Source organism: Aegilops tauschii, chromosome 4 (genome assembly GCF_002575655.3).
Source record: "Aegilops tauschii subsp. strangulata cultivar AL8/78 chromosome 4, Aet v6.0, whole genome shotgun sequence".
Taxonomy (NCBI): Eukaryota; Viridiplantae; Streptophyta; class Magnoliopsida; order Poales; family Poaceae; genus Aegilops; species Aegilops tauschii.
The window spans coordinates 207,653,891-207,725,979 of NC_053038.3; the positions used below are offsets into that span (position 1 = coordinate 207,653,891).

Below are 72,089 nucleotides of genomic sequence, written 5' to 3' on the forward strand. Positions count from 1 at the left end.
CGTCGTATGTCCACTTGGGGCTTGGGGAGTAGTCGTAGTGTACATGGGGATGATCATAGGATGCTCCACATCATCTCCCCTCCCTTGGTAAAGATCCGACCTCGGATCATGAACCTCATCACCATGGAAACGGTAGTCGTGGACGAACTTGTAGTTGGACGGAGTGGAAGTCATGGCGCAATCCAAGTACTCCAAGGTGTCTCCAGAGTGGTACACATGCAAAAAGAGCAAACACAAACGACACTTGGAAATACAATGGTTAGCGCACACAAGGTGTCCATCATGTAAGAATGAGTCCGTGCGGCAAGATTGTTCGTGGCAAAACGCATGAAGCTTATCAAGATGATATAGAATGATATGCAAAGAGTTCATGGGAGCAAAAGCATTCATTGTGCACACAAATGTATTGTGAATATGATCAATGCAACCACGGTGCAAAATGATGTCATAGTGAGATGGTTTATCGATAGCATGAATATGTCAATGGATGCTCAATATGAATAAGTTATCATGCAATTGATGGTAGGCAATATGATCATGATGTATGAATATACCATCAAGAAAGATCACAACAAATTTGCTAAGGAAGTGCACAAGCTCATATATCATGGATGACATGGAAATAGATGCAAGAAGACAATCATCATGCAAGTCAATCCATGCATAAGGTGCAAATTTGTTATGGGTGGTGTTGTACCATAGCTTAATGGCGTGGTAGAAGTGTTGGTCGGTGGTGCATCCACTAAGTCCGGGCACTCCTCAACTTGAAGGTCCATAGGGACGATCTCCAATGTCGGTCCTCCATCCAATAGATGTATCATGTAGACAAGAAGAAGGAGACAACAATGAAAGAATGACCCATCAAATATGCATATTTGAGGATGGCTCAAATGGAAGGAGTTCACCTTTATGAGGATGTCAAAAATGTTGGTGTTGCGCATCATGTACACCTTCACATGACCAAGGTGTTTCAAGACAAACACTCGGAAAAACAAATGAGGTTAGCGAAAATGCAAAACCAAACATTCGTGTGGTGAAATACCCAACAAGTGTATGCACCATGCTCATCATAAGAAAGGACGAGGGAGTATTTCATAGTATGGAGGCATATGATGCGAGAACAACCAAAAACAAGAAGCTCAATCAAACAAGCATGTGTCACAAGTAAGGTGTCAAAGTCTCCAAGATCAATAAGCATAGTATGGTTGCACTCACTACAAGTAGATATGAGAGAGGCAACTAATGGACACAAGAGGCAATGATCAAGATATATCATGTGAGAGGCATGAACATATATGTCATCAACCCAAGAAAGCGAGTATAATGGAACATGGGTGATGCAACAAAGCAATCAATCATAGTGATCAAGTCATGCATGCTAGTAGTGCGAAGATGCAACGTACTAGAAGGAATCATGGCAAGCATGTCATGTGTGCAAATAATGGTCATGAATAATGCACATGACATATCACAAGCATGAAAGCAAGATATGAGTAAAATAGCATCAATGTATTGGCGAGAGGCCGTATGTAAATCGCAATGGGACATCATGACTCTCCCAACACAACAATCATCAATAGCACGAGATACAAGGAAAGCATGGTAATAGCAACAAGGATCTCCACCAAGCATGCAAATACACATAGAAGTAGCATAATGGTGTATCATGGGTAAATGCAAGCAAGGGTCACAATTGCATGGCAAAGGCATAGAAGCAAGCATAACATGCAAAGTGAACACGATAGAATGGGCATAAGGTGACAAGTGGTAAATAGCCCATAGCTGTGTGAGAGAAAAGTAAAAGAGATGCGCGTAGTCCTTGCGCGAAGGGAACGGTGGTAAGGATAGTCCACGGGGTCCCAAATCATCGTTGCTCTCAGGAGCTCGTTTCGTCAACTCTTGGGATTGAGAGGTTGACGAGTATACGTGAGTACCTACACAAAACAAAGACAAAGGAAAAATTGCGTGTGCGTGGTATATGTACACATCATCCATCATGATGCATACGTGCATGTGGTGGTTAGCACAAAATAGCCAATGCTCAAATAAATGAGATGCGTGATATAAAAACATGTCATTCATCATGAGAGGTTTGGTATTACGTATAGCATAATGGAGACTCAAATTGTGTAATGCATCATGAGAAATATGTAGAGCATTGTTATTCATGGAATGCATATGGTGCAAGCAATTATGGGAGGCATGTAAAGGATAGGATGTCTCAAAATCTCCTAATATGTATGAGGAAACTATGGGGGTCTCCTCATGAGCATTTGTAGAAACATCACATGGAGAATATTGACAACATCCAAAACAATGCATATTTGGAACAATGTGATCATGGCATGGCATAGGAGATGAATTGCGCAAATCATGTAAAGGAAGCATAGCAATATCATCGCATGAAAAACAAAAGCCAAGGACCATCATCTCGTCATCTATGCCATAAGTGCAAATGGGATTTATTTTAATGGGGCATGCATAGTTACTATGTTGAGGTTGAAATGAAGCAATATGGGAGATCTCACTCATATCATATGACAAGTTAAATGGATTGTCAAACATGAAGTGACCAATAGAATTTTCACATGATATCCTATGGAGCATAGCATCACAACTAGGCAACTCAACATGCTCATCATCGTATTTATCATAAATTGGTAAGTCATGACATGAAGAAGTCGCACTAGCATGAAGCATGGGAATAGGTGGATCAACATCATGCAAGCAATCATTGGTAAGATAGTCCACTAGTGGGACAAGAGAAGCACCATCACCTATATTACCTTTGGAGCGTCGCTCATGTGTTGTAGGTGAGGTGTCGAAGACCAAGTCGTGATCATCTTCATCTTGATGGAACCACGTGGGGTGCATCATTGTCCACCGTGGCCATCATCGTCTCCATCGGAGGGATGGACTCGTCGAGGGTAGGCATGTCGTCATGTAGGACACCTAGCACCAAAGAAAACACACTCAGAGTAGAGGTTAAGTTCTTAGAAATCATAGTGGCCTCACATGCCGTGTCAACTACCGCACTCACTAAGTGTTGTGGCTCACTCACTCCCTCTTGGATGCTCTCACTCGTATGGTTGGTGGAGTCACTCAAATGGCTCTCAACCTCACATAGGATGTGTGGCATGCTCTCATGTGTGGGGCTAGTGGTGGTCACACTCATCCTCTCATAGGAAATGCACTCAATGTCACATATGGTGGAGTCACTCATATCACTCATGTTGGGGTGGCTCTCCTCACATGGGAATTGGGGCATCTCTTCATATGTGGGTGTCGGAGGGATGTTGGTGCAAATGTCTCCATGCTCAACTCCTATCGCCGCCTTGGTTGAAGGGATAGTCCCATGCTCAAACTCCTCATCCATAACGCCTCCAAACATGGATGTCGTAGGATGTGGCAAAACATCATTCTCCTCCAAGATAAAAGAGAGTATCTCATGCGCGGTCTCGTAGCTTGACTCGGAGTAGGAGACATATTGGGGCGCCGTCTTCATGTTGTTGAAGAGGTTCGTGCTCGTCGCCATTGTCGAAGGGGATGGCCCTTGCTCGACCGTCTTGTCGCCGTCTTATTGTTGGAAGCCCATATGATGTGGCACCTCGTAGCTCGTCACCATGACCGAAGGGAATTTCCCATGCTCAACCTTCTTCCTTGAGGGGCTTCCGAAGATGGAAGTGTCGCCCTCGCTCGTAGTTGGTCGCCTTGGACTTGAAGATGTCGATATAGGCGAACTCGTGGGAAGTAGGCGACGATGGCGTACGTCCAAAGGCGAAGATGCCTTGATAGCACTTGGTGAAGATGCCGAAGTGGTGGTGGTAGTAGCCGTAGCGTCCTCTTGGTGGTGCTTCTCTCGCGGTCTTCTCTTGTGCTCATGAAGTTTGGATTTGGCGTGAAGTACGGCTTGTGGAGCATCTTCATGATGATGGTGTCGTTGTCGCACTTCAGCTCGTAGTAGATGTTGTTCGTCGTCGTCGTGCACGTGATGCTTGGAGATGACTTGCCCTTCATGACGATGTGGATCACGAACGTGATGTTTGTCGCCATGGAGATGTGGACGTGGACGACTTGCGCTTGCATTGCTTGGGCGCTCCGAAGATGATGGACTTGCTCGCCGTCGCCTTGAGGATGATGAAGGGGAAGAACGGTTGATCTACAAGGTTCGAATCTCCTCCATCCTTGCATCTTGCTCCTCCTTTTGTGCAGAAAGCTTGTTGTCGATGTAGTCCCTTTTCCTTGCTTCGGAGTGATGAATGTCGATGGAAAGGTTCTTGATGCGCTCTCGCAAGGTAGAATGTGCGCCTTGCATTTTTTGTTGTAGGCCGAAAATGGACGCTTTGGTGATGTAGTTGTTCGCACCATCATTGTTGTCGAAGACCGGAGATGAAATGCCTTGCCTATCCATCACAAGACTCGAGAAAATATGAGTGGGAGAAACAGAAGAATTGTACCAAATGTACCTTAACCGATGTTGAAAATGGATCGATGATCACTCAATGATGTAACAAGGAAATAGCACAATTGGTACCGATCTTGTCAATTTCTCACCTACACAAATAAGGCTTATGGTGGAGCTCGGTGAGGATAGTGGCACAAAAAGTTGATGCAAAATGTTAGCAAGAGTTAATAATGTTGAAAAAGATTCACAAATTCGCAAGTGAAACAAGTAGACCAATAGCAACGAATGGCACACGGAAACGCACACACAGATAGATAAATGGGATCGTGCAACCAAGGAATGAGCTCAAAATGTGGAATCCATAGAAAATGCTCTTGTTGCTCAACTCTAGAGAGACGCTACCATGATTGCTCAATAGGCGGATACGACACTTGTGCACAACCTATAGGAGACAAATGCAACGACTTCTATCACAAGTATGATATGTATATGTGGTTCCTGGTGTTTTTCTCAAGATGATCCAAGATGATCAGATATGACACAATATGATATATTGTAATGCACTATGAAAAGATGATATGGCTCTTGCTTACAAGCTTCTTTGCTCTCTTTTCCTTTGCTTAAAAGCTTATTCTTCTTTTTTATGGCCACTTATGCGAAATGCACAAACCAAGATAGCAATTGTGTATATGCGGGAACAATCTTGTGACACACGAGATGATATGATACCGATATGATATGGTATGTATGCAATGGAAGGTGTAGATCACTAATGTGCACAAGTAACGTTGCCGGCAAAACTCAAATGGCTAGTCTTTATAGGCAAGTGACACAAAATGGGCTAGGGGTTATCAATGCAATTGCAAGGGGAATATACAATGGTGTCGTTGAGGTTACCGTCAATGGTTTATCAATGGTGAAGTGGTCAATGTCGATGAGGACCTCGAGGCAATGATGAGTGGCGGTGTTCTTGATGTCGAACCGTCCCTAATTAGCCGAAACACCTTAGGAAACGAAAAAACCGCGAACTCAAAATCTCAAATGTCAAATGTCAAATGGTGGTGGGAAGGCGGTGGTGGTTGCGGAAGCTCAATGGGATTGCGGAAATGCAATGATGGGTTTAGGAGTACGCGATACGGAAGTGGAGGGTAAGGTGGTGGACTATACACGGTGTCGGAGTTGCAAGCACGGTCCCTAAGTAGCCGAAGCACCTTAGGAGACACAACTCACAACACAAACAAAATTGGGTTAAGTTGGGGTGGCGGGAGTGTATGGTGGGTAAGCCTATGCGGAAGTTATGCTGGTGGTTGATGAAGAAGCAATCGTCCCTAAGTAGCCGAAACACCTTAGGAGACTCGAATCACTACTCAAACAACCTCTAATGCTAAGGGGAACAAAATGGGTTAGGTTGCGGAAGTCGGTGGTGGTTATGCGGATGATATGGTGAGAGCCCTAGGCAAAGATGTCAAAGTGCCAAAACTTTGATGGAGTCAAATGGTGATGGAACCTATCTATAGGGATAGAGGATGTCAATAGCTACTCAACGAGCTAAAGAACGCGAAAATCGGACTCCGGATGTGAAAGTTATGGTCAAAACGATCAAACGGGGAAGGCTGAAATCCCAGGGGTCGAACATCCGGGGTCGGGGGTCGGATGTCCGGGATCTGTCTAGTCAGAGAGCGCTGATTTTGCGTTCAAGGGGCCAGATGTCCGGCCGGGGACCCGGATGTCCGGCCCAATGGCCCGGATGTCCGGCCTGAGGCCCGGCCCGACAATTCCAGATCTCGTTTGGGGCGGAAATTTTCGAATTGGGGGCGGAAATTGATGATCCAAGTGCAAAATTGATGGGATTTCATGGATGGAAGGTGGGGAAACTTGGGGATATGCTAGATCCACTTGAAACCAAGCAAATCCATGGGTAAAATCCAACAAAACATCATCAAACCAACAAATCACAACAAAAAATAAAATTTGGGGGCTATTTTTGGTGGAGATTTTCGAATTTAGGATGAAATCAAACAAAACAAGGCTAGAACAGAGGGGGTAGGGTCTCCAAATTCGTGATCAACCTTGCTCTGATACCAAGATGATGTAGGGTGGAACCCTATATGGCCGATCTTTCACGAAAGGAGCGGATCCCAACTAAGAACACGAAGAACACGAGGGAAAACACAAGAGAAATCACTCAAACCAACAAGATTAAGTCACACATGTGCTAGATCCTTGAAACATGAGAGGAGATACAAGATCCATGATCAACAAAGGACGATACAAAAGGTAACCGGTTCTTCTCCAAGAGGAGGTCTTGATGGGGCTACCCAAGAGGGGGTGTTGAATCCAAGGGGGATCTTCTCCGTAGAGGGGCCGCAGTATCTCTCAAGGAGTAGATCTGTCTGGATGAGCAAAGCTCTATCTCACATATGAGCTAAACCAATGCTAACCCTAGAAAGAGGGAGGAGGAGGAGTAAATATAGTCTAGGTGGGTGAAGGGGTACATGGGCCTCGGCCCTTCACTGTGCACAGACAGGCGGAGCCGGATGTCCGGGAGTCGGGCCGGATGTCCGGGCCTTCGTGATGAGCCGGATGTCCGGGCTTGCGGGCCGGATGTCCGGGCTGGCGGGGCTGGTCTCGGTGCTCTCTGGATAGCCTGCGCCGGATTTCCGGGCAGGTGCCGGATGTCCGGCCCGTCGTGGGGTGCCGGATGTCCGGGGGTCGGCCGGATGTCCGGCCACTGTAGAGTCGCCTGGCGTCCGTCTCTCTCTGGTCTTCTTCTGGCTGGTGGCGCCGGATGTCCGGGCTCCTGCCGGATGTTCGACCGCTGTAGCTCCGAGGCGACTCCACTTGAGGCACTTCTGGATCCGCTTCCGTGTGGACTTGTCCTATGCTTCGAGCATCTCCATGGTTGTCTCCTCGGTTCATGAGAACATGTAGTGTCTTCGCATAAGGTAGCAACCATGTCTCGCATGAATGGAAAGGGGAAGCATTTATGAGCAGCTTCACCTTGTGTCCAATGGCGTATGCTTGAGGTCTCGTCATATGTCCACTTGGGGCTTGGGGAGTAGTCGTAGTGTACATGGGGATGATCGTAGGATGCTCCGCATCAGGCTTGACATGGCAATATGGGAGGCTTGATAAACAAGCGGTAGGTAGGGCGACATAGCGATAGAACGAACAACTAGCTAGTAAAGATAGAAGTGATATCAGGGGTAATGATCATCTTGCCTGCAATGTTTTCAGAGGTATCGAATCCTTGCTCCTCGTGAACGTACTCGACATGGTCCTCAAACACGAACTCGTCTCCCGGAACTACCCAAAGAAAAGACAAGCATACAATGAACAACCACTCATGACAAGAACATGTTCTATATGCAAGATTAACAAGGATGCATAATAAGAACGGCATGCACGGAGTTACGGATATATCGGAACGAAGGGGAATGACCATGTGAAGGAAACGGTGGAGACAACATGGACATGGGAAGAATCTTGGTAACCCAAGGATGCCACTGGAAAGATTGAAAGATTTCGGTTGAAATCGATATGAAGATCACCGGAAACGGATGCACGGTTTGCAAAAGACGAGCAAAACAAGATGCAATGCAATATGTTGAAAACAGCAACATAACAACTTAGATGCAAAGTTTAAATATGTTACAGCACCCAAACATGAAAATAATAAACATGGCAGTGAATTACAGGTGAAGCTCTACAAATCATGAACACTGAGCTACTGCTAGAACTTCCTAGAACATGTTTAAAACAGCATGGAAAAAATGCAAATGACAACAGCTTAACAGACAGCAGAAATTCACTGATCATGACAGAAACAGCATCAGGTTGCAATGTTTAGAGCCAGTAAACTACATGTTACAGTAACCTATCATGGCAAACTTGAGCATGTCATGCTATTACTAAATGCAATTAACAAAACTCCCTTACTGAACTTGTTCCAAAGATCTACAGAAATGATGATAGCACCAATGCAAACATGGAATGTGATATGACTGATTTCAGACGGTAGAATTTAATGGCATGGCAGAAACAGATTCACGATAGCAACTTTGCAAGCTTGTTTAACTTAATATAAAGCATGTCACGGCATATAATAAAACCTAGCATGAAGTAGGCATTATGGAGAGCATGTTCATCTGCAAAACTACCCCATAGCATAATGGCATAAATATACACATAAATGACAAAATAGCAACATGATGTAAAATGACATATGTGCAAACTTGCTCAAATGCATAAACCAATGCCACCACTGGATTGGTGGGATTTTTCTACCCCAAAAACATATATAATATGTCTAGGTTGCAGTAGAAAAATCCACACAACTTTGCAAAACAAAACTGCCTATAATGGAATTAACAGAAATGGCAATTTCCAAAACTGAAAATGACCAAAAATGGACTAGCCCGAAATGGAAAGATTCCTTTCCCTGAAATGGAATATTAGCTGGGTTAAATAAAAGAAAAAGGGATCAGGGGGTTTGTGGGAGTGACAAGTGGGGCCCTGCGGTTTGAGAGTATGACATGTGGGGCCTCTGTGTCAGCGGCTCAAGTGAAACAGAAAAAAGGGGAGTTTAATTTCGCCCACAGGGATCGAACCCGGATCGCCTGGGTGGAGGCGCGGTGCGGGAACCAGTCAGGTTGTGCGTGTGTTCATGATAGGAGGGGAGCTCGCTCCTTTTGAACCAACCAGAAGCGGGGCTGGCTATTACTGTCGCGGTACAGGCGACGACGTCGTCACCGGCGACAGCAACAGCGACGGCGGAGCTCGGCAAGTGGCAGCGGTCATGCAGGACCCAGAGGAACAGCAGCTACACTAACAGTTTCAGACTACGCCGGAGCATCGAGATCACGGAATAGGCATGGAAGAAGCAACGCCTACGGTGAACTATAGGGCGCGAGAAGTAGCAGGGACAGAGACGGGGGTTACTTAGCTCACCTAGGACACAGCAAGGTCGACGGAGACTAGCCGGATACGATGGAAGGGAGCTCTGAATCTTCGCAAAAAAAACATGAACATGACGGAGAGGAAGCAGAGGAGGGGCGTCGAGGAACTTGGCGTCTCCGGGCTCTGCTGTGCGCGGGAACAACACGGGGAGGTTCACTCTTGCGCGTGGACGACGACGGGGCCGGCGTTGAAGCTCCTACGTCGGAGGAGAGCTCCGGCCCGCGTCGTGCATGGTGATCGGAAGCGAAGTAGCAGAGCGCTTGGGGTGTCCTTACCTGCACGGCGGCGGCGAAGAAGAGGGAGAGCAGGAAGGGGAAACCCTAGGGAGCTGTGGGGGCTTAAAAGGAGGGGAAGAGACGGCGCGGCCTCAACGTCTGTGAAGCTCACGGCGCGGGCGCGGGTGCTCTCTCTTAGAAACAGAGACGACGACAGCACGAGGCAGGTAGGCGTGAGGGGGGTGGGTCACTGGCAGGCAGGCCCGGCGAGAGAGAGGGAAAGAGCCGGCGCTGGCGGGCTGGATGGGCTGTGGCAGGAGCTGCTGCTGCGCAAGGAGTTCAGCCGCTTTCGCGGCTGGGCTGCACGCTGCTACTGCTGCTTCTTTTGACGTCTCCTCAAACAGAAAACAAAAAGAAAAACACAGGGGAATTGGAGAAGAATTTGAGAATAATGAAAATATACTCAAGCTCCTGGAATTGTGCTCTATTTAATAAAATTGTTTTGGACATTTTTAAAGGAAGTAAAATAATTCAAGTTTGAATTAAATTTAAACTTTAGCCATTTTAAAACCTAACCACAACAGCTTCAAATTTGATGAAGTTTGGCAGAGAGATTTTGGGCATGGTGCAAGATTTGTGAGGAAGTCTTGAACATTAATGGAGTAGGGAAAATGGCACTTGCCAAATAAAAGAGAAGGGAAGGAGGGGAGAGGTGATGCAAGGTTAGAGAGAGATGGCCTTGGAGTGATGCACATTTCACCACAACAATGTTAATACCACAATGCACATGATGGGCATGATGAATTGCAACATGACAAGAAGCACAAATGCAACACTATGATGAGGTCGTGATGCAACAATTAATGGCAAAAAGAAACATGACAAAAAATGACAAGACAAAGCAATATGAAACAAGGCACAACCCAAAATGAAACCAACAAGGAGGAAAACCACTTGGGATTGATCATGACAAGGTTGGATACATTGCCAAATATGGAAGTTTTACATCTGGGGTGTTACACGGCCCTCCCTAGGCGCTGCTCCCAGCCGGCCCCGGGTGCCCGGCCTACAGCCCCTGGTGCCCGGCCCCCCACTGCCCAGGCGTTGCTCCGGCCTGCCCCGGGTGCCTGGCCCTCCACCTGGGAACCAGCAACCGGCTTGGGTGCCCGGCCTCCCTCGCCTGGATGCCAGCAGCCCACCCCAGGTGCCCGGGCTATCAACCCCCGGGTGCCCAGGCTGTCAACCCTCAGGTGCGCGGCCCCCTACAGCCGCCAGCCAAGCGGAGGCCCTGACCGGCTCGGGTGCCCGGCCGTCCTTCGCCCGGTTGCCCGGCCACCCCCCTGCGCCAGCCTCTGTCCGGTCAGGGTGCCCGGACCCCTTTACCCCAGGTGCCCGGACCCCTCCGAGAGTGCATGCGTGCACTATGGACTTTTGACCCTTGTACCCCTCTTTCCCTCATATTTCGTCCCTAAGTTACATAAACTCTTCCCCTAGCTCATTTGAGAGGTTAGCAAAGTATTTGATAGACACTAGAGAGCTTTGCTCCTTGTATCCCCTCCTCTTGGAGATCAAGCCCCCACCTTGGGAAGAATCCTTGTGGATTATCAAGGCCTCCTCTTGGAGAAGATCAACATCCAGACCTCATCTCCTAGGAGTGGGAAGAACTTTACCCTAGTGCTACTTTCCTTGAATTGTTCTTGTATACTTGTGGATCTCATGTATGCTACTCTAGTGGATGCGTTATTTGGGTTTGTTTGAGTGATTTGCTCCTTGTGTTCTTGTGTCTTCTTCCTCTTTACCCCCTCCAAGTGTGAAAAGATCCCCTCTAGGGTTTCACCCTACAACACAAGGACTAAGGGATTCGCATATATAACCTTTGTCGAGCAGCTCCTGTACTTGACGCATAATCTCCTTCGTCTTCTCTGGATTGGTACGGTATCGTGCACGGTTGGGTAGTGATGCACCGGGAATTAAGTCAATCTGATGCACAATCCCTCGAATAGGTGGTAATCCCGGTGGCACGTCTTGTGGAAAGACGTCAGCAAACTCCTGCAAAATGTTAGTGACAGCAGGAGGCAAAGAGGAAGGCACGTCCTAGAATGAAAATAATGCCTCTTAGCACACAAAAGCATAGCAAACAGATTTGTTGCAATCTAGATCATCAATATCAGATTTGGTGGCAAGTAAATATCCACTTTTCAATTTAATTTCTGAAGCAACACTAGATGGTTTATTATTAGGTTTCATTTGTTGCTCAAATTCTTTTGCCACTATCTGATTTTCACTCTTATTTTGCTCCTGTTTTGCTTTACTAGCTCGATTAATATCAACTTTCAAAATGGAATCAGGAGTCATAGGAAGCAAACTAATATGTTTATCCTTATGAACAAGAGTATAGTGATTGTTTCTACAATGGTGTAGAGAATTTTTTATCGAATTGCCATGGTATACCAAGTAATAAGGAACATGCTTGCATGGGTACCACATCACAATCAACAAAATCAGCATATGTAGCGATACTAAAATGCACACGAACAGTACGTGTTACCTTAACCTTGCCGCTGTTGTTGAACCATTGGATGTAGTAAGGATGCGGATGTGGTCTTGTGGTGAGAGAGAGCTTCTCCACCATCTCCATGCTAGCCAAGTTGTTGCAGCTCCCTCCATCTATGATGACGCGGACAGAACGTTCCTTCACAACTCCCTTTGTATGGAACAAATTATTCCTCTGATTTTGCTTAGTTTGTGTGACCTGCACACTCAAAACACATTGAGCAACTAAACTTTCATACATGTCAGCATCTTCAGCACCCATGTATTGCGTCTCATGATTAGAATCATCTCCACAGTGTTCTTCACTTGTAATAAGAGCCAAAGTCTCCTCAGCATAGTCACTAGCGAACTCATACACACCATCCTCAGTAGCAATCATCACGTGCTGAGATTTGCATTTTCTCGCATAATGACCTCTCCCCTTACAATGACGACAAATAATATCACTTGTGTGCCCTGTTGATGCCATGGAAGAAGAAGAGCTCTGTGCAGGCCCAGCAGGTGTGCTCTTGATAGATAGTGGTGGTGGTGCCTGCTTTCTTGTATCACGGCTGGAGGTGGCAGCTGATGGAGGTGTCGGTGTAGTAGAACGTGTGGAAGTAGAGGATACACGCGGTGTCCATGATGAAGTTCGACCTGCTGTGAAGTTAGTCCGTGCCAATGCATGTCGATCCTGCACTTCACGTTCAGCTTTGCTAGTAAGTTGGAATAAATGAGTGATATTATTATATTCCTTATACTCTAAAATTGTATGAATCTCTTTACTTAATCCACCCACAAAACTTGCAAGCATAGCTTCATTATCCTCATCAATACCACATATAATCATGCCAGTTTGTAATTCCTAATAATACTCTATAGAATTTTTTCCTTGTCTCAAACGCTACAGTTTTTGAAGTAATTCACGTTAATAATATGGTGGAACCCAACGAGTACGCATAGCAGTTTCAAAGCAGCCCAAGTAGTAGGGATATTATCATGATATAATCTACAATGTTCAGACGACCAAACAGAAGCAAAACTAGTGAATTAACAAGCAGCAGCAACACGTCTCTCCTCAGGATATTGTAAGCATGTGAAACATTGTTCAGTTTCTAACTCCCAAGTAAGATGTACATCAAGAATGTATCTACCCTAAAACGGTGGAATATTCAATTTCAGTTTAGGAATATGGTCATAATCTCGTACCTGAGGTGGTGCTATAGCCCTACCATTGCGACATATGCATGAGGTCGACCTGGTGGTGGTGGTGCAGGTGGTTGCATGTAGTTCATATTTTGATCAACCTCATCCTTGTAATAGTCCTCCACATCTGTAATAGCAGCAAGAGCTACAGAAGCATCAATAGCAGTAGCAGCGGCACCAGAATTTTGTCCTGGCTCAAGAGGAACACGGCCCGCTCTGCAGAGGGCTGTTTCACGATGTGGAGGTCGTTGTTGTTGTTGTAATGGTGTAGCAGATGCAGGTGGTGGTTGTGGAAGACGCGCGAGTACTTCATCGAACTTGGCGTCCAACTTGGTGTCAATTGTCTTCTCAACATCATCAATCCTCTCCAGTGCCATTCCAAAGCTGGCCATGACGTCTTCCACCTGTTGACTCAACATTTGCTGAAATTTATCATGAAGCTCCTTCGTCATGTTCTCCCAGCCAATCTCGTCGGCTTGTGGTCCTACCATGGTTAGCAGCAGTAGAAACACACAAGAATATGATCCGATAGACTACTAGAAAGTGGAAGTGTGTCACAAATCCGTCAAGCAAATCTCAAATTCTTACCAGTTCTTACCTAGCAGCAGGTGGTGATCGGCAACCGTTGTAGTCAAAACTCTCAAAGCTTGGATAGAGCGATTACCAGGGAGAGTCAAACGCACGACGTAGATGTATGTGGAGCTGGGAAGGCTTATGATATGGTAGCAAAAATGTCAGAAATAGTCAATCTAGAGATGCAAAGTTGAATAAACTTCAACGACGGTACTGTGCTGGTCCTAGGCTAGACCATGCTAGAGACGGGAGCCTAGAACACTAACAAAATCACGGCGCTACACGTAAACAAGGGAGTAGCACGCTCTGAATTTTTTCTTTTTTCACTTTTTATTGCAATTTTTCCTCTTTGTTTTGTGCCGCAACAATTTTTTTCGAAAAAGTCTACAAATGGTCTATAAACTGCCTAGCAAGAATTTTCCAGACTTAGTTTTTTTACTGGAACTATTTTCTTGTGCGGTGGCACATAAGTTGCGGAATCCGACTTTGTCACGACTCAAAGTATGGCGTGATTTGGAAATCAAAAACAAAGAAATAAATACTTGACTCGGACTAGGACTGGTGGCGGAGATGAATCTGGTGGAAACTCGGACTGGTGGCGGATATATGTAGGGCGGTGGAACATGGACTGGTGGTGAATCTGTGATGGAGGTGGACTTGGATTATCGTGATGGCGATGGATATGTGGTATATGTCAGTGGTGATGACGATGGTGGTATATGGCAGCGGTGATGACGATGGTGGTATATGGCAGCGGTGATGACAATAGTGGTATATGGCAGCGGTGATGACGACGGTGCGGCGGTGGCGTGACAACGTGCGAACAAAATTCGAAACTCTAAGGGACTAGACACTAAGACCAGCAACTCGACACGATGATGCAACCGCAAATTCAACAAAGCAAAACTCTAGAAAGACCATGCAAAGGCTCAGATTGGTTCGGATATGATGAACTAACCTTTTTTTTTGCTTTTTCGTGGACTATAGGTATGGAGAACAAACTCGATCTAAACTACGAAAAACTAGAAAATCTCACTGAGCAACCTGGAAATCTGATACCACTTGATAGAGGCAAAGGTGTCTCATCTTTTGATGAGATGGTGATCATCATTTCAGAGGAGTAGGCTTTGACGATCCGACTACAAACATGCGAGGACACCGCGCCTTAGCAATCACTAAACCAACTCCGGGAGGTAATTGACCACGTCGGAGCACGATCAACCTGACCACGAAGGTCTATTTCCTACAAGCAATCGAAGAACAAGCAAGAAACTAAGATTGCAATCTGGATATTGTGAATATAAGATGAAAGCTTTATTTATCAAGGTTTGGTTCTGTGACGTCTTGGTCTGGTCGTTGAACACAAACGAAGTACGCGAAGTTGCAACTATGATGAACTTTTAATCTAAAAACACCCAAGGTCTAAACGAGGCCCTAAAGGCTGTATATATGGAGGACGAGGGGGGAATTTCGTGGCCCCTTGTAGGACGGGTCCGAAACCAACCCTAACTCTCTTTTCCTCACACATATGGACTCTAAAAATAGCCTATACTTCTGTATTTCGAAATTACATGGGCATGGCCCAGAAATAAGGTGGCGTAGCACCTAAAATAAGCTATGGACAAAATTTATGAAGGGGCATCTTGTATATTTCGTCCATGTCCTTGTAGGTCATCACAGAGGCTTCAAAGTGCTCAAATATGCACTAGAAACACAATTCTGGATCCCTTCGTGCGCGCCTTTATCTCCATGATTGATCCTGCTCCAGTGTTCATTCCTCTTGTCCATGCTAGGCCCTTCATTAGTAATCAACGCAAATGTATCCAATTTAGGCAGCATCATATTCTCATGAACATTAGAATTGTCACCAAGAAATGAAAGTACCTGGTAATTCAATTGGCGTGCGCGAGCTCTAGTAATTGGTCCAGTATGTATAGCAGCAGGGGTTGTGGGTGTAACAATGGTATTGATGCCCCCATCACGGGGTGTGCTCATGTCGCTGTCAAATCCATTCAGTATGGCGCCCGTGAGCCCACGTGGAAAGGTTTGCTCCTCTCGGATGTATTCCCTATTGCCGCTCCCATCTGTGGGATCCAAGACTGATTCGTCATTAAACTATGATATGCACATCAGCGCTCATTGTGAAGCCCCTCGTTCGTTCTCACCGTCTTGCTGATATTGTAGGTAATTAAATTATGTATATAGATACGTGTGAATTGTCCTAAATGAACTTTGTGGGACAGTTTAACATGAGTTCGATCAACCATTGCTAGAATTTCTCTCACGTGACTCAACAACCCATAAGAAAAGGCTTAACGGTGGAACGACGTGGCCCAGTATGGGCACGATGAGTGCATGCAACATGTGTGTCCGAAAACGCTACATTTGGATGGACAAACGGACCGCGCCTTATTTATCTAAAAAAGTTAGGGGGTTTTCTATAAAATTGCATGAGGGAACATGCCAAGAATATCATCTCCTTTTATTATATATATACATAAACACTATTCTGATCATGGGATCAGAATAATATTCTGATCACAACCTGAACTGCCTGAGTAACGCGCCTGAACTTCCCTCTGTACGAACCCGACCTTCGGGTTATCTTCGCAACCGTGCCTTCTACCGTGAGTTTTTCTGATCATTCGTGTTGTTTGTGATGTAAGTGTAATGTGGACACATTTTTTAGAATCTAAATGTTTGTTTCGATTCGGAATCTAGCTTGTTGGCGGATTTGCTCTCGGGCAGTGATGAACATGGGTCTGTTACAAGTTTGTTGCATCTACTGGATGTTCTCGAATCTCTAACATGATTAGAATTGGGTTGAGGTACGAGTTTACTGTATGTTTTGTTGTTATTTTCAAACGAATTCGATTTGGTGTTCTGCCGCCTCTGTTCTTCATCCGCGGGAGTGGTTTCGGCCGCTGTTGTAGATTTGTAGTTTTGTTGTTCAAATTGGCGGCGGATTTGCGTGCATTAGTGAGACTGAATCCTGCCCATGTTGTTAATTTGATTATGCAGGCTCATACAAATCGAAATCCGGCAATTGGATCTTCTGCCTCCCACCGTGGTTCTCTGTTCGAGGGACAACATGATGAGAATCATTTTCATGTTTATCTGGCGCATGATGACGTTTGAAATGGCGGTTGAATCCTTCCCGCGTTGTTAATTTGATTTGGTTGGCTCATTCATTCCGAATTTGTGGATTGGACCTTCTGCCTCCTGCCGTGGTTCGTTGTTCGAGCGGACAGCTTGATGGCGGATCATTTTTGATGTTTTATCTGGAGTATGATGACGTTCGAAATGGCTGTTGACGTGTTGGAATTGACCCAAACGATTAAATCTGGGAACCAAATTTGATCGGGGTTGTTTTTTCAATCATTTTACGTTCTGTTGTACAAGCTGGACTGCTATAACATTCGTACTTGAACTTCTGTGCTCTTTACGCATGCTTGTAGGAGATGAGGCAATACGATCTAGTCTTTTGATGTTGTTATATAAAAAATCAAGTATGTTTTATGTTGTTGACTGTCGTCATGTGTGTAACTATGGAGCTGCACCACAGGCACATGCATCCTCTTTTCCATTAATCTATGTTTTGGGATAGTTTTTTGATCATCCTCTATCTTTAGTAGAAGTTGGACTTCTTTTTTATTAATGTTGAACTTCTGGTTTTCCACATTGCATTCCACATTTGCAAGGCGAAGGTGCATGGTGCTCTATATTTTCTTTGTTTTGTTTTTTTGTAATTTTAATTCTTGAGATGTTCTTTTTAGACTTTGTCTCGTGAGCAATCATGGGATTAGCCCAAGTATGCATGCACTTTTTCTAGATCATCTAAGGGTCGTTGTACAAGCTCGACTTCTGTGTTGTTCATACGTGAACTTCTGATCTTCCTTCTTTGGAAGGTAATGCAGCAAGTCCTCTGTATTTCTTTTTTTTATGTTATTTTTCATTCTTTACGTTGGTTTGGATTTTTTGACTTAGTCCCATGAGCAACCATGGAATTGGCCGACGGATATGCGTATATTTTTTATTTTTTCTAGTATGCTTTTGTACTTATAATAGTTGTTGGTCTTCGCTGAATAAATATCCTGAACTTCTGTATGATAATCGTTTTTAACATGTTAATTTGAGTTTTACAAAACCCCAAACTTTATCTTCACTATTTGAACTTCTTATTTATATTTTTGTTTGTTATTTTTGGATTTAAATATTTGTAGACATTGAAATCGGCATTGCACCTATTGACAAATGTGGTAGAGCGAGGCCGAGCAGGGGGGAGGGGGGTCGGGACCCCCCCTCCCCTTCCCCTGTGAGGCCGAGACAGGAACGAGCTAGAGCAGGCGACGACGCGGCGTGCCCCGTCGTTGCATGCGGAGGCGAGTCCGTCACATCCGTGACCCCACTATCTATCTTAGGGGTGTCGCTTTGGGGTGTGTGCGGTGGGGGTGGAAACAGAATAACTGCATTGCGTCCTGTCAAAACCTAGCGCGAAGCAATGCGGTAGCGCGAGGCCAAGCAGGGGGAGGGGGATCGGGACCCCCTCCCCTCCCCCTGCGAGGCCGAGACAGGAACGAGCCGGAGCAGGCGATGATGCAGTGTGCCGTGTCGTCGCATGCGGAGGCGAGTCCGTCACATCCGTGACCCCACTATCTATCTTAGGAGTGTGGCTCTGGGGTGCGTGCGGTGGGGGTCGAAACAGAATAATCGCATTGCGTCCTGTCAAAACCTAGCACGCAGCAATGCGGTAGCGCGAGGCCGAGCAGGGGGGAGGGGGAGGGACCCCCCCTCCCCTTCCCCTACGAGGCCGAGACAGGAACGAGCTGGAGTAGGCGACGACGCGGCGTGCCGCGTCGTCGCATGCGGAGGCGAGTCCGTCACATCCGTGACCCCACTATCTATCTTAGGGGTGTGGCTCTGGGTGAGTGCGGTGGGGTGGAAACAGAATAACCGCATTGCGTCGTGTCAAAACCTAGCGCGCAGCAATGCGGTAGCGCGAGGCCGAGCAGGGGGAGAGGGGGGGTCGGGACCCCCTCCCCTCCCCCTGCGAGGCCGAGACAGGAACAAGTCGGAGTAGGCGACGACACGGCATGCCGCGTCGTCCATGCGGAGGCGAGTCCGTCACATCCGTGACCCCACTATCTATCTTAGGGGTGTGGCTGTGGGGTGCGTGCGGTGGGGTGCAATGCGGTAGCGCGAGGCCGAGCCGCATGTGTAGCTTGTGTGTATTTGAATGTTGAACTTTTATATTGTTTTTAAGTTGTGTCTTTTAGTTAGATATGGACTTCATCTGTTTTTGCATTTGAACTTCTTCTTTTTGTTTCTTAGTGTTTATTTATTCATATGCCTTTACTTCTCTGATTAGTGTACTTGAACTTCTGTTCTTTATTTTTTGAACTTCTTTCTCTTGTTTGTAGGTGCTTATTTGTGTATGTATTTTTCTTCCCTTGGTAGAGTACTTGACCTTTGTGCTTGCAATCAATTTTTTGTTTTAAGGATACCAGCAGATTTGTTCTGTGCTTAACTTTTAAAAATAGATGCATTCAAATGGTGCATTCATTTATCAATAGTTGCATTTACTTTTTTAGTTGTTGGGGGGGGGGGTAAAACTGTAATTACCATGGCGCTACAACACCCCGCTACAGAGAGGCATTAAGTGTCTCTCTCCCTCGCCACCACTTGTCAGAAAACCCCCTCCCTCTCGCTCGCTCTCTTCTCCCTCTCTGTCGCTCCGGTGCCTCCAACCCCCCCCCATTTCTCCGTTGCTGTCCCCTGCGGTCGTGCATGTAGTAGCCGGCACCCTCTACGCTCCTATTTCTCCCCCACGCCCCGCTCTCCCTCGCCCAGCCCGCTCTGTTCTGCTCTGAAGCGAGGGGCAGCAACTGCCTGTGCGGTTGCAAGGTGCACGTGGCGTCGTGGGGGTGGAAGAACCGCCCCGGATTCATGCGTGCTGGGGTCGTTCGGAGAGGTACAAATGATGCCTCCCCCCAATCCTTGCTCTTAGTGTTCGCCACATCTGACGAGGGCTCTCTGTTTCTTCTATGTGCTCTCGCATCTGCCTTCTGCCCCTTCTTCTGATGGTTGGGTGGGAGATTAGGTAGGGTTCTTGTGCGTGTGGTGGGTGGATTCCATTCCCCTGTGGTCAGATTTATCTGTGAGATGCTTGTGTGTGCTATTTCTTCCTATAGACTTGAGTGGATTTCATTTCCCCTTTGGTGATTTCAGCAGTCAGATGCATGTAAGAGAGGGTGTGGTGTGATGGTTGATGCTGGATCTGATGTATCTAATTGTCTTAGTGTTGTTGATTTCGAAGTATAGATTGTGTCTGTTACATGCTAGTTAGTTTATGGATACTTTTTTTGTTGTGCTTGCCTAGATGTGCTACTGTTCATATCTTCATACTTGTTGATATGTTCTAGTTGTTTCATCCGAGGGTTTGATTTAGTTGCTTTTTGTATTTGTTGTATGATTTTCTACTTGCTAACTATATGCAATATATCCCCTGTTTTTAGTAGGTTGTTCTAGGGTTTGCAGTTCCATTCATCAAGGGGTTGTGTTGTCATGGCTTCAAAACCTTCTCCAGGTATTTTATTGTAGTTGGATCTTGTACTTTAAATAGCAGTTTTCTTATATATGTCTGCCCATATCTTCACTTAGTTGTCTTGTTGGACTGCCCTTTCTTAAAAGTGTGAACTTCTAACAAAGGTCATGTGTATGCATTTTACCCTTAGTTTAAGTTAGTAGAGTGTTTCTTAATTTTTATTTGATGAATTGCTGGTGAACTATGTCACCAAGTGTTGTTGGACTTCCCAAATGTTTCATATTTATAGTGTATATCTTTGTTTTTTTTGTGATCATTTTGATGGTATTGATATTTAGTTTGCCTGTGAAATAGTATTTCTGCTCATGCTACATCTTTTTTATGTGCTACTTGCTTGGGTCACATAGTTGAACTTCTGGTTTTAATTATTGTTTTTTTATAATGAAATTTGGTTGAACTTCTGTTCTGCGCATTTGTTTTACTGCTTTGTTATATATTGTTGAACTTTTGGACATTCATCTTATATGTAGTAGCCCCTTTGGTGTAGATTGTTCTATATTTAGTATGTAAATTGTAGATTGTTCATTGTGTTTACTGCTTTGTTAGGTATTGTTGAACTTCTGGGTATTGGACATTGATGTAAAAGTAGAACTCCCTTTGGTGTAGGATTGCGGATTAGAACTCAACTGCCTTTTTACTTGCATTTTTTGTAGTTGGTGATGAATTTAATAGTTCCAAAAAAAATGCCCGCGATCAAGATGGAGCTTCAGAAATTAATACTGATGCTCCAATATCTGATGCGGCTAAATCACTCATTATTTCTTTGACTGTGATTGCTAAGGTTGCTTCGAGCCTTGAGAATAATTCAAGCCTCGAGGATCTTGCTTCTGTAGCTCTAGCTTCACCTAGTATGTGCAACTCCTTTTCTTTTCATTTTAAATTCTCGAGCCATGTTTTTTTAAGTTGTTCCTGTCGGGTGTTTTTGTTCTTGTTCTTGTCTTTTTTTTTTGCTTTGCTTTTTTTGTTCTTGCAGATGTGTCCACAGAGGAGGAAGCTGTGAATACCATCAACGATGTTCTATCTGAATTGGATTTATCAAAAAACACTGCTGCTGCCGAGCAGGGGGCTCTGTCAGTCGAAGGTTGTGATTCCGTTCCGCATCCTTTGTGCTCTCTTCAGATGTCAGAGACGCAGTTGAAGTCTATTGATGGCACTGAACCTGTCACGCAACCTAAGGATGTGCCTCTTCAGCTTCTTCTAGAGGACCAACGCAAGAGGAAGAAGCAAGAAGATTTTGACAAGAAGAGGACGGCCCGCCTTCAGAAAGGTTCTGATGTTCCTGAATCTGTTGCTGTTGCTGAGCTCACGGTTGGGCATTTCTCTGTTGCTGAGGAAGACGTGCCGTGTGGCACTGATGGCACGGTTGTCCCTCTTAAGAAGAAAATCAAGAAGACCGCTGCGAGGAAGCATTTAGTTGTTACTCCTCAGAGGAGCCCACATGTTTCAAGGCCTGCAAAACTTGCTGAAGATGAAGGGCTAGGCCTCGGTGGTACGCCACGCCGTAGTCCTCGTGTTCTTGCCACTGCCGCGCCTACACCTTCTCCGGTTAGTGCTGGTGCATCTGGTAAGGGGAAGAAATGTGGCGTTAAGCGCAAGGTTGCACCTGCAAAGGTCAACAAGGGTGACAAGAAGCGTTCTCGTGTTAATCCAGAGGACAAGGATGATGCTGATTTCAACGCTGATGATGAGGTTGACGATGATGATGATGTTGTCGCTAATCAGGTATGAATGTCTCATGTTTACTGCTTTTGAGAGCATTTGTAGATTTGTCGTAGTTTTTGTGTTTTTAGCACTGCCTTGGCATACATAGCTGACCTTCTGCTTCATATAGACGAATAAATTAGCTAAACTGCTTTGCTTATATGGTATTACTGCCTTTGTGTACATAGTTGGACTTCTGGATATATACATGAAGAAATTAGCTTAACTTGTTGGTATACATGTTTTATTACTGCCTTGGTGTACATGATTGAACTTCTGCTATGTAAATTTCTAACATTTTGAAAGCATGTTAACTTCTGTTCATACATGGTTGTATTGCCTATGTAGACATAGTTGGACTTCTGAAATACATGTTTTATTACTACCTTGGTGTACATGGTTGAACTTCTGCTATGTAAATTTCCAACATTTTGAAAGCAACTTTACTTCATACGTGGTTGTACTGCCTTTGTCTACATAGTTGGACTTCTGGATATATACATGGAGAAATTAGCTTAACTTGTTGGTATACATGTTTTATTACTGCCTTGTTGTACATGGTTGAACTTCTGCTATGTACATTTCCAACATTTTGAAAGCATCTTTACTTCTGGTCATACATGGTTGTACTGCCTATGTAGACATAGTTGGACTTCTGAAATGTACTGCGTATGTAGGCATTAGTGGAATTTTGGTGTAGCTTGTGTATCTCATTGTTCTGCATTTTTTCCTTGTCATTGTATTTTTTTTAGTATCAGCTTGTGGAGCGGCCTGAGAGGAGGAAGAGAGGAGGCAAAGCGCCTGAAGAAGGTGGCCAAGGAGGAGATGAGGCGAAACATTTTAATAAGACGGTTCGCTGCTCACTGAAAGAGGTCAAGACATGTGCGAAAATGCTACAAGTTAGGCACAAGACGAGGGTTATCAAGGCTGGTTTTGGTTGTGTGTTTGACTTGAAGGTTGATTCCAACATTTCTCGTCCTTTGATGGGCAACATCTACACGAGGATTGACCCTACGACCATGATTCTGGACATGGGTGAGGCGAACAAGGGTCTGCATATTACAAGTGATGCTATTCACCATCTGTTTGGATTCTCTCAAGGTAATCGTACCCCTCCTAGGCCCTCGAATGATGGGTTTGATGATGCTGTTATGAGGCTGAAGGGCAAGCTTGGGTACGCTAGGAGTGACGACATCAAGACAAAGGATCTGCGGAATATCCTCGGGGAACTTGTGAAGGATGAGACGAAGGATGATCTTGCTCTGCAGGTGTTTTACCTGATTGTTTCCATGAAGGTGGTTATTCCTGGAACGTCTACACGAGTGTACAGGGAGGTAGCAATGGCTGAGAATCTTGTGTTTGAGGATATGGCAGATATGGACTACTGCCAGTTGGTTGTTGATGATATTCGAAGTGCTATTGTTAGGTATCAGCAAGGTACTAGCAGAGGAAAAGTTGTCACGGGTTGTGCCATCGCGCCGCTTCTTATGTATCTGGACTGCCTTATCATTGGCAAGACGCCTAATTCTGACTTGAGGACCCCTCGCATCAATTTCATGGATCAGGCCAAGGTTCTTGAGCATGCTGCGGCTGACTTGGTCAAGAAGGGTGATGATGACCCAGCCAACTGGGTGTTTGGGAAACTGCATGTGAGTGTTTCTATGCATCATTCTTTCCTGAGTAGTTTAACTTTAACTTCTGGTATTCTCTTCTATATTTTTTGTTTCCATGTTCCTTCATTTGTTTTCTGACGCGTTGAATTTTGTTTTTGTATGCAGTGGAAGACACAGACTGAGGTTGTGTTCTTTAGGCATATTGAACGTCTATTCTTATTATGCCTCGTGCCGCCGGCCTAGGGACTGGAACTTCCCCAAGATTTGAATTCTCCCGGGATGTTAATACTGGTGCCCCCCTGTAAATCCAGGAGGTTCTTCTGCCCGTGTGAGTGCTGCAGGTGGCGTGTCTTCCGAGAGTTTCTTTGAAGCCGCCAATGTTTCCCTAGTTAGGATTGACGGTCTTCTTGAAACTGTTTGTGGGGAGTTGGCCCGTGTTCCGTCAACTGTTGAGCGACTTAGTCGCGTTGATGGGATTCTTCCTCCCGGACACGGTTTTGATGCTGAGTCTTCGAAGGAGGTTTTGTCAATTGAAGCTAGATTTCTAGAAGAGCTTCATCAGAGCACTTCCCACCTCCGGGCTAGCTTTGGGTTGTTCAAGGAAATGCAGGATGCTCGTTGCAAGCCTTTTGAAGATGAGGCAAGTGTTGTTGTGAGACAGATTCAGAGGCAGGATTATGTTCGTTTGGGTCGTGAAGGAGGCCATGTGGAGCATACCAAAGAGGTTTGTTTATGTTGGCTTTTGATATTTCTTTGCACTAATGTTCATTGTTAGCTTTCAGTTATTACTATTTTTAGTCATAGGTGACCCTTATTGATTTCATGTGTCCTAAACTTTTTCTTTTTAGTACTAGTGTTTCCTAGTTGACCTTCTCTGTTTATAGTACCTGAACTTCAAGGGCTACAGCACCTGAACTTCTATGATTTCCATAACTGGCCCTCTTTGTTCCCTTTTGTATTAGAGTAGTTTGATATCTAACCTGTTGTGTTTACTGTATTTGGACTTCCATTATGTGTCAGTTGTCATAGCTGACCTTCTTTGATTATGTAATGTGAACTTCTGTTGATTAGGTATTTGTGTTCTACATGATTTTTTTGTAGGCTGTTGATGATGGTGCTAGGGTTGAGGAGGATGTTTTACCTGTGCATGAACCTGCTCCTGTGCATGAACCTACCCCTGTGCATGAACCTGCTCCCGCGAGTGATGTATTAGTTGATGAGGTTCATGGCAGTGAAAATAAAGTACCATTTTTCTTGTCCATTTGTCTCATTTTTTATTTTACTTGTTTGTGCATTTTATCACTACGTGCCCCTTTGTAATGACTTTCTGTTCTTGCTACAGAATGATGATGCTAGTGTTCCTCCAGAGAAGGTTGCAGACAAGTCCGTGTCAGGCACCGGATGCTCCACCGAGTGGACCCAACTGAACCTCAGTCGTCCATTGGCGCTGAGATTTTTGATGCTGAGCAAGGCAAGATGGCTAAGGTTTCTGATGCTGAGCAGGGCAAGACAGCTGGAGATATCAGTTTGGAGAAAGATCCCGTCGAGGCTGCTGTTGAGACTGGTGGTAGTGCTGCTGCAGGCCCGGAGAAGTCTCATGCAGCACAACCATCTGCTGTTGTTGATGCTGGTTCTCCAGCTCTTCCTAGTGCAGCACAACCAAAAGTTTTTGTTGTTTCAGATTCTCCAGCTGCTCCAGCTGCTATTGGTGTCCTTCCCGACGACGCTGCAATGTCTACTGGGGATGACGATGAAGAGACTGAAAGCGATAGCTTTGGAGAGGAGGTTGATCATTCCAGTGCTGCCACTGGTCTAGGCAAGAATCCGTAAAGAGAGGAGCATGCTTCTCTCTTCTTTCCCCATCCCCATCCCTTTTGTTGTTGGTTTTGTTCATGATATCCTTATGAACTGCCTGTGTGGTGCAAGTTGAACTTCTGGTTTGTGCTTTGTCGTGTGGTTTGTAAATAAAGTTAAGTGAACCTGTTTCTATGTGGGGGAAGGTTTGTAATGCATGGGTTGTGATGTTTATAATCCTGTGGTTTTATCTTTTCTGGTGTAGCAGCTGAGATGTGCTTGTGTTTGAATGTTGTGCTTGAATGTTGCTCTTAATTATACTGTCATGAATCTATGTGCTTGACCGTTGCTCTTAATTTCTATTTCTTTTGCTGAGAAGATAGTGACCTTGTTGTTGTCCAAAAGAAGGTTGATGACTTTTATTTCAGTGTAACTAGGCTTAAGAATTATCATTCCAAGAGGTGAGTGCAGCTGGTCAGAATTTACATCCATCTACCCCTATGAACTGCCTGTGGTTTCATACCTGAACTTCTTTACTCTATGTTTCTGAACTTCTATTTTACTTTTGTGGTGCTGGACATCTGGCCTTTCTGTACTGCCTGTTGTGATGTAGCTGAACTTCTGTGCTTATATGTGTTATGAACTTCTTGAGTTCCTGATGCTGAACTTCTTTTACTTTCTATTGCTTGTTTTAGATCAAAGATTATGTTCCAAAACAACGAGTGTGAAGCTTGTGTTGAAGATGTCGCAATATCTTTTGCTCCTCGCGGAATGCTTCGATCTAATGTGGCTGAGGTTGCACTCTATTGTCTACGTGCGAAATACCAGGGATCAGACAAACTCATCCTGTCGTATTGGGTTTGTGTAAGTCAACTGTATAGTAATTTCTTTTCTGTTTTGTTCCTTACCATTTTAGTTAAAACTTGTTTGTCTCATTTTGTATTTTATATGTTGGTGTTGTCTGCATTATTTTAGGACAAGATTTTCAGAGGTCAATTTGATTCCCCTGTGAGGAAGTACTTCTTGGCGACTGGTCCAGATAGCATGGATGCACATGATTCTGTATGCAATATCTGTCTCTGTATTAGTTTGCACTGCGATCCACTCTGTTTATATCGTTTTTTTTTCTTTGTACCGTTTTATATTAATTTTCAGTTTTTAATGATTCGTGTGTTTATGTTGCTTCAGGTTGTTTTCCCCACTTTTGACCCGCCTGAAATTCCTGCTCACATTGGTGGTGTTGGTCATTGGGTTTTGATATTTCTTGACCTGAAGAATTCAAGGTTCCAGCTTCTCGACTCCCACTATGGACCAGATGATGACTGTGCGGTACGTCTGTTTTGGCGGATGACTGATAACATCAAGAAGCTTTGGAACGATGCCAGTTGTCGGCGTTCTGGGAACGGGGGTCCCCAGATTTGCCTGCCTACGGCCCACGGCGTGGCTATGCTAGCGGGCCTGTACGGCCCATCTTCATCAACAAAGCATTCAAGACCCTCGCGAGGGGCCAAGCCTCGTGAGGCGGACGACGGAAGACCTCCTCGGGAGCGGCCCCACCAGGCTGTCTCGCGAGGAGCGGAGATATCAAGGCGGGGCAAACCTCACGAGGCTCTCGTGACGTGAGCCATGACGATCGACACCAGGCGGGCGCCAGCGCGCGTAGCGTCCTTGTTTCCTCTTTGGTGCTAAGGAGGCAGGCGCAGGCACGGAGTACCGAGGCATCAGGCAAAGGTTTCCATATCGGTGAAACAAGACCAAGACCAGCGGGACGGCAAGACGGAGGTCACCGTGGAGCCCAAGACGGCGTCACCACCAGAGCCTTTTGCAGGCGAAGACCGCTTTTGTCAGGATAGCTTGTACTAGCTGTCCCCTTTCAAATTTGCCTGCCATTGTTGGCTCCCTTCCCGCTCAATATTTGGGGAGAGGACCAGGGCCTACATAAGTAGAGCTAGCCACCACAGTAGAGGGACTGATTGAGTTCTCATCCACCAGTCCACAGAGCACAAGAACGCCTCAACCTCGGGAGGTTGTTCTTCCCCTTGTACTGTTCTTCATCAGCCCAAGAGGCAATCCACCACCACACACTGGAGTAGGGTATTACACCACAATGGTGGCCGGAACCAGTATAAATCTCGTGTCTTTCTCCGTTGCGAGTGCGTTGAGTTCGTCCGCGAGATCTTAGCGAGCTAGGGCCTAGATCGGTAGGGGGGAAAGACTTCGCGCGCACCCCAGGGTTCGAACCTTAAGGGTTTTGCCGGAACCCCACATCCGACATTTGGCGCGCCAAGTAGGGTTGCGCCGGAGCTTCTTCTCCGCCAATCAACTTGCCGACGCTCCGTGGCCACGATGTCCAGCGACCCAAGGGCTGACTCCAACCGCTGGGCAGCTTGGCCAGCCCGGGCGGTGACGCCTGCCCATGAAGACCTCGACCCCGTGCTCCAGGCGCCGCGAGCACCGTCCAACGCTGCGGGGCGCGGGCGGCGCAGCCAGGCGTCGTCCACCCTCACTCCACGGCAAGTGCGAGCCGCTGCAAGGGCAGCAAGCCACGCCGCAGCAACAGCGCTGCATTCACGGCGGGAGCAGGCAAACATGCGGGCAGCGCTCACGGTGGCACGAGAGCTGCTGCGGTGCCGGCTGATGGAGAGCGGCCGGGATGCACTGCTGGAGCGCGTTGCCGAGCTGTTGGATGCGGCGGCATCAGGAGCGCCGCCCTTCTGCTATCAGCTTCCTTCTCAAGCCACGCCGGGGTCTCACGGCGGGCCTCGCCGCAACCACGCGCCATCGGGTGCGCCTGGGGGCTTCGTCAACACCAGCACGGCCGGCAGCGCCGGGGGCTCCACCGCCCCCATGCCGCCCGCGACGAGCATGGGTACAAGCGTCGCTTCCCATGGTTCCAGTGGGATGCCGCGTTACCATCCTCAGGACGCCGTGCAGGGCCGAGCAACATGGAATGTGGGGCACGGCGAGGTGTTCGGGGTGACGGCCCCAGAAGCCTATGTGCCCCGCATGATGGACCAGGAGTACGCACCGGAGGACGAACCTGGCTCATTCCTCGGAGAAGAGTGGGAAGAAGGGACGCTGTAAATTGAAGCCTTCCAGGAACTGACGGAGAAACGCAAAGATCGCGCCAGCGACAACGACTACAGGGTACCACTAATCTCTCAGGAGCAGGCTTACGCTAACCATGGGCTGCAAGTGAATCAGGTCACGGCGTCGGTCAGTGACCCCGGCGCAGCAGCATCCCTTCCGCCGGGGGAAATCACGCTGGGGGCCACGAGGAGGGAGCCAGGAGCAAGGCCCCTCCCCACGTCACGCGAAGCCAGGCAACGCCCGGAGGTAGGCCCTCTGTCGGGGAGGTGCCGGCGAGCCTACCCCCAGCAGAGGACCCGTGGTCGCCGGGGGCACCGCTGGCGTCCCCTTTCCCCCCTTTGTGTCGTCCAGGTTGCTGGTCGGCTCAAAGGTGGTCGAGGGAGGCGGAAGGCGGGGCCCTCGACTAGCGATATGAAGCAAGGCCAGTTCCTGTGAAGAAGGCCCAGTGCCTGTGAAGCTCGCCGCCCGTGACACTCTCACGTAATAATGAGTGGGGTTGTACACGCCCCGGAGTCTCAGGGGTGCCGGCCTTAGGCCCTGGGGCTCCCTCCCATGCATAGTGGCAGCACTTAGCTCCGCGCTGGTGAGAAGACTTGAAGACCCAAAGACTAGACTAGGCGCCGGACGCGGCCATTTGCTTTGGATCTTTTCTTCTGTAGCCTTGCTTTCTGGATTTGGATTTAAGTTGAAGTCAAGCTTTTATCGATGCGTGCGGGGGTGCATTTTCTCGTTCAAAGTGATTTCTTGCCGTCTGGTTCTTGCCTTGTTCTCGAGCTAACACTCGTCGCCTCCCCTCGTGGGCCCCTCGCGAGCGGGGCTGGGCGCGCGCCGATCGGCGAAGGAACCTCACAAGGCCCTCTCGGGTAGGTCAGCAGACCCTTCAGGAGCCCCGCAGCGACTCTCGACCTTACAATACGATTTAGGGCCTGCCCCAGCTAAGGTAAACTGCAGCGGCAAGACTTGCCATCAGAGTCATGGCCAGCCAAAACGCACCCTTGATTCAGCACAGAGAAATAGAAATCATGATTCATTTACATGAGGGGCTCCCCTCCCAAAATGCTCTCACAATCTTTAGGGGCCACGCCCGAGTTTTTGCATACAAGGTGAAGCAGTAAAGGGATGAGGAATTAGCCGGATATGTCGCTCGCCGCTTCCTCCGCGTCATCTTCGGACGCGCCGCTCACGTCGCTGACGTCGTCGTTGGCGCCGCTGCCACCATCACCAGCGCCGGCGTCCCCATCATCGACCACGTCGCCTCCCTCTGCGGCGACTACCACCGCGCCGTCCTCTGAAGTGAAGGCTCTGACCAACGCATCCACATTGTCCTCCACCCACCGCGCCAGGTCGCCCCGAACGGCCTGTGGTACGGGGGCAATGGCGGCGTCGAAGTCGAAGTCGGGGAAGGTGTTCCTGAGGTGGCTGAAGACGCGGGAGAACGCGCGCCCGAGCAGGCCCCGGCTTCTCTCCTCCACGAGCCGGCGAGCCCTGTCGAACCAGGCTTCCAGGCGCGTCACCACGTCGGTGAAGAAGATCAGGTGGCTGGGGTAGTCATTCGAGTGGGGGTGCGGTGCATTCTCATCACAGATGTGGCCCAGGGATGTATTAGCCCTGTTCCGGAGGTCCTGAAGCATGGGGCGTGCTCACGCTCCAGCGTCCATCATTGGAGCACTTCCTCCCTGTTTTGCTGCGCAACGGCCTCGGCGTCATCAACCCGTTTTCGAAGAGAAAGCAGCTCGGCGCGGGCGGAGGCCAAGTCCGCCTGCGCCGTGAACAGGGCGGCAGCCGTGGCCTCCCCACGCCTCTCCGCCTCGTCCAACCTGGACCTGAGGGCAGCGGCCCTGCCCGCATCCTCCGTTCCTGCGAGCTTCAACTTCAAGTCATACCTACCCTCCAGGTCTGCGCGAAGCTCGGCCACCCGGCGGTCGACTTCCTCCTGGACCCTGGCCTCGCGAGCCCCGACGGCATCTTCCGCCTGAGCAACTTGACGCTCCCTCGTCTCCAGTTGTTCGAGCTCAAGGCTGCGCTCCACGGCTTTCAGAGCCAGCGCCTCCTCACGCCTCCGGACCTCCTCTTCCTCTGCGGGCGTCCCCCTCAGCGACGCAAGGGCGGCTCTGGGCGCATCCACCTGCTGCTCAAGGGACGCACTCCAGGCTTGCAGCTCCCACGCGCGCTTCACCGCAGCCTCGCGACGGCGGTCAGCCTCGCGAGCCTCCTCCAAGGCTCGGGAGCAAGCTTCGTGGGAAACCTTGAGGGACGCCTAGGCCTTCGCATTGGCGAGATCACGCTGATAGCGGCCAAGGTTGATGGCCACCCTCAGCTTACGCCGTTCCTCCACCAGCCGAAGACCTTCAGCCTCAAGGCGCGAGTCGACGCCCGCAAGTTCTTCACCAAGTCGGCTCATCGCACCCATCGCCTCCTGGAAGAGCTCATGGCGAACACGCTTCGCCCGCGCTCAGACTCGAACGCATGGCCCACGTCGTCCTCTACCTCGGGGGCTGTAGGCGGGACATCAAGTGGCGCACCGCCTCTCGGCAGGGGGCTGGGGGCTGGTGCAGCTCCAAGTGCCGGCCCGACCTCGCGAGAAGCTCCAGCCGGACGCGGCCCGCTGTTTGAGGAGGAGCCGAAGGTCGAAGTCAACCAGTTGCTGTCCATAACCAGAGGAGGAGACCGGTGAATGCCCGCCAGACTCCAAGCCAGACCGTGCAGGAAGGGTAATGAAGCCACAGATTCAAGGCTCCATGAAGGCGAGCGCACCCCCTTTGCCGACCCGGTTCCGGGTGCGGCGTGCAGGCTCGGGGTGCACAAGGCCAGCGGGGGTGCCGAGGAAGGCGAGGATTGCTTCACGAGGGACCCAACGGCCCTGGCAGAAGGGGTCCTGAAGAGCTAGCGTCAGGAAGGAAAGCAGCAATCAAGAAATCACAAGGTGCAGTACTTACTCGTCGATAGCAAAGTACTTTCGCCGCTTCAACGGCCCAAAGATGTTGTTGCTGCTCGGGGATCCTTTCCTCTTGTGGAGCTCCTCGAAGTCCATGCAAAGCCGACCGAAGCGCTGGACGTGACGGCCGGTGCGAGGCGGGGCCGAAGAAGAGCTTGGAGGGACAACTTCAGGGGTGCCTGGCTGCGGTGAACAGTCGGGCGTCGTCTCACTACGACCTCCCGAGGCTTCGGGGGCTTTGACCTCGGGAACCGCATGCTGCGTCACCTCAGTAACCGACGCCCCAGGGGAGGGATCGTGAGCTCCCGAGGACGACACCCCCGGATCACCGCGCGGCATGTGCTCCTCAGCGCTTGGGCCACCAGCCTCCGTCGGAGCTCGCCCTCCTGCACCCTCACTTGGGGCGAGCTCGGCACCGGTGGCGAGGAAGGGGACCACGTCGATGGGGTTATCGCGGGGCCCCACCAGTCTGATCGGGCGCAGGCCCCACTCATCAAAGGAGGGCATGCTCGCGGCAAACTCATCCTTGTTCTCGCAATGGTTCAGCAGACAACTCTTCCTGGGCATGTCGTCCGGCAGAGGGGTACCTGTCAGGACCATAAGCACTGTCTCCCCCGTCTTAAGAGGAAGCCCCTCCTCTTGAAACCTCATGTGGTCCTGACTGCTGAGCAAGGCCCACATCGGGCGGGAATGGCGCTGAAAGGGAGCGACTCGGCGCTTGACGAACTCCTTCAGCACCATAGGCGCAGTCACGCCGCGGTCCTTCAACCTCCTCAGCCTGGCCCAGACGGGAGCGAGGCGGGGGCTCGTGAGCTTCTGATGGCCCCAACCGGAGTTTGGAATAGCAGGCCCCGCCGGAGCATGGAGCAGAGGGCTGAGCACACCGGCGTCGACAAACACCCATCGTGTCGGGAACTCGCTCGTGGATGAAGGAAGCTCAAAGTCAATCCCCGCGCCCGCCGTCGCGGCCACGGCCTGGAAGCTCACGCACCCCGAGCTCTGACGAGGGTCAGTTAGATGCAATGAGAAGAAATGGCAGAAGAAGGCCACCGAAGGAGCGATGCCCATCATGGCTTCGCACAAAAAGGCGAAGACGGCTAGAAGGGTCACCGATTGGGGGTCGAGATGCACCATGTGGATCTGATAATGCTCGAGCACCGCATTGAAGAAGGCGGAGAAGGGAGGAATCAGGCCAGCCCAGAGGGCATCTATGAAGATTGGGACCTCAGTGGCAGCCCGGGCCATGCGAGTGCGAGACGCGGGCCAAGCCACCGTCTCTCCCCACTCGTTGAAGCTGGAAGCGAGCATTGGACGCACCTTGTCCATGGCCTCATCGTTGAGCACCTAGGGTCGGCCGAGCGCCGGCTCGACAGCCAGAGGCGCGCTCGGCGAAGACAAGGGTTTCTTCCCCTTGTCTGCTTGTTCCGGCGCCATGGCGATGGAGCTGGCAGGAGGCAGGTCAGATCGGAGAGGAGAAGCAGAGTCTCGAGGAAGCAGAGAGATTGGGGAGGCAAGACACGGGCGACGGAGGAATAACTGTGTAGACTGCGGGGGCCGCATAGCAAGGCGGATTCAAAGGCAGCGTGGGGAAGCAGAGACGCCCACGTCCAATCAACCGCCACGCGTCGACCGAGGCCACAGGCTTTTGGGATCCGCGGCGCTCCGTACTTGACCTTTGGCTTCGCCCCGAAGCCAAGCCCGAGCGCACCTTGGGCCCGGGGGCTACTATCGGCGTTCTGGGAACGGGGGTCCCCAGACTTGCCTGCCTGCGGCCCACGGCGTGGCTATGCTAGAGGGCCTGTACAGCCCATCTTCATCAACAAAGCATTCAAGACCCTCGCGAGGGGCCAAGCCTCATGAGGTAGACGACGCAAGACCTCCTCGGGAGCGGCCCCACCAGGCTGCCTCGCGAGGAGCGAAGATATCAAGGCGGGGCAAACCTCACGAGGCTCTCGTGACGTGAGCCATGACGATCGACACCAGGCAGGCGCCAGCGCGCGCAGCGTCCTTGTTTCCTCTTTGGTGCTAAGGAGGCAGGCATAGGCGCGGAGTACCAAGGCATCAGGCAAAGGATTCCATATCGGTGCAACAAGACCAAGACCAGCGGGACGGCAAGATGGAGGTCACCACCAGAGCCTTTTGCAGGTGAACACCGCTTTTGTCAGGATAGCTTGTACTAGCTGTCCCCTTTCAAATTTGCCCGCCGTTGTTAGCTCCCTTCCCGCTCAATATTTGGGGAGAGGACCAGGGCCTATATAAGTAGAGCTAGCCACCACAGTAGAGGGACTGGTCGAGTTCTCATCCACCAGTCCACAGAGCACAAGAACACCTCAACCTCAGGAGGCTGTTCTTCCCCTTGTACTGTTCTTCATCAGCCCAAGAGGCAATCCACCACCACACACTGGAGTAGGGTATTACACCACAACAGTGGCCCGAACCAGTATAAATCTCGTGTCTTTCTCCATTGCGAGTGCGTCGAGTTCGTCCACGAGATCTTAGCGAGCTAGGGCATAGATCGGTAGGGGGAAAGACTTCGCGTGCACCCCAGGGTTCGAACCTTAAGGGTTTTGCCGGAACCCCACATCCGACACCAGCAACGATAGGGAGACACCCTTTAGTCCACTTACTATTGACCATTTCCCTTTGGATTGGATTGATGTCCCCCAGCAGAATAACAAGTATGAGTTCCACTTTCTCTCTATCACTTCTGTTTAACTGTAGTTGTACGTAAGCTACGACGTCTTTTGTTCGTTGTCGATCTTTTTTGTTCCAACACTGTTCTTTTTTGTGTTTGATGGCAGTATCGACTGCGGATTCTTCATGCTTACGAATGTTAATTCATTTCATGATGGGGTTCTTGCAAATTATTCCCATGAAAATATGGCGGATATCAGGAAGACGTGGCTGTACTCAATTGCTTCTTCTAACCTGTTTGAGACAGACTTCCAAGGTATGTTTCGCTACTATACATGTAAGTCTTGAAACTTGGACTGCTTACCTGTACTGCATCTTTTATTCTACATGAACATCATTTTTTCTTGAACTTGAACTTCTGCTTGAGATCTGGCTGGGCTGCTGGTTTCAGATGGAGAGGAGCATTTCTTCTACATGAACTTCATTTTTATCTTTTTTATTTTGCTTGTGTATTTTGTTTCAGTATTTTTTTCTTTCATTGCTTACTTGGACACGAGCATTTCTTCTACTTGAACTTCAGAGATGATACCTTTCTATGCTTTTGTTAGCTGTAGTTGAATGTTTTCCAGTTCATCAGTTTATCTTGAAATGTGCCTTGGGTTGTGCCTGGCCTTCATTTAGTTTTTAAATGCAACACATTTTTTTAGGTCAGCTTGAGTAGTAACCATGTCATCTATATTAGTTGGACTGCACATTGTGCTGTACCTAAACTTTAATTATATTTAATGGTCTTTTTTTCTCCTCCTTTTCTTTTACAGTGGAGTCGTTGGATTTGACCGATTACCACTACTCATTCCTCAGGTCACAAGAATACCAGCCTAGGGAGGAATCGATGAGTACAACTCCGAGAGAAGATGATAGCTTTCGAACCCTTATTCCTTCCAAGTTGGGGAAGCAGGCTGTTGGTATTTGTGGTGCTCCAAACACCCCTTGCTCCAGGAAGGTTGGTGCAGTCGAAGCAGTCGAGCAGAGGTGATTTCGTCGGATGATGATTTTGAGAAGATTGCTTACCCGAAGGATGGTAAAATCTGTTGCTGGTACTGTTGCTGGGAGAGGTGGGAAGAATGCTGTCATCACCAGGAGGAAACCGGCAGTTGAGTCTGGCAACATAACTTCCTCCAAGAGAGCATCAAGATTGCCTTTGAAGTGGCGTTCTGTTGTCGCTCCCCTAAATAAATATAGTTACCCTCATCTATCTGAGGCCCAGAGGTTGAGACAGTATGTGCTTAGTGAAGATGGTCTGAATAAGTATTTTGAGTGAGTTTTCTTCTTCTTATTTTTGTTGCTGCCAGAGATTCTACTTTGTTCTGAACTTCTATTGTTATAGTATGTGAACTTCTGTTCATTTCTCCTTGCCTTGGAGTTATAGTGTCTGGACTTCTGTTGTTATAGTATCTGAACTTCTGTTCATCTCTCCTTGCCTTTGAGTTATAGTATCTGAACTTCTTTTTGTTATAGTATCTGAACTTCTAATGTTTTGTTCCCATCCTTTTAAATTTGCAGCACAAGCTACTGCATGTTTACCATCCCTGGGAATGTGATTGACCTCACAGGACGTGTCATTTATACTCTTTTCGGTGAAGGGCAGCAGATGGAAGGAGATGTAATGGATTATCTCATAAACTTGTGGAAAGATAAGCCGGAGACCTCTGAGATCTTCTCTTCTGCTGATAGGGTTGTACTTAGTCCCTACTTCATACAGGTTTTAGTTCTTTGCACCCCTATCTCCCTTCTTTGCTCTAGTTTTGGTGTAGTGGCATTTGGGAGGTGTTTTAATTCTGTTTTTGTGAATGCACAGTACTGCCTGGAGTATGATTTTTTCGGTGCAACAGTTTCAAAGTTCGATGCAAAAAAATTTGCTAATCTCCTCCGAATGTTTGTTCGCAAGGAAGAAGACCTTCTTAACGCAAAGCTGGTTAGGTTTTCATAACTCTTGCTTTTTTTAATTTTATGTACATCCTTTTGCTGAGTTTGTCAAGAAGTTTTTTTTCATGCCGGTTATTCAATACCTATGTTTTGTAGTTTCTGTTCACCGTTTCTTTCATTCTTGGCAGGTTTTTTTATACTATTCAAGCCAATTGACACAATGGTGCGCTACATTGTGTATGTGCTGAATAGATATCGTGGGAGCATTGACATCCTTGATCCACTTCCTTACACTAATAAGGGAATGTCACGAACAAGTTTCCACGGAGACTGCCAAAATATCGTGAGTGTTTCTTAGCCTGAACCTCCTTTCATATTTGCTTGTTTGACGCGAAGTTTATTATGCCTTCTGTTGACAAAATATGTTTCTGTCTCTGTTTTGGTAATACTGCTTGAACTGACTATCATTTGACAGTTGAACTTCTATTATTTGTTTAGCTGGATCTTATGCAAGTGTCGCTTTTATGTACCTGAACTTAAGTATTTTGGTTAACATGTTTTTGACTTCATCTTGTTTGTCATTTCTAGCAGATCAAGAGATTTGTTGGGTTGCTCGAGGAGGTGTATGGCAAGGCTGCGTACAAAGCGAGCAAGCAGCCTAACTAGGCGAATATTGCAAAGAGGCCTACTTTTATCGATGTTCCAAAGCAAGTGAATAATGATTGTGGTTTCTTTGTCGTGAAGTTCTGCTCTACATATGATGGCGACGAGCTTGTTGATGATTTTGGTGATGTGGAGGTACGTTTTGTCCTTGTTCTTGTCTCATCATCCTTTCACTTTTCTTGTGTGTTTTTGTTGAGACGCTCCTGCTGTGGTTTTAATTATCCTTTACTAAACTATCATTTCATTTCTTGTTGGCAGGCTGCTGCAGATGACTGGAAGGCCGAGTTCATGCACACTCTAATATTTAGCAAGAAGAATGAAGTCATGCGTGCAGAGCTTCCTAAAGAGATCCAGTCCTTGGGCCCGTGAATTCGAAGCATTAGTTTTAGTGTAGATTTGATTTCGTAAAGATTTAGGTTTGATAATGATTGGAACAATTTCGTAAAGATTTGATTGTCAGAATGGTTTAGTAATTTGTGTATCTATAGCTGCAGCACTATTACTTATGATATTGAGGACAAATGTATTTGGTGTGAAGAATGATTTGGCTTGTGAATTTCAATGTACTGCATCGTTTTCATTATCCATGTGTTGTATGTTTTTCCCCAACAGATGTACTTGAACTTCTCTCTGGGCTATGGTTGAACTGCTGGTTTTTTTGTGTTGTTTAATTTTGGGCCCCAACATATGATCTTTGACTTGAACTTCTGCTTGAGATCTGGCTGGGCTGCTGGTCTCAGATGGAGAGGATTTTCTGTGTTGTGTAATGTATTAGTATTTTTCAACCCAACCAATATGTAGCCTTTTGCATAGAATCTATATGTGTTATTTTTTGTGTTTTTTCAACTGCGAATGGATTTCAACTGTAACTTTGTGCAAAAATATTCTCATACACTCCTTTACGTTTCTTTATCTTTTGTCGGCATTGTACATGAACTTCTGCACGGATCCAAACAGAACTTCACATCTGAACGCGTTGTCTTAGGCTTGCTAACCTTAGTTCATACGGCAATACTTATTTTTTTAAGCATATTTTTTCCTACATCGATTTATATACCAGAACTTCTTCTGTAAGCTGACCTGAACTTCAAACTGTATATTTTTTCATTTTATTGTTGCTTGCTCTTTTATGGAATACAACACCAGCACCTACTATCATAATATACGAGAACTTCTACTGTAAGCTTACTTGAACTTCCTAGTGTATAATTTCATTTTTATTCTTGCTTGCACTTTTATGGAATACATCACCAGCACAGCACTTCCTCTCATAATATACCAGGACTTCTGTAGTAATATTACTTGAACTTCACAATGTGTATTTTCATTTTATTACTGCTTGCTCTTTCATGCAATACATCACCAGCACCTCCTCTCATACTATACCAGGACTTCTGCAGTAAGCTTACTTGAACTTCTACTGTATAATTTCTTTGAAACTTCAACAATAGAAGTTCAAGTAAGCTTCTCCGAAAATACTGTCTCAAAAGTGGAATAACATTCTGCACATTGACATGACATAAGTTTGCTTTGTTTAATTGACCTAGTCCAACTGTTCATCAACCTTGCGCTCCTCCTAGGCTTTGCTTGTAGTGGTTTTTGCTTGACATGTACCTCTTCATCTTCATCTTCCTCTTCCTCTTCACATTCCACTTCCTCTTCCTCTTCGTCTTCCTCTTCTTCGATGGTATCTTCATATTCGTCTTCCTCTTCATCTTCCACCACTTTCTTGTTGCTGGCTCTAGGTTTTGCTTTCTGTTTCTTCTCCGGCTTTTTGCTTGTCTTTTCAGCATCTGCATGCTTTGGGCATGTTCTTGCATTATGTGGTTCATACTCCTTGCATATGCTACAAAGTCTGCTGCTTGCTTTCTGTGGGTGTGGTCCCTTGTTTTGTTCCATAACTTTGGGATGCTGTTTTTGAACTTTGGGTTGCTTGACCTCCTCGGCATCGTTTCTTTCTAAGAGTGTTGTACAGGTGAGCTTGTTGTGTCCTGCAACCTTTTTGCACACACTACATTGTCTGTGTCCAAGTGGCACTCCGTTCTCATCGAGCACGACGACTCTTCCTGCAGGTGGTGCCTTTATTTGAGATCTCTTGTCACTTTTCTTTGCTGCAGAAATTTTCTTCCTACCCTTCGTTTCAGAGTACAGCGGCAGTTTCATCGTCTCTTGCTGTCGCTGCTGCATTAATTGGTCAACACCCTGCTTGCATTGGTTGGCTTGAACAGCAGCCTGGAGCATTTCAGCTGCATAATAATGAAGGTCATCTTCAATTTCAGCATCCTCTTCAGCCATCCCTTCGTCAGCATCCGCTCAATTTGCTGAATGTATTGCATCAAGCTCTTCCACAAGCCTCTTGAGAACATAGAAGTCTCTGTCATATTGCTGGTCACATCTCATCGCTTTCTTGTTAACCATCAAATTTAGCTACAGCAAGATGTCTTGCTTCGATAGTCTTGAGCTGCCATCCGATGCAGTTGTGTTGTAGTCCCTTGTATCAAAGGTTGGTTGTTATTTTGCAGTCTTTGTGTACCGTTTGAGGATATAGTTGTCTGGAAATTTGTTAGGCTTCAAGTAGTCCAGTATGTTCATGATGTGAAGGCAGAACAGGCCTGCATTTTGTGATGAATGCACAATACATAGTTTGTGAGCCAGCAATGAGTTTCATATATTTGATATGATACTACTAGTTTAGCTATTTAATGAGTTTGTTTTTCCGTTCACCTGTGTGAGTCCAAAGCTTGCATTCACACGCGTATATTTCATTCTCTTGGTCAGCTACAACCTAGACTTCATGCTTTGACCAGGCAAATTTGTTTTCATCATCCTGGCCAGCCTTGTTGTGGTAGTACACAAGGTAATTAGTGGGCTCTGTTGTAGGCTTTGCGCGAAATAGCGTGGATTTTCTCATCCTAGTCCTCATCTCGGTGTACACGGCTCTCGTGTACTTGATAGCCATGTCTTCCTCGTAGCCGTAGGTTGTTTTTGTCACAGGACTGGTCTGCACATGTCAAAAAATAAGATATTAGTCGAAGCAGAGTCATGGGTTTAATTTTTTAAATACAGTGTGCACATGTTGAAGGAAGTCACAATATGATGGGGGTGTTTTTTGTCTTAATACCATGCTGGTCATTGTTTGCTCGTTCTCCTTCTACATTCGAGTTTGCATGCAAGCATTTACCCGCCTAGCAAACTTGTGTAGGTTCTGGGTCCCCTTGACAAACCCTCTCTTGAGCACGTGATTCATGCTCTTGCTTCATTGTGTGGAAGTCATTCTAGCACAGAAAATGTTCTTGTAATATGCTGAAATCCACATTTTCCTATCACTCCACAACTGCATCATCATCTGGTCGTTCTCCAGGTTGTACTTGTGCACGAGTTCAGCTCAGGCAGCTTCAAACTCCTTTGGCATCAGCGGCCATTTTAATATAGCTGTGAACACCTCTTTGAATGTTTTATACTTTTTGTACAGCAATGCGAGGTATTCCCTGTACTTCTTCAGGATGTGCCAACGGCATAGCTTGTGGACGGTGTTTGGGAATGGTTGTGGTATAGCTTTCGCCATCGAGGGGCACTGGTCTGCATGAATTAAAAAAATAAAACTTGCTTCTTTTTGCACCGGTGGTGAACTTATGATGTACAAGTACTTGAACTTCACAGGTAGCAGTAGGACTATCTAATAATGTCACATATATTTTCCTTACAGCTGTGTTGTTGAACTTATGTTGTTCAAGTACTTGAACTTCAAAGGTAGGAGTATTAATAACTAATAATGTAACCCAATTTTTTCTGACAGCAGTGTTGTTGAACTTCTGTGGTACCAGTTCTTGAACTTCACATACATAACTATATTTTTCCTGAACATGTTTCATATCTTTTTTCTTACAGCAGTGTCCTTGAACTTCTATGGTTCCTCTATTTGAACTTCACATCCAGAACTATATTTATTCTAAACATGTGACATATAATTTTGCTTCTTATACTGTTTTGTTGGACTTCTGTGCTAACAGTGGTTGAACTGCTTGCTTTACATTATTTTCAGATAAAACCAATGTACCCAATACAGACCCATAGACTGAAAAGATGATGAAACTTGTAGAGTTTTTTACTCACCTGTTAAAATGCAAGTTGGGTGCTTGTTGTTCATGCACCGTACAAATGTATCGAACAACCACTTGAATGACTTTGCATCTTCGTCTCTGATCAGGGCAACAGCAAATATCTTTGACTGCAAGTGATGGTTTGTTCCAAAAAACACTCCCAGAGGCATATGAAAGCTGTTGGTCTTGTAAGTTGTGTCGAATGTTACGCAATCGCCAAAGTCTTGATACGCTCCTCGGCAGCTTGCATTGGACCAGAAAATGTTTTTAATTGACTTGTCCTTGTCTACTTGTATGTCATAGAAAAACTCATCATTGATTGCCTTCATGTCTTTGAAGAATGATACAAGTTTCAATACATCATCCAAATCATATTTGTTTGCATTCATGGCTTTCCTGCAAATTATATGCAAACGTGCATTTGTTATTTTTGCTAGCAAAGGGTGGTGACTTAGGATGCTATGTACATTTGCAGTATGTGCATTTTTGAATACTTACTGGTTTAGTAGGTCTCGTCCGGTCATGCTTAGGAAGTAGCTTCCATCTTCATTTTCTGATAGCATGGACATGATTGTTGTATGCTTGACATCATGGTACTGCAGGAGATTTACGTACCCCAAAATAGTGGGGTCATAATTCTTGTGTGAGTGCAAGAATACCAGCATGTCATCAGTTTGCATGAGTTGGTGATTATGATTGTACTCAATATCCACTGCCACACATGTGTTATCCTCCTGCACCTTCACCCTCATTCTTGCATTGCAGCCTGTCCTCTGCGATGTTTTGTTTTGCTTCCTGTTAGTCTCTGAAACAGAAGTTGTGTGTTTCCCTTGGAACACGCAAACAAAATACTTGTGGTTGTCATTCCCTCCCGTCTTCCTGATTCCAAAACCAGCGCGTCTGGCGTATCTATTATAAAATTCCCTTGCTTTCTGTACATCTTGGAATCGGATCTTTAGTCTTGGTATTAGATAATCCGGGAGATCCGGCATCTGTAGAAAAAGAAAAATAATCTAAACGGCACGTTAAAATGCAGTTTATGAACTTGTTATCCTGGAGGGAGCAAAAAAATTGCAGATAATACAAGATGCATATATAAATACCTAAATATTTGTTTCACTTACGTGCGTGTATGATCGCAACTCCACCGGAGTCTGCTGCTGTCCCTCTGGGATGGGGCACGGCGGAGTAATCATAGCAGGATGAAGGAGTGGATCACAAGGAGGAAGGAGGGCTGAAGATGGCCTCTCTCTTGTTTGCGTTCTTTTTGCTTGAGGTGGTTGTGGAGGTATTGTGATCCTGGTTTTGGTTTGCTCTTTTGTTTTGTGAAGCGATCCATCTACCTTATGTCCCGTACAATTCTCACTTGTAGCAGTAGCAGCAGCATCCAACGGTGGTAGTGTGCAGAGCACTCTCCTCCGTGTGTGTGTTCGTGTTGGATTTGTCTTGGGATCCAGTTTAGTTGCTTCCCTTTGGCATTGACGAGGCACACCAGGATAACCTCCAGAGTTACACGCGGGACTTGAGCTAACCCCCTCCTGCATCGGCATGCTTGGGAGTCTGCTGGTGGATACAAAGAATCCGCGGGGGATTTCCGGCGTCACCCAATTAGGTGGAGGCGCAAAGTTGGGCGGATAGGGTTGTGACCCAGCATCTTGGAAGTCTCCATGTGTTTCGGGTGTCATCCATTTTTGGTCTGGAGCAGGTTGGTAATGTTGTGGTGCGTTTGAGGTGTGACCCATTTAGGGGGTGGTGCAACGTGTACAGGCTTAGGATTGTGTACTTGCTGCTGGGAACTTCTAAGCTTCTTCATGCATCTCTCGTCTTGCGGCCATAAAAGAAAAAATGTTTATTAGGACACAAGTTACATCTGCCTATACCTTTGTAACTGAACGGAGCATTATTCACAGCCTGAACTTCTCATATAAAAGTGGTGTTCATGTACATATTATTTCCCTAGGACAGGTATCACACTCTGAACTGAGGTGAGCATCTGCACATACTTGTGTACCTGAACTGAGCACTCTTCACAGAATGAACCTCACATTCTGTTAATTCTACACTATTTGATTACTTATATGTACCTGAACTGAGCACTCTCCACAACCCGAACTTCTTGTTTTGCAAAGGGGAAATACTGTCTACAGTTAAAAAACCTGACCTTCATGAGTTTGAATGGTTGAACCACTAGTGCATACCAACCTGACCTTCATGTGATCATTTGTATGTTTTATTTTCCTTTTATTTTTTGCACACAACCCGATACATACAAAACTGAACTCTAGCAGACTTACTAGTTGAACTTCACATTTGTTTCTTACATGTGAATGCGGCAGATTTTAAAAAAGCTTTTGTAGCCTGGACTGATGCTCACACACCACCTGAACTTCACATGTGAATGCAGGCAGGTTTTAAAAAAGCTTTTGTAGCTTGGACTGATGATCAGACACCACCTGAACTTCACATGGCTGTAAGAAAATGAAAAATAGAAGGAAGTTCAACCATACCCTGACTAGAAGTTCGGCCAACCTTTTTCCAGCAGTAGATAGGCCACCTTGAGAGCAATTCGTCAGGGAGCTAGGAGAGGAATTCCATGGTAATCCATGTCTTGCAGAGGGTGCGAAGTTCATCTGCACAAAACAAGAAGGTCAGGCAAGGCAAGATTGAAGAAGAAGGCAAGAAGAGAGAGGAAGCTCATCTACCGTTGGTAGATTTGAAGGCGTCGCCGATGCGGCCTCCGCCGCCGAGATGCTTCCTTGGGTGCGCCGTTCGCCATAGGTTGCGCCTTGGACGTCATGAGCACTGCTAAGCCGTTAGGAGGTAATGATGGACCGAGGAGGAGGCTTCCGGAAGTCCATGGCTGTTAGTGGCACAAAGTCTGGCGGCTTCGCCGCCTCCAGGCAACGCGGGCTCCCTCGCGCCGGCGTCCGGCGTCGCTCGCTCACCCGCGCCGACGGTCGGACAGAAGGTGGCGACGGAGGGGGCGGAGCTGGATCCGGCCGGCCAGTAGGTGGAGACTGAGAGGAGGCGCTGGATCCGGTCGGCCAGGAGCTGGAGACGGAGGGGAGGCATTGGATCCGGCGGAGTTCGGCGGCGAATCACGGGGGGGAGGCCGGTGATCGAGGGGAGGAGCAGCGAGGAGGGGGGCTGGGGCGGCTGAATCGGGATCGGGACCAGGTGGGTTCCTATCGGGGCGGGCCGGCAGTTCAGGAAGTTTGGGTGGGTTCTGTCTGGCCCTTATAGGCTGTTGTGATCCAAATAGCTATTCTAATCCTGGGATTAGAATAGTGTTGTCCTATTCCAAACGTAATTTAATTATAAAGTGATCGTAAGATTACCTCGAGTGAAAAATAACTTATTCTACACCCTGGGTGATGAATAGTATATATATATATATATGTATATATATATGACAAATTTTATCTACAAGCAGTGGTAGTTACCTCCTAATTATCCATTGTCGATGTGCAACAGGACAGATTAGGTTTGCACGCATGCATGCATCCCAGTTTTTAATTAAATAATTTGGCCGATTTACCAGCTAGTTTAAACAACCCACTTGTGCGCTAGTCCGTTCGATCCATAGTAGTATCATTTTCTATAGAATCTATAGAGTAGTATATTGACACGTTAACTGGATTAACACGTCTTGGAATTATGTGTATGTCTACTAGCTTAGAGTGTTGTTGGCCGGCCATGGTACCGAAATATACATGTTTAACAGAGAAATTTCAAGTTATTAGTTAAAGGGATTCATGAAGAGATGAGTATATTCATCTAATCTATTTTTAGAACGAAGACGCAAGGAGCGTCCGGCTTTAAATTAATAAAGCCCACCGAATAGGCAGCATTCAGGTTCATAACATAGGACAACCAACATCGGGCGAGGCCCACAATCTTAGTACATGCAACCGGCCGAAGCCTGAGATAAACTTAAAGTCTGAAGACGGCCGAGCAAAAGGAGGTAGCCTCCCACAAAATCACCAAGGGATCATTGACGTGCAGTAGTCTAATGGCGCGGATCCTCACCATGGCTTCCTCCATCCTCTCAGTGTCCCGCCGTTTCCCCAACGGCATCCAGGTATGGAGGAACAAGTGGCATTTGAAAATAATGTCAGCGGGGTGAGATGAAAACTTGTGTTCGATAGTAATCTTATTATGGGTGGTCCAAAGCGACCACAACAGCGCCCCTACGCATCGCCAAAGAACTCTAGCATAGCCGCCCCTATGAGCGCTGAGGATGGCACGTAACTCCCCACTGGAGTGTGGGTTCCAATTTTGGCCAAAAGCTTCCCTAACGGCGCTCCATGCAAAGCGGGCCAGATGGCACTTAAAGAAGATATGATTCGTGTCTTCATGCGCACCACAAATAGCACATGAGCCGTCTGATGGCCCGTTTCTTTTAGCCACGTTGTTGGACGAGGGGAGCCTATCACGGAACATTTGCCAAAGGAACACCTTAATTTTAAGGGGTATCGCCACCTTCCATAGCCCCCGAGCTATGTCAAGTGTTGGCCCCTCCGAAAGCTTGTCGTACAGAGACTTAACCGAAGATTTCCTGGAGCTAGTGAGGGACCAAGGAACATCATCCGGCTTGGAGTTTTGGGTGGTAGCGGACAGCATAAGGCACAGCTCCTCCCAGGATGCACGCTCAGCAGCTGAGAGGGGGCGGATAAACGTGATCACTGGCGGGGATGAACGAAGCACGTCCGCAACTAGGGCTTCGGGGTTCGAAGCTAAACGATATAGCGACAAGTAGCTTTGCCATAACGGAGCGGTCCCGCACCAAGAATCAAGCCAAAAATGAGTAGACCTCCCATCATTAACCCGAAACTGAGCACCTAGAGAGAAAGTCGGCTTAACTGCCTAGATCCCATTCTAGAAAGTCGATCCCTTGGCTTTGGAGGTGAGAAAATTCCCGCCGGGAAAGTATTTCGCCCTAAGGATCTCAGCCCAAAGCCCCTGCTCGTTTTTCTCTAGCTTCCAAACCCACTTAGTTAGAAGGGCCACTATCATAAGTTTGGATTTAAGGATTCCCAATCCCCCAAACTTTTTAGGCGTGCAAATCGCCGCTCATTTCACTAAGTGGTACTTCTTTTTGGTCCCGGTCCCTTCCCAAAAGAACTTTGACCTAGGGGTGTCTAGCTTGGCATGCACGCCGTCGGCAAGGAGAAATATCCCCATGGTAAACAAAGGCAGAGAGGAGAGGCTACTGTTTGTTAGGATAAGCCTGGCAGCGGAGGACATGAACCTACCGCGCCAAGGCCTTACTGTCGTGGAATTGTCACGGCAGATGTCCTTAGTGTCAGGACTTAGTCGCGAGGCCAGCGCATCTATGTGGTAGCTTGAGAGGGGTTGGGCGGAATCGAGAGACGCAACACAAGACAAGGATTTAGACAGCTTCGGGCCCCGGGAAACATCATCCGGTAATAGCCATACATGATGTTTGTGGCTAGATCTCATTATGCTCATGAGAGAGTCGCCGGTAAGCCGGCTCTTTGTGTCTAGCCCTAGAGATTGTTTCTTGTTGCTTGTCCCTCTTTGGGAAGCCCTGCCCCTCCTTATATAAGTTAGAGGGGCGGGTTACATGTGGAGTCCTAGTAGGACTAGGACTAGTCTATCTTTTCTTACAAGTTGAATACAAGTCCGGGTCTTGCTTCCTCGTAAAGGAAATATTCGTCATCCCTTTCTTCTTAAGCCGGCCCATCATAAACGTGAGCCGGCCTTCTGGGCCTTGTCTTCTATTTGACCCGCCATCGGGGCCATCCATGAGTCGTCAGGCTCGTGAGTCGTCAGTCCTCCGGCGGGTCATCGGTGAAGCGCCAAGTCCGGTCGGGTCATACTTCCGGCCGGGTCATACCGCGGGGTATATCCCCGACATTAGCCCCCAGTTTAATTTTGGATTTATCCATGTTAAACTGATCCTGTAAAACAAACAAAAGAACAAATTTGACAGGTTGTGCTCCGGGTTAAATATTCTTGTAAGCCGGCACCTGATCATCCTTAAGTCCTTGACATTTTCTCCTGGAAAATCCGGGTCAATAGGCCAGCTTCATAATCCATTTGCTGACATTGGTCTCTTGTAGAGAAATATTGTAAGAAACAATCCACTTGAATCGGTTTCCAAAGCACCGGCTTTAAAAGATATTGGTCTTGAAATACCCATCTGACTTTCAGCCGGCTTGAAGAGGTAAAACTTGCCGGTTTATCATAACCAAAATTGTCGGTTTGTAAATATTGATAGCACCGGGTCATAACTGTTACTGACGCCGGGTCATAATTATTTGGTGACACCGGATCATGATTGTTGCAAACACCGGGTCAACTTGATCTTCTCCAAACTGAGAATTTTGAAGATTTTTTCCCCTTATATATATATATATATATATATATATATATATATATATATATATATCACTTGTAGCCCCCAAGTGCCGGGTTGTCATGCTTGCAGCAACCTGGGACTTGTAATTGCCTTATGCTCATAAAAACTTGAACCAGCGTAGCCCCCAAGGGCCGGCTCATTATATAATAATGAGCAGGGACTTTGTAAATATAATCATGTAAACTTGCCCAGCAATGTGTAGCCCCCAAGGGCAGGGTCAGTAAGATATTACCGAGCTGGGACTTTGTATATGATTCATTGATAATAACAGCATATGATGTAATCTCCACCATGGGGCTTGAACCCACGTCCACAAGGTTAAGAGCTTTGTACTCTACAAACTGAGTAGTGGATCTTTCAATATAATAGATTAAGGCTTGTGTACCTTGAATTTTCGACAGGAGCAATTGGTAGCCACCAAGGGCCGGCTCATTTAGAATGTGATGAGTCGGATCTTCAATAAGTTGAGCAAAAAATGACTTTACATTAGCCCCCAAGTGCCATGGTGCATGCTGGCAGTGACATGGGACTTGCATATTTGATGTGATCTCAATTTAAATAATGTAGCCCCAAGTGCCGGGTCGTAAGCCTGCAGCGACTCGGGACTATTCTTTCCATTGTAGAATAAATCATATCCATTGATAAAATAATAGCCATTGCGCCAAAGCGACTTTGAATACCTCATCTGCTGATAAGTCAATCTAGAGTTTAAATACCCGGCGGCTCTTGGCCGATGGCGATTTAATACGCCTCCATTGTAAGCCGGAATTTGTACAACCCGGCGGCTTATAGCCTTTGAGAAAATCAAGAATTGATAACCCTTTTGAGACACCAATTTCAATCTTTGATGATGGGCTTGACCTTAATCATTTATGTAAGTCATAGCTCTGTAAATCCTGCACAGAGTTTAAACAACATATGCCCTGGCGACTTAACGTCAAAAGCCAGGGCGGGTAACCACCCAAATGTAGTCTTATCCTGCACACAAGTAGATCACAAGATCCCTTGGCGGTTTACCGCAGGGCGGGTCATAATATCTCACATATAACCATTGATGTGTAACAAGGAGTCACATATATTGAATTTTCACTGCCGGTTTATGTGACCTGTGCAGTAAGGGTGATAACCCAATCTTTAGAAGCCAACGCTTCCAAATAGATGATGATTGTCATAAGCTGGCGATTTATTATCGAAAAACAAGCCGGGTTAAATAGAAACCACTCATATACACTTTATATATGATCAAAAGAACTTCCAAAAAATTGTTTGCAAAAAGAGACTTCAAAAATTTTGAGGCTTCTGATTCGAATACGATCAGAAAACCGTCCCAAAAGGGTTAAGCTAAGATTCGAATACGATCATATAGCCCCCCAGTGGCTTTGGCGTTGCCGATCAAGAGGGTACCGACAGCTATGTTCTCTTTGGTTCGAATACGACCTATGTTTGAACAGGAAGCCCCCAAATGACCTTGAGAGTTGTTTAACGACGCTGATTCGAATACGATCCACGTCGGTTCCCAAAAGGGGTTGAGTTATGATTCGAATACGATCAAGAAGCCCCCTAGTGAGCTCGGCAGTGTGCCGATCAAGAGGGTACCGACAGCTATGTTCTCTTTGGTTCGAATACGACCTATGTTTGAACAGGAAGCCCCCTAGTGATCATGAGAATATTTAACGACTCTGATTCGAATACGATCAGGGTCACACCCAAGGGTTAAGCTAAATTCGAATATGATCAGCTCCCAATGGTCATTAAAGCATGGTACCTGTGTTTGAGTTGTACTTTGTAACAGACTCTCTTTGGTCCCTTTAATTTTTCCTGAGAACTCAAACTTTGCGAGAGATAAATTCTTTTTGAACCGGAAATTCTTAAACCGGATATTGAGAGTTTCAAAGCTTGGTGATAGACAAATTTACCTTGAACCGGATTTTGAATCGGATTTGAGAGCTTCAAAGCTTTGTGGCAGATAAATTTCATTTGAACCAGATTTTAAACCGGATATTAAGAGCTTCAGTGCTTTGTGGGAGATGTCAAGTCTCTTGGAGCCGGTTCTAACCCGGAATCCTTCTTTTTAAGCCGGAAATTTTCTGACGGCCTTTAAATTTTTCACCAATACGGCAGTAGCCTCCGGGACCGGGTTATTTTTTCCTCCAATGACCCGGAGTTCTTGAATGCATTGAAACCGACTAATGCTGCCGAGTCATATTATTGTAGCCCCCGAGTCTCAAGACGACTCGAGGAGTTGGCTTTGAGATTCTCCATATTGACCATAACATAAGGTGTATATCATTGGTGTTGATAGCGCGATGTGAATCCACAGAAAGTTGAGGTGACTGCGGCGGGTTATAAATGATCCTGTATGAGCCGTGTCAGCAACTCGGCCAATGGTCCCTTCCAATTGGCTGTTTGAAGTTAACCAAACTGTAGTGGCGGCGACTTGTACGCCTGCCCATTTGAACCATCCAGTGCAGATGGCGGCTGATAATACATGATAATTTGCCTCCAATTTTGTTGGAAGAAAAAACCGGGCTTCCCAAGCAGTGACTTGCTCATACTCAATAATCAGCTCACGCAGACGGGTGTGGCCCGGTATGTTGATATAGACCAGGTCGCGAGAGACGGACGAAAAAGATGACCGCAGCATCAGAGGCGGCTCGGACAGATGGGTCGGCCGCAGCATTGTAAGCCGGCACGAACGGGCGAGTTAACCACATCATGTTGATAGCGGCCTGCAGCTATATTCACCGAGCTCGATGGTGTGGTCAGATGCTACCGCATTTATAATGGCAGTGCGAACTATACATCCAAAATACGGCCATAGCTTTTGCTATGAACAATTGCTCCTGCATAAATAATATAGCAAGCCGGAGTAATTTGTTCTTTTAAAGAATAAAAAATGTATCAATAAAAATTGATTGGACAGATTTCACCTTGATATGCTAGGCTAGAGATTATCCACCGCGGAGTTGATGATCACCACGGGCGAGTCGGCCACGGGAGCAGATGAATGAACCGGTCGCGGTGTTGTAAACCGGTGCGGATGGGCGAGTCAATCGCAGGCGCGGTAAGCCGCGCGGTCGGACGAGTCAATCATGGACGCGGTCCGGCGAGTTGATGTAGACTGGACCGCGGGGGCGGCGGTTCGTACACATGTCCATCAAATAGCAAGGCACAGACGAACGCCGGTGCAGAATGTTGTTGGCGCGTGCTGCGTCCCCGCGATATAACACCAGCTTTGTAATAAACAATTTGCTCTGCATATAACAACACTGGTATTTTTGTCAGACAAAAAAGATAGCAGATGCTTAGTTGATCTGATGATGTGCATTCCCTTCAGTCCTTATTAGTCTGGGGACTTGATCCCTTTTGTTTTCTTTCCTCTCATGAGGAGACCATACTAATAGTACTCAAGTTGTTTCATGCATGTCGACCTTTTCTTCTGGCCGGCTTGTCTGTACTGGAAAATTTGCATTGACACTTGTGGTGTAACACTAGTTTCATCAGTAATTGTCTGACTGATTGAGTCTTCACGTGGAGGTGCAAGAGCACGTGGCCGAGGCGCCGGCCCAGTTCTCCATCATTTGGGGCGGCTCAGAAGCAATGACAAAGGCAGACGACGGGTTGTGCTGCGTGAGGCCCAGCGGCTTGAGGCAGAAACGACAGAGGCAGACAGGCAACTCTAAGCGGTTCAATAGTACTCGTGGCTGATTTGACCAAAAGAATAATCAAAAAACGAATCTGGACCTTGCTGTATAGATTATCCTTTCCCAAAACCTGAGTCTTCACGTGGATCTTTGTGAGCTGACCGAACATAGCTTTAGCAATTAAGGAATAGTGAATTAGCCTAGTCCTTCGCGCATAGCAAACAGATGAACTTTTTAGGCAATAATTAGCCTAGGAACTTGTGCCCATGTAGGTTTGCCTCTCCGTATAGCAAATAGATATTCTGAAAAAGTGTAAATTGATTTGCACGACTCGGTCTTTGCACCAGGGAGTCGTACTCGATCTAGTCTGATTGGACTATTCTGCCTTCAGATAGAAAAATACCAACACCATACGCCTTGGATTTGCCTGCTACCACCACTGTGAATTTCCTCCGGACTTGTGCGTATCCACAGCCACACGTAGCAGATAATCTCGCGTGTGTGTTTTGTTCTGTTTCCGGGTCAAAGTACTACTCTTTGGATTTGACTCGGTCTTCACCTTTAGGAAAAGGTGTGACTGATTCCCTCGGGCCTTGGAGCCACACGCGGCTGCAGCGAGTTTTTTCCTTCGATCCGAAAAGTGAGACGCTTTCGATGGGTTTCTGCAATGGCGCGAAAGGAATCTCCTGTTGGTTTTGGCGACCTTCGTAAGCAGCAGAATTCGATCCAGACGGATCACCTGGTTACGTGCGGCCACGTGCGTAACCCTAAATTTCTCATCTCTGATCTTGCACTACCAGCTCTGAAGTTAATCATGACACCGTTCACAAAACGACGAATTTACCGGCTCTGTCCAAGGCTGTCTCACATCGGGTTATCCTGCACGCTTTTCCGTACAGATGCTTTCTCATCTAACATATTGCAAGCTTCTCGATCCTGGAAGAAGATCCCTCCAAGAACTCAACACCACCGTGAGCAGGCCCCACGGTGGGCGCCAACTGTCATGGAATTGTCACGGCAGATGTCCTTAGTGTCAGGACTTAGTCGCGAGGCCAGCGCATCTATGTGGTAGCTTGAGAGGGGTTGGGCGGAATCGAGAGACGCAACACAAGACAAGGATTTAGACAGCTTCGGGCCCCGGGAAACATCATCCGGTAATAGCCCTACATGTTGTTTGTGGCTAGATCTCATTATGCTCATGAGAGAGTCGCCGGTAAGCCGGCTCTTTGTGTCTAGCCCTAGAGATTGTTTCTTGTTGCTTGTCCCTCTTTGGGAAGCCCTGTCCCTCCTTATATAAGTTAGAGGGGCGGGTTACATGTGGAGTCCTAGTAGGACTAGGACTAGTCTATCTTTTCTTACAAGTTGAATACAAGTCCGGGTCTTGCTTCCTCGTAAAGGAAATATTCGTCATCCCTTTCTTCTTAAGCCGGCCCATCATAAACGTGAGCCGGCCTTCTCGGCCTTGGGCCTTGTCTTCTATCTGACCCGCCATCGGGGCCATCCATGAGTCGTCAGGCTCGTGAGTCGTCAGTCCTCCGGCGGGTCATCGGTGAAGCGCCAAGTCCGGCCGGGTCATACTTCCGGCTGGGTCATACCGCGGGGTATATCCCCGACACTTACCCTATTCGCCACCTTTCCGTAAAGGGGCTCCCACTCGTGGATGGATATGTGTTTGTCCGAGATCGGGAGGCCCAGGTACTTAATTGGAAAGCTCCCAAGCTTGCAATTAAGGAGATTGGCCACACGGGCCGCCTCCGGGCCAGCCATCCCAATGGCGATAACCTCACTTTTGAGGAAGTTAATCTTGAGGCCCGAAATTACTCCGAAAGTGAGGAGAATGAGCTTGATGGAAGCAATGCTATGGTCATCGGGCTCAAAAGCAGCATCGTGTCGTCCGTATATTGGAGGTGTGAGACACCACCTGGGATGAGGTGGTTGATCACTCCGCGAATATGCCCGGCACCCTTGGCCTTGTCGATCGTGGCCGAGAGGGCGTCCGCAACCAGGTTAAAGATCAAGGGAATATACATGGAACGACGGAAATCACAAACAAAGAAAGAATCTCACGGAATGCATGGATGGAAATTGCAGGGTCATGCCGAATACCTTAGTTGTTGTTGATAATTGCCCCAGATCCCATTATTTCGATGCAGATGTGATATGGGGAGAGGGAGGGAGAGAGAGAGAGAGAGAGAGAGAGATATATTTGGATGGCATTGTTCCAGGAAAGGCTGCGCCATAAAAATCGGGACGTCCGGCCAACAACTAATCGGGTTCAAGATTAGTTACGTTTTACTGTGCCCAACCTGTTTAGGAATGCACGAATCTGAAAGAATCTAACGGCAATAGAGATGGAGGTAACTATCACCTAATGGTAGGATGTATTTTCCATATGCAATACTTTTTTAATCTGATCAATCCTTAAACATAAGGTTACACTGAGGGTGTGTTTGATAGCAAAGTATTATATAAACCAAAGTATCAAAAACTATAGTATTTTTTGTCTGTAGGTATGAGATACCATAGTTTTATCAAAACACAATATTTTGAAGTATTCACAATACATAGAACATGTTTGGTTGTTACTGCACAACGCTGTAAATTTTGCTGGCTAGCCGTTGTGTTCAAACAATCAGCAGCTACCTAACCGTTGTGTTATCTCCCAGTACAAGCACAAGCACACGCACCTAGCCGGCTGTTTGAATACTAGTATTTCTGTTGCGTTTTTGTAGCTAGCTAACTAGCTATCCCTTATCATCTCCGTGCATAACAACCGAAGCTGAACAACCTCTCAATCATCATATAGACAACGGGGGAAAGCGAAAATTTCCCATGTCAGATTTTTTGCCAACGCTGATGAAACAAAAACAGTGTGTTCAAGTACTGCAGCCGCAGGTAACGAACAACTACGAGACCTCAGCTCAGACAATTTGTACTTGCACACATGGGTGCAGGGGCGGATCTGGAGCTAATCTTACCCTGATGCACTACTTAACCATGGCATAAATTTTGCAAGCAACCGATGCATTAAATAAAGGTGTATTTCATAGCTTGTAATACGCATTACCGAACATAATAGAAGTCAAATTGTAAAAAGTTAAAAACAAAATGCAACATTCAAACTGTTTAATGTAATGCCAAATCAAACAAAAAAAATTACTTGAAAAGCATGTCTTGCATTCTGAAATTCGAAAACACATCATCGGACACAATGGTTTATTAACCTACAATAACAAAACTAGAATTAAAATTTTGAGTAGAATATACTCCCTCCGTCCCAAAATTCTTGTCTTAGATTTGTCTAGATATGGATGTATCTAACACTAAAACGTAACTAGATACATCCGTATTTAGACAAATCTAAGACAAGAATTTTGAGACGGAGGGAGTAATAAAATGCCAAAATCAAAGTACTTAAATTTGCTAAAATGTTATAAATTACCTTTAGTACATTCTCTTCCTTCGAGCCATGAAATACTCAACCACTTGATCATTGGTGACCTTTTTCATTTCTTCCTTCTCCACATAACAAATAACATCATCACTCAAGCTGTCATCGTTGAGGCGATTGCGCAAGCAAGTTTTGACCAATTTCATTGCTGAGAAACACCTCTCAACTGTAGCAGTAGCAATAGGCAACACAATTACTAATTTCAACAACCGATAGAACAAAGGGTACATAATATGCCTCCTCGTCTGCACCATTTTTTTTGAAAGCTCGGTGATTGTTGCTATGTTGGAAAAACTATCATCTGTGCGCACATCAGCAATATAGAGCCGTAGATCCTTATCAAGATCCCTCAAATCCCCGGAATCAAAATCCTGAGGGTATAAGTTAGCCAAACTCATAAGATTCTCCAAATTGAAATCACAAAATGAGTCTCTTGGACTCAAAGCTGCTGACCAAACAAGCAAGTTAGAGGATGTCTCACTGAACCTATTGTCAAGCTCTTGAACTAGCCAATCAAAAACATCGTTGAAGCAATCAACTTGATAGTGATGTTTGTTGGTAATTCCAGTTATCTGCCTTCTCTTTTTTGGATTCACATATGCTTCTTCCATGTCAAACTCTATAATATCATGTTTCTCACAAAACACATGAACTTCACCTACCAAAGTGTCCCATCCATTTTCTCTAAGTTCATCCAGAACTGTTCTAGTTGACTGGACACATTTCATGGCATTCACTATGTCTTGATCCTTCCGTTGCAATGCTAATGACAATGTATTGGTAGTAGTGAGGATTGTCAACATGAGATGCAAATAGAAGACAAAGTCAAAGATTGAAAGTACATTAGAAGACCAATTGCTTGGTCTCTATTTGTTCTATCGGTGTCTTCTTCTTCAACAAATTCAAGAACTTTAATAACTGACCTGAACATGGCAACCAAACTCTTAAGTGTTTTAGCATGTGAACCCCAACGAGTGTCTCCGGGTCTTTGAAGGCATTGCTCTTGATTTAGACCTGTTCCCGTTGTAAGCTGCCCACACCCTAAAGCCCTGCTGATTTCTTCAAGATTTATATCTCTAATCATGTCCCTTCGCTTGGAAGAACCACCCACAACATTTAACAAGGTAGAAATCATACTGAAGAAATTACTAACTCCTTTATGCTTTCTTACAACAGCCACAACAACTAACTGAAGTTGATGAGCAAAGCAATGAACATAATAAGCTGTGCTACTTTCTCTCATGATCAATGATTTGAGACCATTGAACTCACCTCGCATGTTACTAGCACCGTCATATCCTTGTCCTCTAACTTGATTGTAGCTCAGCTTATATTTTGCAAAAAGAGAATCAATTGAACTCTTGAGGTATGAAGAAGTTGTTTCTTTCACATGAACAAGACCAACAAAACTTTCTTTAGAATCTCCAGAACTATCAACATACCTCAAGGCCACAGCCATTTGTTCTTTGCAAGAGACATCTCTAGACTCATCAACAAGCAAGCAAAACACATTATTGTGAACTTCTTTGAGAATAGATTGGACTATCACATGCGCAAAACCTTCAGAAATATCTTTCTGGACTTGAGGAGCAACCATAAGAGCATTTTGTGCAGCATCTTTTCCCATAGCCTTGCCAACAACTGGATCATGCTCAGCTAAGAAGTCACGAACTTCCAAGAAATTCCCTTTATTATGCGAGTTCTTTGACTCATCATGGCCGCGGAAAGGCAACCCTTGCTTTAACAGTAGTCTAGCTGTGTCAATTGATGCATTTAGTCGAGTAAAATATGCAACCTTCGAAGCTTGATCATGGACTTGCATAGCAACATCAATGTGTTGATCTCTTTTTAGTAAAGCAGTACATTTTTTCATTGCTTGATCATGGACGCTACCTGGCTCACCAACATGATCTTTTAGCCTTGTTGGAATGCTCCAAGTATCCCAACCATTCAGAACAAATGCCTCATACCCAGCTTCTTTCTTGTGGCTGCGATCCCTAAATAAAAAACAACAAAAGCAATATGCCTTTTTCTTCTCTTCGCTGTATTCAAGCCAACTTCCATGATCTTTATACCATTCAGGATTGAATCTTCTCCTCTTAGCCCCAAAACTTGAATATGGAAAATCAACATCCTTTGGCTGACAAGGTCCATTAAGCAAGTATTTTCTTCTTACCAGATCTTTCAAATTTGGATGATAATGTTCTATCAGTTTCCTCTTGCCTGGGTCATATTGAATCTCCTCCTCCCAATTTATGTCTTCTGGAGTAACTTGTGATGTGGCCTTTCTTTTGAGAAGAAACTTATCCATATTATCTGCATTGAACAAATAAATTACAAATAAGATATCTAAAAGTTTGAATCCAATGAAGTATGCGTAATTACAAGTTAAACAATAGCTATTGCCCAACGTTTTGCCAAAACATATACATGAATGATACATTCAAATATATTTAAATAAGATTCAATCTACTTGCAACAATTTCATACATATAATACGGGACCATAATCTAGAAAAAAATTGAAAAGCACATTGCTACTCATATTGTAAGAGAAGAAGAAGAGAAAATTACGACGACGCCGGTGCCGGCTGCCGTAGCTGTGCGGACGTTCGGATGATCGGATCAACCAAGAAGAGAGGAACGGATCTGTCCTGCCGGCTGCCACAAATCGTCAATTCATCAGGACTAGGGAACATATCAATTCCAACCTTTAAATCTGTAGATAGATTAGCTACAGCCTACAGACTACAGTAGTACAGTAGAAGACTAGAAGTATTAGCTAGATTTTGCCTCTTGGTTCGCCGGCCGCCGCCGGCCGCCGCTGCACAAGTTCTCAATCTGCGGAGTCGCCGAGTCGGGATAGATTAGGAGATGAGGAGACATGGTTGTTTTAGTCAGATCGGTTGTTTTGTTCGCTACAGCCTACAGGGGACACCAGATGGATCGTTCATTGTGCTCGATGGGCTGCTGGAATCGGACCTAAGGAGGCCTGATGCGCCTGGTATGATGGGCCCTGTAGCACACTTTTCGGCCCACCCTGTTGCCCTGAGCTAAATACCTGATATTTAGTACGTAAAATGAAATCGGACCCTGTAGCCTGTGCTACAGGGTTGGCCCATTGGGCTCCGCCCCTACATGGGTGCCTACTTCCTATGCAGACTTCTTTTTGGCTGCTCTGTTTTTTAAAAAGAGGTCTGAGGTTCTTTTTTTTATGCTTAGAAAAAACTGCAGTTTGGCCAATACTACAGTATTAAAATCACAGCTGTTAGAGGCAACCAAACAGGTCATTGTAAATAAAACTGTGGTAATCTTAAAAACTGTAGTATTTTTAAAATACTTAGAAAATACTTTGCTATCAAACGGGGCCTGAGTATTTCTTTTTGGACCATGAAATTTTTATGTACCCTAACACATATCGATATATTTTTAATTGCAACGACACTCTTGAGGCGGAGTTACATGCTATCATGCAAGGTATGACATTGGCATTGCAACATATTGATTATCCTGTTATTGTCCAATCGGACTCCTCGGAAGCATTGTTAGCTTTGTCCGGTGAAGGCCTCTCGAGATCGGCATATGGTCATTTGGTGGCAGAGAAAAAGTTCCTGCAAGAAAGAGAGTTTATTCCCATGAAAATCAAGCGTGAGCAAAATAGGGTGGCAGATTGGTTGGCGTCATATAGTCGAGTAGAAAGTAGTACTGCTATATGGCTACGTAGCGCACCACTATGTATAGAGGATCTTTTGCCTCTCGATTGTAACCCTATTATGATGGAATAAAACTCTTTTCAGATCGCAAAAAAAAACAATGTTTGTCATGACCTATTTCAAGCTCTTCATTTTCATTTCATCCTATGAAACAGTAGTTGTGTATGGAATATTTTCTCAATAAACATGTTTTTTTTTACTTTGAGAAGGTGCTTTTTCTGATTTTCGAGAATATTTTTTAAAATGGAATTATTTTTATGATGACAGTCATTTTTCGGAATATTATATTTCATGAATTATTTATTTTGCACTATTTTTTGGGTTTGGTCCATTTAGAGTGGAGGGTGTTTATTGCTAGCAGCTACCTCAGTCCTCGGAGTCATCGCTACTTCTTGCTGCGTCCTACTATGCTAGTCACCGCTCATGTGGTGATGCCTCAAACACCTGCGTATGTAACCAACAATCAGAGAGAGAGAGAGAAAAACTTGTATCGTACCTCTCCCTCCTCAGATTCCAAATGAATCCCCATTCTTCAACCTAGCTGCACTGTTGAAGGCGCGATTGCAAACCCTGGATCTCCTCTAAGTCACGTGGTGGAGGATCAAAATATATGTTGTGTATCCTGGCATGCACTTCGGTGTAATTTGACAACATATAACAAATTGATAGATAAAAAAACAAGCTAGCAGCATATGTCCACTTAGTACATGGAATTGACAGAATATCACACAAAAATCTACCTGTAAAAATAATATCACACAAAAATCATGAAGTGATGTCACAAAAAGGTTGCTCGGTTCAAATAACATGACAAATTAATCTGAGTTTACATCAAGCAAAATAATAATTCTTCCGAGTTAATATCTTAGAAATTGACAAAATTCAACACCTCTCAGAATTTAAAATAGCAACTCAATGCACTAAATATAAAGCTTCTTCCTCTTTGGAGTCCACAATTGTCAGCGTACATCCTTGGTGATGGCGACCCTTCCTTTGTGCCACTCACAATTGTCGGGGCACCATTCCTAAGTCTTGAGATTCCTCCGCTGGAATGTTTGAACGCTAATTATTTGTAAGGAGGTTAAATTACAATCTATGTGGCATTCATAGTAGCCTCCTAGTCATGTCAACAAAAGGAATAAGTGGATACAAACAGTGATAGAGGCAAAGGTGTCCCGATGTTTCGATGAGATGGTGGCTATCGTTTTCTGAGGGAGTCAACATTGACGATCCGACTACGAACGTGCGAGACATCGCGCCTTAACAATCGATAAACCAACTTCCGAGGGTTATTGACCACGCCGGAGCACGATCAACCTGACCACGAGGGCCTGTTTCTTGCGAGCAAACGAAGAACAAGCAAGAAACTAAGATTGCAATCTGGATATTGCGAATATAAGAGGAAAGCTTTATTAATGAAGGTGGGCTTCTGTGACGTCTTGGTCTGGTCGTTGAACACAAACGAAGTACGCGAAGTTGTAACTATGGCGAACTTTTGATCTAAACAAAACCCAAAGTCTAAACGATGCCCTAGGGGCTGTATATGTGGAGGAAGAGGGGGGATTTCGTGGCCCTTGGAGGAGGGGTCCGAAACCCACCCTAACTCTTGTTTCCCCACACATACGGACTCTAAAAACAGCCTATATTGAAGTATTTCGAAATTACATGGGCCTGGCCCAAAAATAAGGTGATGCAGCACCTAGAATAGCCTCTGGACGAAAATTATGAAGTGGCATCTTGTATATTTCGTCCAACGCTTCATGCACTCATTATGGTGGCTTCAAAGTCCTGAAATCGTCACTTGAAACTCTGTTGTTGTCTCCCTTGTGCATGCCATCAACTCCATGCTTGTTCTTGCTCCAATGTTCATCCTTCTCCAAGTTAGGCCCTTCATTTGTAAGCAGAACAAATGTATCCAATTTAGGCAGCATCATATTCTCATGAACATTAGAATCATTACAAGAAACGAAAGTACCTGGTAATTTAATTGGCGTGCACGAGCTCTAGTAATCGGTACAGTATGTATAGTAGCAGGGGTTATGGGTGTAACAATGGTATTGATGTCCTCATCATCCTCCCCTTCTTGAAATAAAGTCGTCCTCGACGGAAGCTCATCTTCCTCACCCAAATAAGGCTTCAAATCTGCAATGTTAAAAGTGGGACTAACATCTAAATCTGCAGGCAGCTCAACTTTATATGCATTATCATTTATTTTCTCTAACACCTTAAAAGGACCATCAGCACGTGGCATTAGCTTTGATTTGCGCAAATTAGGAAACCTATCCTTACGCAAATATAACCAAACACGATCTCCAGGTGCAAAGACAACATGTTTTCTACCCTTATCTCCAGCAAGTTTATATTTAGCATTCATACGCTCAATGTTTTCCTTAGTTAACTCATGCATTTTTAAGATCAATTCAGCACGTTGTTTAGCATCAAAATTAACCTTCTCCGAAGATGGAAGAGGCGACAAATCAATGGTGCACGAGGTAGGAAACCATACACAACTTCAAAAGGGCACATCTTAGTAGTAGAACGCAACGAACGATTATAAGCAAATTCAATATGAGGCAAGCATTCTTCCCATATTTTCTTATTATTCTTCAAAACAGTCCTAAGCATAGTAGACAATGTTCTATTGACTACTTCAGTTTGACCATCAGTTTGGGGGTGACAAGTAGTACTAAAAAGCAGTTTAGTCCCCAACTTAGCCCATAAACATCTCCAAAAGTGGCTAAGAAATTTAGTATCACAATGTGAAACAATAGTATTTGGCACACCATGCAAGCGAATAATTTCACGATAAATCAGCAACATTAACAACATCATCGCTTTTATGACATGGTATAAAGTGTGCCATTTTTGAGAACCTATCCACGACAACAAATATGTCATCCCTCAACTTCTTTGTTCGAGGTAAACCTAAAACAAAGTCCATAGATATATCCTCCCAAGAAACACTAGGTACAGGCAAAGGCATATATAAACCATGAGGATTGAGTCGTGACTTAGCTTTTTGACATGTAGTGCAGCGAGCAACAAAACACTCAACATCCCGTCTCATCTTTGGCTAAAAGAAATGTGTAGCAAGTATATCCTCCGTCTTCTTCACGTCAAAGTGCCCCACTAGTCCTCCTCCATGCGCCTCCTGCAACAACAAAAGACGAACGGAGCTAGCTGGAATGCATAGCTTGTTAGCACGAAACACAAATCCATCGTTAACGACGAACTTGTTCCATGTTCTACCTTCTTTACAATTCTGCAATACATCTTTAAATTCAGCATCATGCACATATTGATCTTTGATGATCTCCAAACCAAATATTTTAAAGTCAAGTTGTGAAAGCATAGTATAACGACGAGACAATGCATCAGCAATAACATTTTCTTTACCCTTCTTGTGTTTAATGACATAAGGGAAAGTCTCAATGAATTCAACCCATTTAGCATGTGTACGGTTCAGTTTTGCTTGACTTTTAGTGTGTTTCAAAGATTCATGATCAGAATGTATAACAAATTTTTTGGGTCATAAATAATGTTGCCATGTTTCTAAGGTCCGAACAAGAGCATATAATTCTTTATCATAAGTAGAATAGTACAGACTAGGCACACTCAATTTTTCAGAAAAGTATACAACAGGTTTGCCATCTTGTAATAACACACCTCCTAATCCAATTCCACTAGCATCACATTCAAGCTCAAAAGTCTTATTAAAATCAGGAAGTTGGAGTAAAGGAGCATCAACTTATCTTTTAATATCGTGAAGGCTTCTTCCTGTGCGGTACCCCAAATAAAAGGCACATCCTTCTTTGTAAGCTCATTGAGAGGTGCAGCAATGGTGCTAAAATTTCTCACAAAACGCCTATAGAAACTAGCGAGTCCAAGAAAACTCCTCACTTGTGTGACCATTTTGGGCTGCGGCCAACTCTCAATAGCTTCAATCTTGGCTTTATCAACTCCAATTCCCTGTGGAGTAACAACATAGCCAAGAAAAGATACTCGGTCGGTGCAAAAGGTGCACTTCCCAAGGTTACCAAACAAACGTGCATCACGTAGAGCAATAAAACCAGCACGTAAATGTTCCAAATGTTCTTCCAAAGATTTGCTATAAATCAGTATATCATCAAAATAGACTACCACAAATCGTCCAATGAAAGCACGTAAAACTTCGTTCATTAGTCTCATGAAAGTACTAGGTGCATTAGTTAACCCAAAAGGCATGAGTAACCACTCATATAAACCAAACTTAGTTTTAAATGCTGTTTTTCATTCATCTTCCAATTTCATACGAATTTGATAGTATCCACTACGCAAATCAACTTTGGAGAATATTGTAGAGCCACTCAATTCATCAAGCATATCATCTAGCTTAGGAATAGGATGACGATAACGAATAGTAATATTATTAATGCCTCTAATCAACACACATACGCGACGTACCATCCTTTTTAGGCACTACTATAATAGGAATAGCACAAGGACTAAGAGATTCGCGTATATAACCTTTGTCGAGCAGCTCCTGTACTTGACGCATAATCTCCTTCGTCTCCTCTGGATTGGTACGGTATGGTGCACGGTTGCGTAGCGATGCACCGGGAATTAAGTCAATTTGATGCTCAATCCCTTCAATAGGTGGCAATCCCGGTGGCACATCTTGTGGGAAGACGTCAGCGAACTCCTGCAAAATGTTAGTGACAGCAAGGGGCAAAGAGGAAGGCACGTCCTCGAATGAAAATAATGCCTCTTTGCACACAAAAGCATAGCAAACAGATTTGCTAAAATCTAGCTCATCAATATCAGATTTGGTGGCAAGTAAACATGCATTTTTCAATTTAATTTCAGAAGCAACACCAGATGGTTTATTATTAGGCTTCATTTGTTGCTCAAATTCTTTTGCCACAATCTGATTTTCACTCTTATTTTTCTCCTGTTTTGCTTTATTAGCTCTATTAATATCATCTTTAAAAATGGAATCAGGAGTCATAGGAAGCAAAGTAATATTTTTATCCTTATGAACAAGAGTATACTGATTGTTTCTACCATGATGCACAGAATTTTTATCAAATTGCCATGGTCTACCAAGTAATAAGGAACATGCTTGCATAGGTACCACATCACAATCAACATAATCAGCATATGTAGAGATACTAAAATGCACATGAACAGTACGTGTTACCTTAACCTTGCCGCTGTTGTTGAACCATTGGACGTAGTAAGGATGTGGATGTGGCCTTGTGGTGAGAGATAGCTTCTCCACCATCTCCATGCTAGCCAAGTTGTTGCAGCTCCCTCCATCTATGATGACGCGAATAGAACGTTCCTTCACAGCTCCCTTTGTATGGAACAAATTATGCCTCTGATTTTGCTCAGCTTGTGTAACCTGCACACTCAAAACACGTTGAGCAACTAAACATTCATACCTATCAGCATCTTCAGCAGCCATGTATTGCGTCTCATGATCGAAATCATCTCCACTGTGTTCTTCATGTGTAATAAGAGCCAAAGTCTCCTCATCATAGTCACTAGCGGACTCATACCCACCATCCTCAGTAGCAATCATCACACGCTGAGATTTGCATTCTCTCGCAAAATGTCCACTTCCCTTACAACGACGATAAATAATATCACTTGTGTGCCCTGTTGACGCCATGGAAGAAGAAGAGCTCTACGCAGGCCCGGCAGGTGTGCTCTTAGCAGAGAGTGGTGGTTGTGCCTGCTTTCTTGTATCACGGTTGAAGGTGGCACCTGATGGAGGTGATGGTGCAGTGGAAGTAGAGGATGCACGTGGTGTCCATGATGAAGGTCGGCCTGCAGAAAGTTAGTTCGCGCCAATGCATGTCGATCATGCACTTCACGTTCAGCTTTACAAGCAAGATGGAATAAACAAGTGATATTATTATACTCCTTATACTCTAGAATGGTTTGAATCTCTCTATTTAATCCACCCATAAAACGTGCAAGCACAGCTTCATTCTCCTCAACAATACCACATCTAATCATGCCAGTTTGTAATTCCTGATAATATTCCTCTACAGAATTTTTTCCTTGTCTTAAACGCTGCAATTTTTGAATTAATTCATGTTGATAATATGGTGGAACCCAACGAGTACGCATAGCAGTTTTCAAAGCAGCCCAAGTAGCTGGAACAGGATATAATCTACAATGTTCAGACCACCAAACACATGCAAAGCTAGTGAAAGCACAAACAGCAGCAGGAACACGTCTCTCCTCAGGATATTGTAAACATGTAAATCGTTGTTCAGTTTCTAACTCCCAAGTAAGATATATATCAGGAACATATCTACCCTCAAATGGTGGAATATTCAATTTCAGTTTAGGGAGATGGTCATGATCTCGTACCTGAGGGGGGGCCCTAACATTGCCATTATTTGCATGTGGACGACCTCGTGGTTGTGGTGCTGGTGGTTGCACGTAGTTCTGATTTTGATCAACCTCATTCTCGTATCTCCCGCATAATCATCCTCCGCATCAGTAGCAGGAGCCACAAAAGTATCAACAGCAGCACCAACAGTTTGGCCAGGCTGAAGAAGGACACGGCTCGCTCGGCGGAGGGCTGTTTCGCGACGTGGAGGTAGTAGTAGTTGTTGTTGTTGTTGCAGAGGTGCGGCAGGTGCAGCCGGTGGTGGAAGACGTGCAAGCAGTTCATTAAATATGTTATCGATCTTTGTTTCGAACGTCTTCTCAAGTTCAGTGATCTTCTCCATGGCCTCTTCAAAATTGTTCAGCACATCTTGCACCTGTTCAGTCATCATTTGCTAAAAGTTATCATGAAGCTCCTTGTTCATTAAGTTCTCCCAGTCAATCTCGTAGGCTTGTGATCCTGGCATGGTTAGCAGCAATAGAAACACACAAGAATATGATCTTACAGACTACTAACAAGTGGTGGTGGTGGTGGGTGTCACAAATCCGTCAAGCAAATCTCAAATTTTTACCAGTTCTTACCCAACAGCAGGCGGTGATCGGCAACCGTTGTAGTCAAAACTCTCAAAGCTTGGATAGAGCGATTACCAGGGAGAGTCAAATGCACGACGTAGATGTATGTGGAGCTGGGAAGGCTTATAATATGGTAGCAAAAAGGGTCAGCAATAATCAATTCAGAGATGCAAAGTTGAATAAATGCTCAACGACGATACTGTGCTGGTCCTAGGCTAGACCGTGCTAGAGACGCGAGCCTAGAACACTAACAAAATCACGGCGCTACATGTAAACAAGGGAAAAGCACACTCTGGAATTTTTTTTTGCTCTGTTTTTTTTTGGCGCTCTTCTTTTTTCTTTTTTTTGTGAAAAAACACTATAATGGTGAGTGTCTCAAAACTCTTCCCAGGTCAAACTGACAGGATGGACACAGAATTTTTTTGATTTTTTTTCAGAAATCAGGGCAGCGACGACGAAAAAGTGCGACAAAAAATCACTATGATGGCACGTGGCTCAAAAGACTCAAAAAAGCCTAAAAATAGGATAGGAAAAAATATTTTCGGTCGCCGAAATTTTGGCCTAAAAACTGCGCGGGGGTCTCCAGACTTTTTTTTCCGAGACCTACTCAGGCAAGGAAACACGAAACGGAAAAGAGATGGATCTCGAAAACAAACCTAATATGAAAAGAACTCGGATTGGTGGTGGATATATGGTGGTAGGATATGGCAGCGGTGGTGGTATATGGTAGCTGTGGTGGTATATGGATACGGATTGGTGGTGGTATATGGATACGGATTCAGAGCGGTGGTGGTAGCTGGCAGGGGCGATGATGATGGTGCGGCGGCGGCGTGACAACTTATGACCAGAACTCGAAACTCTAAAAGACTAGACTCTAAGACCAGCAACTTGACACGATGATGCAACCGCAAATTCAACAAAGCAAAAACCCTAAAAAGATTATGCAAAGGCTCGGATTGGTTCGGATATGATGAACTAACCCTAATTTTTTGTTTTTTTGTGGCATTTTTCGTGGACTGTAGGTATGAAGAACAGACTCGATCTAAACTACGAAAAACTATAAAATCTCACCGAGCAACCTGAAAATCTGATACCACTTGATAGAGGCAAAGGTGTCCCGATGTTTCGATGAGATGGTGGCAATCGTTTTCTGAGGGAGTCGACCTTGATGATCCGACTACGAACGTGCGAGACGTCGCGCCTTAGCAATCGCTAAACCAACTTCCGAGGGTTATTGACCACGCCGGAGCACGATCAACCTGACCACGAGGGTCTGTTTCCTACGAGTAAACGAAGAACAAGCAAGAAACTAAGATTGCAATCTGGATATTGCGAATATAAGAGGAAAGATTTATTAATGAAGGTGGGGTTCTGTGACGTCTTGGTCTGGTCGTTGAACACAAACGAAGTACGCGAAGTTGTAACTATGGCGAACTTTTGATCTAAACAAAACCCAAATTCTAAACGATGCCCTGGGGCTGTATATATGGAGGAAGAGGGGGGAATTTCGTGGCCCTTGGAGAAGGGGTCCGAAACCCACCCTAACTCTTGTTTCCCCACACATACGGACTCTAAACACAACCTATATTGAAGTATTTCGAAATTACATGGGTCTGGCCTAAAAATAAGGTGACGCAGCACCTAGAATAGCCTCTGGACGAAAATTATGAAACGGCATCTTGTATATTTCGTCCAAGGCTTCATGCACTCATTATGGTGTTTTCAAAGTCCTGAAATCATCACTTGAAACTCTGTTCTTGTCTCCCTTACGCATGCTATCAACTCCATGCTTGTTCTTGCTCCAATGTTCATCCTTCTCCAAGCTAGGCCCTTCATTTGTAAGCAAAACAAATGTATTCAATTTAGGCAGCATCATATTCTCATGAACATTAGAATCATTACCAAGAAACGAAAGTACCTGGTAATTTAATTGGCGTGCACGAGCTCTAGTAATCGGTCCAATATGTATAGTAGCAGGGGTTATGGGTGTAACAATGGTATTGATGTCCTCATCAAACAGCCTAAGGATAAGCCATGCATGGATGCTATAAATTACATGGATGATCAAATGGTGAAAGCAATTGTAGAGGAGCAATATAGGAACATGTGTCCATCTTCTCCTAGGATGTTAGATAAACTTTTGTAATGTCATTCCCTTGGCCACTAAGTGATATAAGTATCCTCCCTCACACCCCACATGCTGACCGAAGCATTCTCAAACACATTATTGCTAGATGTACATTATAAGCACACTGCCTTTCGGTAAGATCTGAGGCGATGTGAAAACAGATCATTTTATTGCCCTTTTCAGCTTGATTGTATAAAAACTTGTAAAACATTAATGACTTTTTCACTAGCGTTTTGCAGCAATAAAATGGTAGTGGTAGTGTAGAAGAGAGACATACAGAGTATATCAGGTTTTATTTTCTAAACTTGAAAGAATAATTTATAATGAAGAATAGAAATTCATACAAATGCCTCAATTTTTAGAACTTCCTCAGAATGAGAGCAGCAGGACGCTTTATTTTTCTTGCATTTGCCGTAGAAAAATTCTTAAATATAGAGCTAAAGCTAGAATTTTGACTTCTAAAATCTGAAAATGACAAGTGATTGAGCACACATGACATACTGAACGATTAGATCATCCATCATATACTCAACGCATCGCAAGAGAATGAAAAAGAACACTTGTAACTTATCACATCTATGTCATGATGGATGAGAGATGCGTTTATCAGAAATATAAGTATTTCTGATAATGTGCTGTCACAGGGTATGTAGCATGCCATATTTTCGATGTTTGTCGATTCACAGCCTGCACACATATATGCAGATTGATTTATGTAACAAAAAATTTAGGCAGAGAAATACCATACAAACAGTAACAAAATCACATTAGAAATAAATAGAGTATATAATTTCAGAAGAAAAAAATGTTTGCAGTAGCTTTTTCAAATTAAATTAGCAAAAAAAAGAAACAGTGATCAGTCGACTGTACATGTGTTAACTGAATGCCATCTTGCAATAGTGACTTCCTGTAACTCTCACTTGCAAAACTCTACATGTTGAAACCATACAACACGATAGTTATGTACTGATTTTAGCAAATAAAGCTATTCTATTACATCGGATGAATCTCCATAATAAAATTTACCATAACCAGATTCTCCATGAATAATTCAGTTCACTTGTCAAGAGAAAGTAAAAAACTAAATATGTAAAGTATGATTGGAAGATAATAAGAAAAGGGAGCATTAAATATCCCAGGACCAAACTTGCAAGATTTTCAACTTGAAAGCAAACATACCACTTTCAATACCAACTAAAGTACTCTTGATTCCCTATTCAGTTTAGGTTAGCCATCAGACCAACCCAAACTGGTGAAGATACAGCAAACCAGAACATAGCCTCTTAAATTATTTGTTATAAGGTTGTGATTCCATGATGTTATATAGTGTGTGATATAAAATGCTTCTTCGTCATACTCTGAACCCTTGGAAGCCTGATCGTGGCATTGAAAAATTGTTTAGAACTAACAATATTGTTACCAAAGGAAAAACGACCTAGAAGTCCATAAAATTCCTGTTTATTGGTTTACGTTGAATCAGAGAAGGTTTCAGGTTATGTAAATTCGTATCACAACTGTTTATTCATGAATTTTCGATCTTGGAAAACCGATATGCCATGTTCATCTCGGACTTGCACAAAGGTTGTTAGACAGAGGTCTCAAATGTTATTTAATTCCTATGACTTCAACACTCTAAATTTGCTTACACATCCAATGAACTTGCAACAAAATCTAGCATGATAGAAGGACAAACAATACATCAATGATTTGGACTGTGATACTTGAGATAAATTATATGAGTATTTGATCTATAGCAGATTATTGAAGGATGCAAAGTTTTACTTGCCTGTGAGTGGGCAAGGAGCGAATGGTGAGGAGGTTGAATGGCGTCGCGGTAGCAAATTGTTGCAGCGCCAGGCCGCAACTATATTACTTGTGGGAGCCTCGCAGACAGAGGCGGGCACCTGATCCGCTTCAAACAACGGCGTACAACTCCTTTGATAAATTAACCACAGTGAGATAAAGTCATGTACTGGATATTTACATGATGGATTGATGCTAGGTCAGAACTTGGAAATTGAGCCTCAATGGTTGGAGAGGAACACTGTCAGGAGAGTTGGACATGCTTGGTTAGATCGTAGCTACTAAATAAACCATCATCAAATAAAATCATGTACTGGAATATACATGTTGGATTTCTAAATTTGAAAACTGAGTTTCAAAGGTTGGAAATGAACACAAGGACAGCTGGACACACTTGATTGGATCATACCTACTAATCAACCACCATTGAATAAAAATCATGGTTCTGGTCTTCTCCTTTTATTTCAGATTAACGTGGGGATGCTTTGGAGTGGGTAATCGTCATAGATATGGAGATAAACAAAAAAGTGTGCAACTGATACCAATTTACAGAATGTTTGTAAAGTATCCAATATGACAAATAACTGCAGGGACCTGCAAATAATTAAAGTTAATAAAAGTTATCTACATATAAGTTGTAATTTTATTTTATAATTGAAGTCTTGATTTAATCAGACAAACTACAATGTCCCTAACACTCTGCTTGAACTACATTAATTATGATTTATGAATGAACGAAGATCAATTCCTATTGTGTAGCCGTGAAAAAACATCTCTACTTTTGTAGTGCTCTAGCTCTAGAAAAGCAGTCCATCATTGTTGTACTGATTCTCGTCAGTAACAGCAAAAGCTAATCCCAACCGAAGAGTATAATATAGTTGCCTGAAACCTGCTAGTACACATCCCCAAATCAACCGTAGCACACCAGTCCCAACTCCCAAGTACTGATCCAATTTCTTGCTGATTAATCAAGCAACCCTGATCTCTCTGAAAGATCCTAATCAACCAGCACACTAGTCCGCTGATTTAGTTTCTCTGTGATAAATCAAGCAATCCTAATCTCTCTGAAAAATCCTCAGTTAACCTGTTCTCCTTCCTTCCCAGCCATGGCCAAGACTATACTCCTCCTCCTTTCATTGGAGGAACTTTCTCAGCTATGTCATTTATCTACAATCAGAAAAATCAAGGTAAATAATACAGATTTATTTTCTTCAACAGATAGTATAACATGGAACAATCAGATGGACATCAGTTGAGGTGGAGGGCAGTGCAGAGGGGACGACGAGGTTGCCGGCAAAATGCAACGTGGTGGCTCTGGTCAAGCAGCAAGCGTGAGCCCTCCCGGGCGGCGCATAGCGAGGAGCTCGGGCGCGCGAAGGAGAGGAGGAGCTGAGGTGGGCGGCGCCGGATCGGGTAGAGGAGGTGGAAGGCGCGCGGATCCGGGAGGGAGGCGCCGGATCTGGCCGGTGGAGGTCCCGTTGCGGCGTTCGAACCTCCAAGGTGAGCTCGAGGACTGGGCATGCATGGCGCTAGCGCTGAGCTCCTGGAGAGGAGAGACAAGGAGATTAGAGAGACAGAGGAAAGAGAAAAGGCAGGGGAGCGGCGGCGTGACCTGGGTGGTCGCCGGCGGCGGCGGCGGCCGTCGGGCGACGCGCGAGGGAGGCCGGGGAGGAGGCGCACACGCGAGGGAGGCCAGGGAGGAAGCGCACGGGAGGAGGAGCTCGGGGTCGGGCGCTGGTGGTGGCGGCGGCGGCAGTCGGGCCTGGGCGGGCCGGATCTGGGCTCGAAACGTTTTATCACTTTAAAAAGGATCGCGGGTTGAATACCGAAAATCACAGGGACGTTTCTGCAAAATTGGCAACGTACGGAAAACGCACCAGGTCGGGACGGACGAACCTGCTATTGTTATATTACGATTTTAAATATACAAATCGTAAAAACGTATTAGGTGGAAGTGTATTGTGACGGTGAACCCACGGAGTCAATCCGTGCTTTATAAGATCGACTTTGTCGGGTTCACCGTCAGAATACGCTTTCTTCTCATGTCATAATACGCTTTTATAATCTTTCCCTAATAATAAAGCACGGATTGAGCTTTTTTTACATAAAGGTCCCTGTGCTTTTTAGTATTTGACCCATAGTCCATGGATAAGTGAAAAACGATTCGTCCACGCAGTCTTATTTTCCACCCGCGCCGCACAAGGATGGATAAGGCGAAGGGGGCGACAGATGCTGATGCGGGGGGGAGAGAGTGGGAGGAGCGCGCATACACAGGAGGCGGGAGGCGGGGCAGGGAGGAGGAAGACAGCTGCGACGGCGCCCAGTGCCGCGGGGCCGGCGGCGAGGAGAGCTCCGGGGTCACCGGATCGAGCGTCGCCGGGGAGGGGGACACTCCATGGCGGCGGTGCTTGGGGCTCCGACGAGCGGAGGCGAGCGGCGACAGGAGGCGACAGGAGAAGCTCCGCGGCGACGCCCTGAAGGCCATCAGCCATGGTCGTTGTGGTTCCGCGTGCACCCGCGAGCGGCTGCACGCTGGGGGGAGGCGGAGCTCGACGCAGCGCGCGAACCTAGCCTTGGTGCGACGGCGGCGCGGCTGCTGTCCTCCCGTCCAACCCGCAGCACGTCGAGCCTCACTGGAGTTCCTCCATGATGCCGGTAGGAAGTCCCTATCCCGCAGTCTCTCTCTGCTTCCTTCCCATGTTCCCTCTCTGAATCTCTCTCTCCTTCCTTTTTTCAGTAAGCAGCTGCCACTGCCCTCCATGGAGCCCCGACGCCTCCGCCATGAACCCATCCATCCCTCCTGTGCGCGCTTCCCTGCAACTCCAGACGCCGCCCGCAGCTCTCTGCATCGAGCAGCGGCAGTTCGGGCAGAGGACGACGCCTCTGCCTCGACCGCTCGCCCCCTCTGCTTCGCGCTGGACTGCCAAGCCCCTCCCGTCCTCATCCCCGTGCAGCTGCACACTCTCGCCTGCCCCAACGGCGAGCTCCGCCTCCTGCGTGCGGTCGCCGCCTCCGTCAACCTCCACCACCTGCTGCAAGTTGGTGCCCAGGGTGTCGCA

The 72,089-nt window shown here is 45.7% G+C and overlaps 2 protein-coding genes and 1 long non-coding RNA gene across 3 annotated transcripts; all 3 read right to left on the reverse strand.

Moving 5' to 3' along the window:
* Nucleotides 1–40,235: 40,235 nt before the first annotated feature.
* Nucleotides 40,236–44,022, reverse strand: LOC141021764 (protein FAR1-RELATED SEQUENCE 5-like). Its single transcript, XM_073497619.1, has 4 exons — nucleotides 43,783–44,022; nucleotides 41,449–41,942; nucleotides 40,964–41,346; nucleotides 40,236–40,429 (listed from the first exon to the last, which is right to left on the reverse strand). The coding sequence occupies exons 1-4, from the start codon at nucleotides 44,020–44,022 to the stop codon at nucleotides 40,236–40,238; spliced, it is 1,311 nt and encodes a 436-aa protein (XP_073353720.1).
* Nucleotides 44,023–54,423: 10,401 nt separating this feature from the next.
* On the reverse strand, nucleotides 54,424–56,741 carry LOC109764606 (uncharacterized). Its single transcript, XM_020323406.1, has 2 exons — nucleotides 55,703–56,741; nucleotides 54,424–55,193 (listed from the first exon to the last, which is right to left on the reverse strand). Exons 1-2 carry the CDS (start codon nucleotides 56,739–56,741, stop codon nucleotides 54,424–54,426), a joined length of 1,809 nt encoding a protein of 602 aa, XP_020178995.1.
* A 9,688-nt stretch (nucleotides 56,742–66,429) lies between these two features.
* Nucleotides 66,430–70,553, reverse strand: LOC109764598 (uncharacterized). Its single transcript, XR_012181798.1, has 6 exons — nucleotides 70,278–70,553; nucleotides 70,115–70,197; nucleotides 69,440–69,624; nucleotides 69,014–69,271; nucleotides 67,018–67,914; nucleotides 66,430–66,929 (listed from the first exon to the last, which is right to left on the reverse strand). It is a non-coding gene; the product is annotated as an uncharacterized lncRNA (long non-coding RNA).
* Nucleotides 70,554–72,089: the final 1,536 nt, after the last annotated feature.

Bases quoted from the DNA above. Each gene is read 5' to 3' on its own strand.
- LOC141021764 (XM_073497619.1), bottom strand. From the start codon at position 44,022: ATGCCTCCCCTCCGTCTCCAGCTCCTGGCCGACCGGATCCAGCGCCTC. The intron at 41,943-43,782 runs GTCCATCATTAC...CTTTTTCTACAG, and splicing joins TTCCGGAAGCCTCCTCCTCG to ATGCCGGATCTCCCGGATTA. The intron at 41,347-41,448 runs GTAAGTATTCAA...TATAATTTGCAG, and splicing joins GGACGAGACCTACTAAACCA to GAAAGCCATGAATGCAAACA.
- LOC109764606 (XM_020323406.1), bottom strand. From the start codon at position 56,741: ATGGATAAGTTTCTTCTCAAAAGAAAGGCCACATCACAAGTTACTCCA. The intron at 55,194-55,702 runs GTGAGTTCAATG...CATTGTCATTAG, and splicing joins CGGTGCTAGTAACATGCGAG to CATTGCAACGGAAGGATCAA.